Genomic DNA, 72,089 nt, shown 5'->3' with positions numbered 1-72,089 from the left:
GACATGGAGGAGGTTCTCATACAGGTTCTCATACAGCTGATGTTCTCTCAGCAGCAGGCTAATGCAGCCCAGAGGGAGACCAATGCTCTGCTTGGTTGATGTCGCCAAGGCTGTTGAGTGACCGGAAGTCCCTCACAGAAGTGGTCCAGCGGTTGGTGGAGCAGCCTCGAGGGGAGTGCGCTGAGTTCCAGGCCTACACAGGTACAATCCTCGCTAGCCACTACCTCCAAAAGATGACCCCGCATGACGATGTGGAAGCATTCCTACAAACGTTTGAGCGGTCTGCCGAGAGGGAGGCCTGGCCGGTGGCACAATGGGCTGGATTGGTTGCACCTTTCCTGATTGGCGATTCCAAGAAAGCCTATTATGACTTGGCCCCGGAAGATGCTAACAATTATACTAAACTGAAGGAAGAGATACTCTGGCGTTTAGGGGTCACACTGGCAGTGCGAGCCCAGTGGGTGCATAAGTGGACTTACCAACCAGAGAAGTCGCCCAGCTCGCAAATGCACGACTTGATTAATTTGGTGAAGAAATGGTTGCAGCCGGACGTCTTGACCGCCACCCAGATCGCCGAAAGTGTTACTCTGGATCATTTTCTCCATTCGCTACCTTCCAAGCTGCGCAAGTGGGTGAGCCATGCGGATCCAAAATCGGCTGATGAGATGGTTGCACTGATGGAGCGGTTTCTCGCTGCCAAAGATTTCCTCTCCTCCTCTCCAATGAAGGAGGGAACCCGGCAGAGACGTGTTTTCTCCCCTGTGACTGGTAAGAGGGGGTCTTCCTGGGGACCCGGAACTGAGAGGGAGGTTGTACCACGGTCCAAAGAGGACACCAGTATCCACGCTCACCCTATGGTGTGGGGAAGTGGTCCCATCCAGTGCTGGAAGTGCAACTACTGGGGGCATGTTGCTGCTCACTGTCCAGCACCTGAGGATACAATGGAATGTGACTTTGCATGGAGAAGTTCACTTTTTGCCAGACCGGTATGTACTGCAAATCCAGAGCTACATATGGCGATGGTAAAAATTAATGGAAAGTCTGTGCATGCATTGTTAGACTCTGGCAGTTTAGTGACTATGGTGCATGCCAAGTTAGTGTGCCCAGAGCAGGTTGGGGTCCACTGGGCAGGTTGGGGTCCTTCTATACTTTGGGTGTTGGAGGACCCAAGAAACCCCCTGCACCGAAGGCAAAGGTGGAAGGTTCCCTTCGGGGAACACCGGAAGGGTCCTGCTGTATTGTGGCGCCTGTGGCTGCCCATGCACGTTTTGTGGGGTGCGCTTTTTACGTGCATGGGCATAAAGGCCTTGCTTACCCGGGACTCCTGTTGCGTGCAACAGGAGCCAAGAAAGCAAAAAAAAAAAAAACAGGCTGTCACATGTGAGTTTGATATGACTGTGTAAAACTTAAAGCTATAGGCTTGCTTGACTTACCAAGGGTGAAAAGGAATAATTTGCATATTTAGTAGCGGTGCATTGTGGGTAATCACAAATGTTCACTTATAGCTGAATTATTGCAGATTTTCTTCTGTTTTAAGAAGGCAAATTACACCAAGCTTTGATTTTATTAGTAGATGGTCTTTTTTGTCCCTTTTATCCACCTATACATTCCGAGTGGTTTGGGTCACCCTGAGCTGCTTGGATCCTCTGTTGTACTGGTCCAAGCCCTATCTCATACAGCCATATCAATCCTTGCCATATACAGATGAGGACCAGAAGACTGAATCAGACTGTCACATGTGGGTTTGATATGGCTGTGTAAAATTTAAAGCTATAGGCTTGCTATACACCAGTGGTTATGGATGCTTGCTTGGCTTACTAAGGGTGAAAAGAAATTATTTGCATATTTAGTAGCAGTGCATTGTGGGTAACCACAAATGTTCACTTATAGCTGAATTATTGCAGATTTCCTTCTGTTTTAAAAAGGCAAATTACACCAATACAGTGTGCGGCATTGCAGGAAGCGACGACAGTGGAACACACGATGGAACACGGAAAAGGTGAGTCATCCCCGCCCGCTGCCTCTTACTAATAGTGGCAGCTGCTACTGTGCTTAAGCAGGAGGGGGAGCGCACATGGGGGACCCAGGTGAGGGGGGTTCCTGCTTAGCTTAAGCAGGAGGGGGAGCGCACATGGGGGACCCAGGTGAGGAGGAGTGCACATGGGGGACCCAGTTGAGGGGGGTCCAACCCCCCCTCCCCACCGCTGTGCCCAATACCCCCTTCCTGCCCTCTACCCTCTTATGCGGCGTATGCTACGCCGCGGGTCAGCTAGTATGTAATATTCTAGGTTCTTCAAAGTAGACACCTTTTGCTTTGATTTCTGCTTTGCAGTGCACACTCTTGGCATTCTCTTGATGAGCTTCAAGAGGTAGTCACCTGAAATGGTTTTCACTTCACAGGTGTGCCCTTTCAGGTTTAATAAGTGGCATTTCTTGGCTTATAAATGGGGATGGGACCATCAGTTGCGTTGTGGAGAAGTCAGGTGGATACACAACTGATAGTCCTACTGAATAGACTGTTAGAATTTGTATTATGGCAAGAAAAAAGCAGCTAAGTAAAGAAAAACGAGTGGCCATCATTACTTTAAGAAATGAAGGTCAGTCAGTCCGAAAAATTGGGAAAACTTTGAAAGTGTTCAGTCTAAAAACCATCAAACGCTACAAAGAAACTGGCTCACATGCGGAAAGGAAGACCAAGAGCCGCCTCTGCTGTGGAGGATAAGTTCATCCAAGTCACCAGCCTCAGAAATCGCAGGTTAACAGTAGCTCAGATTAGAGACCAGGTCAATGCCACACAGAGTTCTAGCAGCAGACACCTCTCTAGAACAACTGTTAAGAGGAGACTGTGTGAATCAAGCCTTCATGGTAGAATATCTGCTAGGAAACCACTGCTAAGGACAGGCAACAAGCAGAAGAGACTTGTTTGGGCTAAAGAACACAAGGAATGAACATTAGACCAGTGGAAATCTGTGCTTTGGTCTGATGAGTTCAAATTTGAGATTTTTGGTTCCAACCATCATGTCTTTGTGTGAATTAGAAAAGGTGAACGGATGGTCTCTACATGCCTGGTTCCCACCGTGGAGCATGGGGGAGGAGGTGTGATGGTGTGGGGGTGCTTTGCTGGTGACACTGTTGGGGATTTATTCAAACTTGAAGGCATACTGAACCAGCATGACTACCACAGCATCTTGCAGCGGCATGCTATTCCATCCGGTTTGCGTTTAGTTGTACCATCATTATTTTTCAACAGGAGAATGACCCCAAACACACCTCCAGGCTGTGTAAGGGCTATTTGACCAGGGTGCTGCGCCAGATGACCTGGCCTCCACAGTCAACAGACCTGAACCCAATCAAGATGGTTTGGGGTGGGCAGAGTGAAGGCAAAAGGGCCAACAAGTGCTAAGCATCTCTGGGAACTCACTTAAGACTATTGGAAGACCATTTCAGGTGACTACCTCTTGAAGCTCATCAAGAGAATGCCAAGAGTGTGCAAAGCAGTAATCAAAGAAAAAGGTGGCTACTTTGAAGAACCTAGAATATGACATATTTTCAGTTGTTTCACACTTTTTGGTTATGTACTATACTTCCACATGTGCTAATTCATAGTTCGGATGCCTTCAGTGTGAATCTACAATGTTCATAGTCATGAAAATAAAGACAACTCTTTGAATGAGAAGGTGTGTCCAAACTTTTGGTCTGTACTGTATATATATATATATATATATATATATATATATATATATATATATATATATATTATTTTTGTTTTTTACAATATTTATTTCGTGTTTGCTACTCTTTAGTGTTTGTAAAATCTTTCCTTACCCTGATTTGCAGTCTGCAATGTATCACAGGTGGTGACATCTTCAGTCCTGTCAGGTGCAGCTCAGCGGAATGTTTGTTTCTGAGAATTCTAATGCCAGTGAAAGTAATTCCTGTTCTCCGAGAATTCTCTGGGAGGAGAAATCTGCATAGCTAAACAGCCTAGGCCTAGCATCACTGGGAAGGCGGGGCTACATACCAATATTCAGCAATATACAGACACAAGTGGGTATCCTGGAACGTTTACTGCATTCTATGTTAGTGTATCAGATTTATAAAGTATATCAGTGATGACTTACGTGTGTGTAGCGATACAGGCTGAGCAGCTGAGCCAGGCCGTAGTTTGACTGGACATTGCCGTCACCAACAAAACCAATCACTTCCCCACGTTCTCTGCAGGAATAGTTGGGTGCCTTTGTCTTCTCACCAGACAGTATCTGCAGTACATAGCCCAGGGTGTGCCTTGGATTTCCACAAGGGTTAAATATATGATAACCAATAGTAACATTGGGCAGAGAATTAGGGATATCGGTCATTAGATAAATACCATAGATCAATCCTAAGATGCTAACGTATCCCTCAAAGTCAATACTGCAAGACACCAAGACAGACTCACTTCTAAGACTATAGAAAAGTCACAACACTAGCAAGCAAGCATTGTTTTGAGGAGCATCAATGATTTTATATGTTCATCATCATCATCATCATCATCATCATCATCATCATCATCTCTACCCAGGATGGTTACTGGTGGTGACATTGCCAAGGAAGAGAGATGCACCTGATAAAGGGCTCTCTATTTGGCCCTAATGCATCTCCAAAGCCACTTGGGCATAGTGGTCTCCAACTCTGCTACAGACTCCCTTGTAGGCTTATGGTAGAGTGGAATGATAAAATGAGGGGTTATTTTTTCCTTCACTCTACCATCAGCTCCTGTGCAGGTTGGAGTGGTCTTTCATCACCCAGACCACCATGCCTTGTGGAGACTAGAGATGTCGCGAACCTCCGATTTTCGGTTTGCGAACCCCGTTCGTGAACTTTCGCAGAAGGTTCAGTTTGCACAAACTTTTGCGAGCCGCAATAGACTTCAATAGGGAGGCGAACTTAAAAATTTAGATAAATGTCTGCTGGCTAGAAAAATTATAGAAAAGATGTTTCAAAGAGTCTAATACCTGGAGGAAGACATGGTTGAGTAAAATACACATTAAAAGTCCCGGAAAAAATCTGGATTTGACTCAAAGCAGTGTTTTAAGGTCAGAAATCTTATTGAATGTTCAATTACAGGCCTACACTGCTTTATAACGTCAGGAAGTGTATTCCTTCCTCGGAGGGTCTTGCCTTCCAGGGAATTGTAGGATTTCAAAAGCCAGCTTATATACCTTGGCCGGGGATTGAACCCAGGTCTGAGTGCTGGTAGGTAGCTCACTTCACCACTATACCACCACCAACACTACATGCTTAAGCCAGCCTAGCATGTACCATTATGATATATCCAAGAGAAAAATGAGCTTGCTTAAGGATTTGTAGTATGTGAAAAACCAACTCACATTGGCCAGGAATAGAACCCAGGCCTTCTGCTCTGTAGGCTGCTATTCTAACCATTTTACCACCAACACAACAAACTACAATGCTACATGCTGAAGCCAGCCTAGCATGTACCATTATGATATATCCAAAAGAAAAATGAGCTTGCTTAAGGATTTGTAGTATATCAAAAGCCAACTCACATTGGCCAGGAATAGAATCCAGGCCCACTGCTCTGTAGGCTGCTATCCTAACCATTATACCACCAACACAACACACTACAATGCTACATGCTGAAGCCAGCATGTACCAACGTGATATACCCAAGATAAAAATGAGGTCTCTCTCTCTCTCTCTCTCTCTCTCTCTCTCTCTCTCTCTCTCTCTCTCTCTCTCTCTCTCTCTCTCTCTCTCTCTCTCTCTCTCTCTCTCTCTCCCTCTCTCTCTCCCTCTCTCTCTCTCTCTCTCTCTCCATCTCTCTCTCTCTCTCTCTCTCTCTCTCTCTCTCTCTCTCTCTCTCTCTCTCTCTTTCTCTCTCTCTCGGACTTGATGCCATTAAAGTGAATTTTCAGCTTAAAACCATCAACGGATACCGGCAGAATTTCACAGGCAATTTCAGATTAAAAAAGCAATTCTATTCTGACCAAATGGAATGACCAATTTCCGCCCAAAATTGCGGAAAATACAATTCCGCGGAAAGCGTTGACCCATCCGAGAGAGAGAGAGAGAGAGAGAGAGAGAAAGAGAGCAAGCCCATTTTTCTCTTGGATATATCACAATGGTACATGCTAGGCTGGCTTCAGCATGTAGCGTTGTAGTGTGTTGTGTTGGTGGTATAATGGTTAGGATAGCAGCCTACAGAGCGGTAGGCCTGGGTTCTATTCCCGGCCAATGTGAGTTGGATTTTGACATACTACAAAGCTCATTTTTTCTCTTGGATATATCATAATGGTACATGCTAGGCTGGCTTCAGCATGTAGTGTTGGTGGTGGTATAGTGGTGAAGAGAGCTACCTACCACGCACTCAGACCTGGGTTCAATTCCTAGCCAAGGTATGTTAGCTGGCTTTTGAAATCCTACAATTCCCTGGAAGACAAGACCCTCCTCCCTCCAGGAGAAGGGAGTGATATAAGGAATAGCAATCAGCTAGGAATGAGTCTAACTAAGCTCTTCCTAGCAGAGTCTGTCAGCAACTGTCCCTTAACTAATTACTGTAGGCAGACGAGTGAGCAAAACGAGAGGAGAACCTTGCCTTTTATAAGGGGGGTGGGGCTCCAGGAGTGAGCGTAGTCTGACTGGCTACAATGTGCCTGCTGACTGTGATGTAGAGGGTCAAAGTTGTGCTCAATAGAGCATTATGGGGGCGAATTGAACTTCCGCAAAAGTTTGCCTTTGCCGGTGAACGCGAACCACCTAAAGTTCGCCTGGAACCAATCACGGGCGAACCGTTTGGTCCATCTCTAGTGTAGATAGAAAAAAGGGACACTAAGACCAGGGGTCATCCAGATTCCGGATAGCCGGGTAACCCAGATATCCGACCATTTTTCAGCTATCCGACCTCTGATCCGGACTTTGGATACCTGGGCAAATCCGGATAGCTATCTGCGGATAGTTGGCTGGCCTATGCAGATATCCGCGGATACCGCAGATATCCGCGGATATCTGACCATTGAAATACTGTCAGAGATTTAGGATGTCCGGGGAGCCAATCAGAGGGCTCCCAGCAGAAGCCCCAGCAACCAATCACAGAGGGGAAACCTGCCCAGCCCAACCTGACCTCATTGAGCCAATCAGAGGGTTCCCATCCAAAACCCTGGCACCCAATCACAGAAAGGAACACTGGCCAGCCCCCCTGTATAATAAGGAGGGCTGCCATGATGAGACATATTGTTCCATGCTTGTGAATGTTCACTGAGAGACATGTTCCAGTGCTGCTGACCTACAAAGGGTTGTACACAGTGATAAACCTAAGCTGTTCAATGATTAACCCCTTCACTATCACTACACTATTGTTAAATCATAAATTCGCGAACTGAAAATTGGAGGTTTGCGACATCTCTAGTAGTCACTCAGTGTAGTCAGTGACATTGTACTGTGCTAGTGTGCAGTTACTTTACTGTGTATAGTGCAGGCAGGCACGTGGTCACTGATTTTACTGCTCTATTACCGTATTGAGTATTTGCGCCGTCTGCACATTTTTTGTTTTACTTTTCTTTTTTGTCTATTTAAAAAAAAAATTGAAGCTAAACAGCCAGTAATATACTGAGGTTAGTTGTAGTCACTCAGAGTAGTTAGTGACATTGTACTGTGCCAGTGTGCAGTTACTTTACTGTGTGTAGTGCAGGCAGGCACGCATTCACTCATTTTCCTGCTGTACTGTATTGAGTATTTGCGCCGTCTGTGCATTTTTTTTTATTTTTCTTTTCTGTCAGTTTAAAAAAAAAATAATTGAAGCTAACCAGCCAGTGATCTACTGAAGCTATTTGTAGTCACTCAGTGTAGTCAGTGACATTGTACTGTGCCAGTGTGCAGTTACTTGACTGTGCGCAGTGCAGGCAGGCACGTGTTCACCATTTTACTGCTCTATTACTGTATTGAGTAATTGCGCTGTGTGCACATTTTTGTGTTATTTTTCTTTTCTATCTGTTAAAAAAACAAGAAATAAAGCTCCCTGTTGTATTCTGTCTGTACAGACACATTTTATTGACAGTAAAAAGCAGCACACTTTCCACCTTCAAATATTGTGCATAGAGAATGTCTGCCAGGGGCCGTGGCAGGAAAGGGGGTGCCATTGTCATGTCTGGGACTGGCCCAATGCCAGGGAGAGGGCACTCAGCTGTAGGGGATTCAGCAGTGAAGCGTCCATCAGCAGCAGCACCGTTGGCAAACATTTTCAGCAACTTGGGTCGCTGTGTAGCCATTCAGGAGAGTCACTCACATGCATTGATGGAGATGATGACAGAGGAGCAGCCCATTACTTGTTCCACTTCCCAGACCTTTGCTGTGACCAGCACTCCCAGCAGCAGCAGCAGCCAACAACCCCCACTTGCTGTGATATCCACCCCAGCAGCCAGTGGTCAGCCCACCCTGGACGAGAGCATTCTGTCCCTCAGTCTGGCATCTGGGGAAGTCTTGATGGCTGCCGTTGAGGAGATCATTGGGCCTGATGTGGAGGAGGTTGTGCTCGGGCCAGCACAACCAAATTTGAGGGTGAGGAGGGGTCTGTGTCTGGGGATGTTGGGGCGGAAGAGGTATTGGGGAGGTCAGAAGATGATCTGTTTCTTGATGACGAGGATGATTGGCAGGACCATTCTTATGTGCCTGAGGTCTCTGAAGGCAGCTTGGAGGAGGATGAGGCACAGGAGCGTAGGCAATTGCATCACCGCCACATGTCAGGCAGGGGCAGGTCCAGCAGTGGGCATGGGAGGCAGCAGCCACTTGCCGCTGCTTCAGACGGCATCAGCAGCAGCTGCACCAACACGCAATCCCAAACTAGAGGAACAGCCACCACATGCTCTTCGCACTGTAGGGGGCAGTTTACATCCCCAATATGGAACTTTTTCCATGTGTACACCCTGGATGAAAGCTATGCAGGGTGTAACTCCTGCAAAAAAAAACTTAAGCCAAGGGCACAACACGGCCAAGATGGGTACCTCATCCTTCCAGGCCCACCTGAAGAGCTATCACTGTAATGATTTTGCAGAGTTGAAAAGGCTGAAGGACCAGGAAGGGGGTGGTCAGAGCTGGAGACCCACCGTGTGGCATTCAGGAGCAGCATCAGTAGCAGAAGAATCATCCCTCCCTCATGGTTGCCAAGCCACTGTAGCAGCACAAAAACACACTTCTCCCTCCAGTGAGCCCTCGGCAGCTCATGCCACAGACATTGAGACTGATGAGGCCAGCCAGTCCTCATTGGCCTCCTCTGATCCCTCCTCAGCTTCCCCTGCAGGACATAAGCAGACCCTGCTGAGTATCAGCTTTCAAGGTTTGACCAAGCCTCTGCCTCCTGGGCACAGGTGCATCCGGAAGCTGGACGGTTTGCTGGCCCAGGCCATTTGTTCCCAGCTCCTTCCATACTCCCTGGTGCAGAAGGGGAGTGATATGCACGTGCTGCTCCAAATTGGGATCCCAGAGTGGCAAATCCCCAGCTGCCACTACTTTTCAAGGACCGCAATCCCAGCACTGCACGAGTTTGTGTAGGCAAATGTGGTCCGTTCGATTGACATTGATTTTACATTGCAGTAAAAATCCACCAACTTTAGCGGTTAATAGCAAAGCCCCTGTAAGTCCTAGAAACACCAGATTTTCAGAGTTTATTAAACAGAATCTTCTGAACAAGATACAAAAAAAAAAGGTTTTCAAAAAGACCTTACAGTTTTTGAGAAAATCGATGTTAAAGTCGGGCGGAATTTCCACGATTTCCGGCAGAAATTCCACTTTGGAATGCGGAAATTGGTAGCGGAAAGCGTAATCGGTAATTGGCAATGGCGGAATGCGGATTTACAGCGGAATCGGAAATTGGCATTCTGACCATCCCTATTGACCACGCCGTGGTCGAGCGGGTCCATATCACCATGGACTTGTGGAGCAGCCGATTTGGGACAGACCACTCCCTGTCCTTTAGCGCACTGGGTGACAGTGGTGGAAGGGGGTGAGAACACAGCAGCACCAGGCTAGCTGATGGTGCCACCACGTGGTATCAGGGGGGATGCAGCAGGCTCCTCTGATCCCATTCCCTAAACACCCCGCAGCAAGGAAGCCTGCCTAAGCAGCAGCGCAAAGCCTCACCACTGCAAGGCTCTGCTGAAATTGGTCAGCCTGGGGAAGGAGAAACTGATGGCCGCCCACATCGGAGCAGAGGTGGTTGACCCCCAGAGGCCTCAAAGTTGGTTACGTGGCATCCGATAATAGGGCAAACCTGGTGGCAAGCACTGCACCTGGGACACCTCAAGCACATCCCCTGCTTGGCCCACGCCCTGAATTTGGTGGTGCTGCTGGAAGATGCACTAAAGGTGGTGCTGCACCATTTCCATTGCTCTGCCACTGCCTCTGCAACCCTGGCCCTCCTGCAGCGGCGCAAGGGTTTGCCATCACACAGCCTTATCATAGATGTCCCAACTCACTGGAACTCAACCCTGGCAATGTTGGATCAGCTGTGACAGCACAGGAGGGCACTTTGCAGGTACATATGTGAGGCAAACGTCTATGACAGCACCACCAACCTGCAGGTGATCCCACAGCTCCATGTAAACACATGCAGCAAGTGTGCCTGGAACCAAGATGGTGAGCCGAGTTTGGGCATCCTTCTTTAAGTGGGTGCCCCTGGTTTGCATGCAGGTCAGGGTGCTGTGTGATCTTATGGAAGAGGGGAGGCAGCCCTAAGCCAGCTGGATCAGGAGCAGTTGGCAGCACAGTCCCAGTCCAGCTCACAGGAGGAAGAGGAGGACGAAAACTTACAGCTAGCGGAGGAGAAGTTGGAGGTCCCTAAAATGGTTGCTGAGGGGGAGCAGCAGAGTACTGCTGTCGTTGAACGGGGGTGGTGGTTTCCGGAGGACACGGCGCAGGAAGAGGACAGGAATGCCCTCTTGGGGGACGACAATGATGTGGCTGCCAATTCCAGCCTCTTCCCCATGGCTGCGCATGTTGCGCTACCTTCACAGGGACCCCCGGGTGATCCAGATGTGTGAAAGGGAGGACATCTGTATCACCTTGATGTTGGACCCACATGTAAAGAGGAAGCTGGGACAGTTCATGCCGCCATCCAGCACCAAGCACCGCAGGAGGTCCTTGTGCGCAGATTGCAGGAAGCATTCCCCCAGTCTTTTAACCCTACTGTTGCTGTTCTAACAACCCAGTGACAGGTGCCAGTGGCAAGCAGCAGCAGCCAGCAGCCTGGAGACCTGCTGAGCCTAACAAAGAGCCTGTATGCAGTGGAGCTGCCAAGAGCAGAGGTGCCAGCCACTGCATCCTCCTCCAACCAGCAGCAGCAACTGACCAGCATGGTGTCTGACTACATGGGGTCATTCAGCGGGCTTGACCCGACAGCCCCGTGGACCCCATGGAGTACTGGGTCAAGGGACAAGACATCTGGAGGAAGCTTGCCCAGTACACCCTGGAAGTCCTGTACTGCCCCCTTCCAGTGTCCTCTCCGAGAGATGCTTCAGTGTGGCCGGTGGTGTGGTCACCGAGAAGTGCTCTCAACTGTCCCACAACTCTGTGGACAAACTCACCTTCCTGAAAATTAACCAGGCTTGGGTGGAAGATGAGTTCCTGGTTCCTGCTGTTGGTGACAGGAAGACATGAAGTGGCTGCCTGCCTGGGAATTTGAATAATGTCTGCCTTTCCTATGCAAGTTACAACCTAGTACTCCTAATTGGCCTGGTTCATTACATTTTTTGCTGTAGTGACACCTGTCATGTCCCATGCCCTCATATGCTGCTACTGCTGACACACGTTGCTCCTCCTGCTGCGGCATTTTCCCTACTGCAGTCTGTGTACCCACCACCAGGGTCCACGGATGGCGAATGCATATCATTTTTGGGCAGCATTGTCATGCTGTGGTACCACCAGTGAGGTGCCATGCTTTTCTGTGCTGCTGCTGAGTGTCCTTAGTCCTCCTGTTTCTGCCTCTGATGTCGTATTTAACGACGGCAGTCTGCGTTCCCACCAACAGGGTCCACGGACTACTCTGCTGCCATGTCATTTATTGCTATCGTTGCACAAATAAAACCTCTCTGGGTGTTTTTGTGGTGTCGTCCACTCATCCTCCTTTACTGTTACCGCTGCCAGTTGCCATTGGGACTCTTCACCTGTCTGCATAGTTGTAGTTTACCAATATTACCAATTAACAGTAGCATTTAAAGTGTTAATTTACCTTTAAAATCGATTTTGATCACAGATTCAAGTGGTAATCACAGCTAAAATCCGATTCGAATTCGGAACTCCATTTCAAATCCAGGTCACAATCACGGCTTATCCAGATTTTGGGACTGCCATGGCCGGATTTATTCGAATCCGTGATCGGGGGTATCTGAGCAACACTAAGTGGTACAACTAAAGTATCTCCACCCTACCGGTTTCATCATCAACGATAACTCATCAGGGGCTAAAATGCATTTAGACATTGAAGCAACTTGAGAAAGGCTTTCTAGGCTGAAACAGCGAGCTGTCGTTGCTGTCATTTTTTATATGACTTAATAAAAGTATTTGTCACGGTACAATACCCTACTGCTATTAATAAAAGTATTTGAGCTATACTTACTTCATGTGGTGCTGGACCTTTGGGAGTTTGAGCTATAAGTGACCCCTTGGTACAGTGGTGAAGACCTGGGCACACACATTTTTCACTGAGCCTAATGTTTGGGTGCTTCTAAATTTACATTTTTATTGTAAATATTTCTGCGATCTGCAGACCTCTTTTTCCTTCTGTACCTCTGCTGGACTGTGGAATTTCGATGGGCCTTCCGCCACAGGATACGGCTCTGCCGGGACTGAGAGGTATTTCCTTACTACATGCTTAGATGAGGGCCCTCGATCAGCTCTCCATTCGTGATGAGTATGAACTTTGCATAATCATTAATTTACATTGTAATTTACAATTATGATGCAAAATCGTAACACAAAATATTGGGGAAAAAATTGTAATTAATCAGAATCAGAAACCGTAATTTCTCAATTACGTTCAAGGCCCCGTTCACACTTGCGTTTTGGCAAGTAAACGGACCGGATCCTGATCGGATCCTGATCGGATCCTGACCTGATCCTGATCAGAACCGTACGGTTCCGATCCGGATCCGGTCCGTTTGTATCAGGCATGCATCAGGCTGCCATCCGGATCCGTAGGCAAAAAATAGTTAAATATAAATAAAAAAATGTTCGGGTCAGCAAAAGGTGCACCTGGTGCACATGTACAATCAGGTTCCTCCGCTGTAGGCATCACCTCCACCTCCGATATTCTGCCAAACAGCTCCAGCACGTCTGTTACTGCTGCTCCACTCCAGACATGCTTGGCCCATGTGTCCCCATCCGAAATGGCCGCTTGGATACGCATAGGAAGTGGGGTAGAACGTCAGGTGTTTGTAGGCAGTGTGTTCTGTGCCTTCCGTTTCCCATTGGTTTCTGTGTTCCGGATGGTGCTGTCAGGCTCAGGTCAGGCTCCGGTCAGGATGCGTGGGCCGGAGATCCGGACACAAAAAATAGCGCATGTTGGAAAAGAGTACGGAGTCCGGATCCAGTCCAGCTCCGTACTGTACGAGACGTACGTATGTGAACGTCCGCATAGCCTTTGCATTGCTATGCGGAACGTACGTTCCGTTTCTACAGTATGCGGTCCGGATCAGATCCAGAAAATCCGGATAGCGAACGCTAATGTGAACCGGGCCTAACCCTCCTGGCGGTATGAAAAATTCCACCAGGAGGCAGCGCAGCAGTTTTTTTTTTTTTTTTATTATATCATGTAGCGAGCCCAGGGCTTGCTACATGATAGCCGCTGCTCAGCGGCATCCCCCCGCCCTCTTCGATCGCCTTCGGCGATCTCCGATCAGGAAATCCCGTTCAAAGAACGGGATTTCCTGGAGGGCTTCCCCCGTTGCCATGGCGACGGGGCGGGATGATGTCACCGACGTCAGCGATGTCGTGACGTCATTGGGAGTCCCGATCCACCCCTCGGCGCTGCCTGGCTCTGATTGGCCAGGCAACGCACGGGGTCTGGGGGGGGCGGCCCGCGCACCGCAACGTATAGCGGCGATCGGGTGCGGGGCGGCGGCGATCAGTGTGCTGGCGCAGCTAGCAAAGTGCTAGCTGCGTCCAGCAAAAAAAAATTAAGAAAATCGGCCCAGCAGGGCCGGAGAAACCCTTTAGCAGTCAATAGCAAAGCCCCCATACATGCTATTGTTACCAATATTGCTATGTTGGTAAAGGGGAATAGTGGTAACAAGGCAAACAAATTCAAAAAGACCTTGTATTCTTTGAGAAAATGCAAAGGAAAAATGGTTTTTAAACTGTCATTTTTCTGAGTATAAAAACATTTTTTCCTTTGCATTTTTAAAATCGATTTTTTTAAAGAATACAAGGTCTTTTTGAAAAATAATTTTTTGCTTTGTTTCCACCTTTGACTTTAAAATAGCACATAGCAATTGGTGACAATACCATTTATGGGGCTTTGGCACCAAATTATGCAAAAATCATGCAAAGATTATGCAAAATTACAAATGGATTACACAAAATCAGTTAAATATTCAAATCAAAATTACATATGTCCTAATTGCAAAAATGTATGCACAGTCTCACATATTCATAATAAGCTGATTATTACTACATGCTGCTGTTGCGTACGTTAAAAAGGGGCGCTGGGAAAAAAGGGCACAGGGTTTTAAACGATAAGCATGGATAACGTTTAAAAATGTATTGTACTGTATTTCGTTTAAAATTAATGTTTTATAAAGTTATAAATCATTAAATAATGTGCATTAAATCGGCAATTGTAAAAACGTTAATCTTTCGTTTAAATAGTGAAACGTATAATAATGTTTAAAAAAAAATTACTAAGTAACCCTCCCTGTACCTACCCCTAACCCCTAGACCCCCCTGTTGATGCCTAAACCTAAGACCCCCCTGTTGGTGCCTAAGTAACCCTCCCTGTACCTACCCCTAACCCCTAGACCCCCCTGTTAGTGCCTAAACCTAAGACCCCCCTGTTGGTGCCTAAACCTAAGACCCTCCTGTTGGTGGCTAAACCTAAGACCCCCCTGTTGGTGCCTAAACCTAAGACCCCCCTGTTGGTGCTTAAACCTAAGACCCCCTGTTGGTGCCTAAACCTAAGACCCCCCCTGTTGGTGCCTATACCAAAGACCCCCCTGTTGGTGCCTAAACCTAAGACCCCCCTGTTGGTGCCTAAACGTAAGACCCCCCTGTTGGTGCCTAAACCTAAGACCCCCTGTTGGTGCCTAAACCTAAGACACCCCTGTTGGTGCCTAAACCTAAGACCCTCCTTAGTGCTCACTGTATTGTGTGTAGAATTATGTTTTAAAAACAGTAAGGGATAAAATATATTACAATTTACATTACGTACTAATCGCTTTGTTTTGTGAATAATAATGTTTTGCAAACAGTAAGGGATAACATTTAAAATAATGTTTTATTGAAATAAGAAACGTAAATCATCACAAGCAGTTATAAAACATGAAAAATCTTCGGGCGCCGTTGGAAAACTTTATTATTCTCGGGCGCCCTTTTTTCCTGTCCGGCGCCCAGTAAACGATAATTATTATAGGAGTGAATGGCGGCGCCCGATTTGTCCACTAGCCTCCTGCGCCCTTTTTTACTGTTACCACTGCTGTTACCTACATTGCAAAATATGTTAAAGGACAACCGAAGTGAAAGAAATATGAAGGCAGCCATATTTATTTACTGTTAAGCACACTAGTTCCCTGGCAGCCCTGCTGGTCTGTTTGGCTGCAGTAGTGTCTGAGTAACACCAGAAACAGGCATGCAGCTAATCTTGTGTAACCAGAATGAAACAGGACTGAAAGGAGGAAATCAATCAGACACCGACACAGTCATTTAGAAAAAAGAAAATTTGTTTTATTAACCTCCCTGGCGGTGCGCCCGAACTGAGTCCGGGCTAAGCCGCAGCGGAGGATTTCTCAGGCCCTGGTGGTCCGATTTGCATACATTTTTTTTTGGTACACGCAGCTAGCACTTTGCTAGCTGCATGTACAAACCGATCTCCGCCGCTCTGCGCCAATTGCCCGCTACCCGCCATGCCGCTCCCCCGACCCCTTGCGCAACCTGGCCTATAAGTGGCAGGCAGCGCTAAGGGGTGGATCGGGACTCCTCCGTGTGTCATGACATAGATGATGTTGATTATGTCATCCTGACGTCATCGACGTCGCCAAACGGGAGCCAAACAGGAAATCCCGTTCTGTATGGGATTTCCTGTTTGTTCTGATCGCCGGAGGCAATCGGAAGGGGAGGGGGGATGCTGCTGCACAGCGGCTATCATGTAGCTAGCGCTAGGCTAGCTACAGTACATGATTAAAACAAAATAAAAAATGTAATGTGCTGCGCTGCCCCCTGGCGGTTATAATAGATCGCCAGGGAGGTTAATACAAAAAAAAAAAATGAAGTTGACTATATTACACTCTAAACTAGTGTTGATCGAACAGTGTTCGCAACTGTTCGGGATTCTGCAAATTTTGTGGTGTTCGAGTTCGCGGCGAACACCATCCGAACACCTCAGTGTCTGTGATGGATGCTCGGCCACGTGGCTCGAACTTGTCCTTGGCCGAACGTTCGGCCTAACGAGGCTGTACGTTCGGTCGAACGCGCATCTCGCGCTGTGATTGGCCGAGCGGGTCATGTGTTCGGGTGCATAAATACCCGAACGCGCGTGATCGGCGCCATTTGCTTTGGGGTTTAGCTTTGGGTAGGTAGGGAGTTTAGCGTAGCGTACTGTCTGCCAGTGCCAGCCACAGGGCCCCAGCCTCCAGTCTCACAGCTGACAGCAGCACCCACAGAGCCTCACTGCTAGCCAGGCCAGCCACAGGGCCCCAGCCTCATGCTGACAGCAGCACCCACAGGGCCCCACTGCCAGCCAGGCCAGCCACAGGGCCCCAGCCTAACCGCTGACAGCAGCACCCACAGAGCCTCACTGCTAGCCGGGCCAGCCACAGGGCCCCAGCCTCACACTGACAGCAGCACCCACAGAGCCTCACTGCCAGCCAGGCCAGCCACAGGGCCCCAGCCTCACCGCTGACAGCAGCACCCACAGGGCCTCACTGCCAGCCAGGCCAGCCACAGGGCCCCAGCCTCACCGCTGACAGCAGCACCCACAGAGCCTCACTGCTAGCCAGGCCAGCCACATGGCCCCAGCCTCATGCTGACAGCAGCACCCACAGAGCCTCACTGCCAGCCAGGCCAGCCACAGGGCCCCAGCCTCACCGCTGACAGCAGCACCCACAGGGCCTCACTGCCAGCCAGGCCAGCCACAGGGCCCCAGCCTCACCGCTGACAGCAGCACCCACAGAGCCTCACTGCTAGCCAGGCCAGCCACAGGGCCCCAGCCTCATGCTGACAGCAGCACCCACAGAGCCTCACTGCCAGCCAGGCCAGCCACAGGGCCCCAGCCTCACCGCTGACAGCAGCACCCACAGGGCCTCACTGCCAGCAAGGCCAGCCACAGGGCCCCAGCCTCACCACTGACAGCAGCTGCAGCACCCACAGGGCTGTTAAAAATCCACAAATATTTTCAGTGACTTTTGTAGCCTATTGTTTATTAAAAAAAACACCTTCAGTGCTGCCAAGTGGGATCGCTTGCGTACCACCAATCCACAAATATATTCTGTGACTTTTGCTGAGTATTGCTCATTAAAGGGGGGCATGGCCGGTTATGCTGGAGTGAAGACGTGATCTCCCATGGCTCCTCCACCTCACCTCTAATCCTGCGGCATCCTGACCTTCCCATCAGCCCATCCATCATGCAACATTCCTCCAGTGACGGCGGACCTCCGCAGCTCTCGTTTGAGACCCGACATGCAGAAATCCGCGCAGGTCAGAGCCGAGGAGGCGGCCGAGAAGCTGGTCAAATATGCTCATGGAGCCAGCCAAGATGGCGCTGCTCCGCCCCTGGCTACACTGCCTGCAGCCACACTAGCAGACAGCTCCTCCAGCAATGAGACAGACATGGAGCAGGAGGGGGTGACGGAACACACTGACACCCAAACTGTGAGTAGCTGCCCCAGCCCCAGGACACACAAAGGGGAAGCCAGCAGGAAAAGAAAACGAGCACAGGCATCCAGTGATGGGGACTCAGACAAGGGGGAGAGGGAACCGACAAGGGCTGAACTTTTGGAAGCAATAAAAGCACTACAGGTCAATGTGACAGCCAAACTTGACACAGTACAATCTGATTTATCCCTGGTTAAGGATGATTTGAGGAGATTAAGGGAAAGAGCTGCAGAATCGGACAGAAGAATAAGTGATATAGAAGATGCTATAAAACCTATGCAGACAGCACAAACCACTATGACTAAAACTACAGCTTCACACGGTCTGAAGTTAGATGACCTACAGAATAGGTTACGAAGATCTAATTTGCAGTTTGTGGGTTTCCCTGAAAAGTCAGAGGGAACCGCCCCAGAGAACTTTCTAGAAGACTGGCTGAAATCAGCCATCCCAAACCTAGAACTCACGCACTCCTTTTCTATAGAAAGGGCTCATAGAATCCCAGGTGGAAACCCAACGCCAGGCAAACCCTCTAGACCTATGATTGCGAAGTTCTTAAATTACAGAGACAGAACCGAGATCCTGCGAAAAGCCAGGGAGATCCCACAAATGGAGTATATTGGTGCAAAAATTTCCATATATCAAGATTTTTCTGCAGAAATACAAAAACTCAGAGCCACATTCCAAGCGGTTAAAGCGGGCCTAAGAGATAAACAGATTAATTACAGCATGCTGTTCCCAGCCAAACTGAAGATCCTGTTTAAAGGCAAAGCACTTTTCTTTACAACCTCGGCTGAAGCAGCAGCCTGGATGGAGGGACAAGGCATTCCAATACCAACCTTTCCCAACAAACCCAAACGCTGAACAGTTACATAGTTACATAGTTACATAGTTATTTTGGTTGAAAAAAGACATACGTCCATCGAGTTCAACCAGTACAAAGTACAACTCCAGCCCGTCCCCCACATAGCCCTGTTAATCCAGAGGAAGGCGAAAAAACCCTTACAAGGCATGGTCCAATTAGCCCCAAAAGGGAAAAATTCCTTCCTGACTCCAGATGGCAATCAGATAAAATCCCTGGATCAACATCATTAGGCATAACCTAGTAATTGTAGCCATGGATGTCTTTCAACGCAAGGAAAGCATCTAAGCCCCCTTTAAATGCAGGTATAGAGTTTGCCATAACGACTTCCTGTGGCAATGCATTCCACATCTTAATCACTCTTACTGTAAAGAACCCTTTCCTAAATAAATGGCTAAAACGTTTTTCCTCCATGCGCAGATCATGTCCTCTAGTCCTTTGAGAAGGCCTAGGGACAAAAAGCTCATCCGCCAAGCTATTATATTGCCCTCTGATGTATTTATACATGTTAATTAGATCTCCTCTAAGGCGTCTTTTCTCTAGACTAAATAAACCCAGTTTATCTAACCTTTCTTGATAAGCGAGACCTTCCATCCCACGTATCAATTTTGTAGCTCGTCTCTGCACCTGCTCTGCACCAGTGACGCAGTAACTTTTAAGCTTTCAAGTGCTTGGTACCTATACATTTATGGTCTTTGAGTTATATAACTATGACCTGGGTTTTTAAGATCCATCAGAGACAGTAGACATTATGCCTTTGGAACTTTCCTCAAGCTCTCATCGTTCATAACATAACTATACCTCGTTTTTTCAGTTATAAACTAACTGCTCGACACTTCAAATAAGTTTCCCCTTTTTTTTCTTGGTCAACAACAGCATACCAGATTTTCCTCATAACCTTTTTTTCCTCCCTCCCCAAGTGTTTTTTTCAAGCTCAATCCTACTAATATAATAAACTAGCCGACCCGCGGCGTAGCATACGCCGCATAAGGGGGTGGAGGGCAGGAAGGGGGTATTGGGCACAGCGGCGGGAAGGGGGGTCGGACCCCCCTCAACTGGGTCCCTCATGTGTGCTCCCCCTCCAGCTTAAGCTCAGCAGGAAACCCCCTCACCTGGGTCCCCCATGTGTGCTCCCCCTACTGCTTAAAGGGACACTTAAGTCAAAAAAAAAAGAGTTTTACTCACCTGGGTCTTCCAATAGACCCCTGCAGCTGTCCGGTGCCCTCGCCGTCTCTCTCCGATCCTCCTGGCCCCGCCGGCAGCCACTTCCTGTTTCGGTGACAGGAGCTGACAGGCTGGGGACGCAAGTGATTCTTCGCGTTCCTGGCCACAATAGCGCCATCTATGCTGCTATAGCATATATCATATACCATATAGCAGCATAGAGGGTGCTAATGTGTCTGGGAACGGGAAGAATCACTCGCGTCCCCAGCCTGTCAGCTCCTGTCACCGAAACAGGAAGTGGATGCCGGCGGGGCCAGGAGGATCAGAGGGAGACGGCGAGGGCAGCGGAGAGCTTCAGGGGGCTATTGGAAGTTCTAGGTGAGTAAAACTCATTTTTTTTGTTTGACTTAAGTGTCCCTTTAAGCACAGTAGCAGCCGCCACTATTAGTAAGAGGCAGCGGGCGGGGATGCCTCACCTCTTCCGTGTTCCAGTGTGCGTTCCACTGTCGTCACTTCCTGCAATGCCGCACACTGTATTGGTGTAATTTGCCTTTTTAAAAAAGAAGAAAATCTGCAATAATTCAGCTATAAGTGAACATTAGTGGTTACTCACAATACACTACTACTAAACATGCCAATTATTCCTTTTCATCCTTAGTAACCCAAGCAAGCATCCAGATCCACTGGTATATAGCAAGCCTACAGCTTTAAATTTTACACAGCCATATCAAACACACATGTGACAGCCTGTTTCAGACTTTTGGTCCTCATCTGTACATGGTAAGGATTGATATGGCTGTGTGAGGTAGGGCTTGGACCAGTACAACAGAGTAACCAAGCAGCTCAGGGCGACCCAAACCACTCGGAATGTATAGGGGGATAAAAGGGACCAAAAAGACCTTCTACTAAAAAAAATCAAAGCTTGGTGTAATTTGGCTTTTTAAAACAGAAGCAAATCTGCAATAATTCAGCTATAAGTGAACATTTGTGGTTACCCACAATGCACCGCTACTAAATATGCAAATTATTCCTTTTCACCCTTGGTAAGTCAAGCAAGCCTATGGGCCTGATTCACAAAGCGGTGCAAACTGTTAAAGGACTTACGAGGTGACATGTGACATGATGAGATAGACATGTGTATGTATAGTGCCAAGCACACAAATAACTATGCAGTGTTCCTTTTTTTCTTTCTCTGCCTGAAAAAGTTAAACATCAAGTATGCAAGTGACAATTTCTGTCTGGGTCGGGACCGGGTCGGACTGGGTCAGACTATAGCATAACCCTCACTTATAAGTAATTACAGCCATAAAACATTTTTCTGTCAGTAAATGGCTTTTAAGAGCAGAAAATAGATAAAAGGGGTCAATAATTCATAGATCTGAGCTCTGGCATACTTCAATGAAGGTGTCATTGAGCAGAGACAATGAAACAGTAAAAACTTAAAAACTATATTTAAATATAAAATAAAACTGTGGGATATTTAAAAAAAGTCATTTTTATGCGAAGTAGGATAGATATAATTGTTTTTCTCAGAAGTTAATTTTCACCTCGTAAGTCCTTTAAGCACGGGTGTACTAAACAGTTAACACGTGAAGTGCCATTCGCAGACTTTTGCGCGCGCAAAGTGCTACGATTTGCGCAAAAGTCCGCAATCGCACAAATCGCAGCAAATTGTGCACGCAAAAGACCGCAATAGCGCGAATCACGGCACTTTGCGCGCTCAAAAAGCCACGAACGGCACTTTACGTGCTAACTGTTTAGCACACTTGCGCTAAACAGTTCGCACCGCTTTGTGAATCAAGCCCTATAGCTTTAAATTTTACATAGTCATATCAAACCCACATGTGGCAATCTATTTCAGACTTTTAGTCCTCATCAGTACATAACAGGAATTGATAAGGCTGTATGAGATAGGGCTTGGACCAGTACAACAGAGTAACCAAGCAGCTCAGGGTGACCGAAACCACTCGGAATGTATAGGGGGATAAAAGAGACCAAAAAGCCCTCCTACTAAAAAAAGCAAAGCTTGGTGTAATTTTCCTTTTTAAAACAGAAGCAAATCTGCAATAATTTAGCTATAAGTGAACATTTGTGGTTACCCACTGCTACTGAATATGCAATTTATCCCTCTTTGGCCTCGATTCATAAAAGTGCCTGCGAGCGGGGAAAGTCGAGCGGGGAAACACCGCTGTCGGTATTTCCGCCTTCAGGGTGGTAATTCATAAAAAATTAGCTAGTTGTGACAGGCGTGCGGAGATACTCCGCTGTAGGCAGGCGTTAGGCTGTTGGGAGACATGCGGAAACAGGAGAAGCAGGCGGAATCCCTCCGTGCGGTGTTCTCTCTGCAGCTGCTTGGGAGGTCTGTCCCATTCACTGCAACGGATTCCGCACACTTCTCGCCACATCAGAGGTAGCGGTAATACCCGTCCGCATACCGCTACCTCTAATCTTTATGAATTGACATTTGTTACTTTTGCTGTGATAATCACCGCGCAAGGCGGTGATTTATCACTCTGCTCGTGGATGTCGGCTTTTCATGCGGAAAAAGCCTTTATCAATACAGATTTGGCTGTGTGGTCGGTAAAGTGAGCCGTTTTCAGCATTTCCTCATGCGGAAATGCTTTATGAATCGAGGCCTTTGCCCTTGGTTTGATATGACACTACTTCTTCTTCTTGCTTGGACCAGCCCCTTCTTCTTGCCTGGACCGGCCCTGGGGGCAGGTCGCTACTTCTTCTTCTTGCTTGAAGGTTGAGGCACTTACTCTATTATGGGTATCATTCATAAACAGGCTGTCGGTAGTGCGGGAAAACACCGTTCTTCTCCGCAACCGGTAATTAAGACTTCTGGGTGGCCATTCATAAAGAAGTCTGCCTGTTGCGGAAGAAGTGCGGAGGTTTTCTGGAGGAAGCTGGCGGCAGCGTGGCGGAAGACATGCGGAAACTTAAAAGCTGCCCGATTCCCTCCCTGCGCTGCTCTGTCTGATGCTGCTTGGGAGGTCCCTCCCATTCATTTATATGTATTCCGCCCGCCTATCGCTACTGTCGAGCAAGCGGTATTTTCCTTCCGGATACCGCTTGCTCTAATCTTTATGAATGGATGTGTTTGTTACTTTTTCTAGATTAATCTAGAAAAACTCCGCACAAGGCGGAAATGTATCGCTCTGTCACATTTTCATGCGGAAAGAGCCTTTATGAATGGGGCTTATGCTGAGTGGTCGGGAAAGTCACCGGTGTTAAGCATTTCCGCATGCGGAAATGCTTTATGAATGATACCTAAAATATATAGAAGAAGATGGGAAAGTTCAGATGTTTGGATGTTTGGATGTTTGTTACTCGATCACGCAAAAACGGCTGAACGGATTTAAATGAAATTTGGCACACACATAGGGCTCTATTCATAAAACCTTCCCGCAAGTTTTCCGCTCAAAACAGCGGATTTTCCCGTCCATTTAGCAAAGTGGGCATTCAAAAAAGCTGTTCCCGCATGAAAATCTACAATCCCCCAGCAGAGCGAGAAATTTCCGCCTTCTCCAGTGTTTTTCTAGATTTATCTAGAAAAAAGTAACAAAATGGCCATTCATAAAGATTAGAGGAAGCGGTATGTGGACGGGAAATACCGCTTCCTCTGATTTTGCGGATTACATACAAGTGAATGGGACAGACCTCCCAGAGAGAGCAGTGCACGGAGGGACTCTGCTGGCTGAAGTGTTTCCGCATGCCTTCCGACAGCTTACCGCCAGCTTTCAGCGGGAGATCTCCGCTCTTGCATCGCAGCTTTCAAGATTTCTTTGAATGACCACCCAGAAGTGTAAAATACCGCTGCGGTATTTTCCCTCCAGGAGTTTTCTCGCAACAACTTTTTTATGAATAGAGCCCATAGTACATTACCTGGAATAAAGTATAGGATACTTTTTATTCCCATAACCAAAAAGAGACAAATACAAATTTCACTGGAAAATGTAAATTGCAGCCATACACTGTTACACTGGAGGTGTGTTTAGCTGCTAAGGGTAGTATGGTTAATTTGCATATATTCAGCAGTGATGCTCTGGGAGACATCTCAAGCTCACTCCAACCTGAATTATCGCAAATTCTTTCTGTTTTAAGAAAGCAAACGTTTGTTTTTCTTAACATCTTAGTAAGGGGGCTTTTAGGACCATTGTAGTCCCTTACACACTCCAATGAGTTCTGGGTCACCATGAGCTGGCTGGGTAGCATGTCCCTCTCGGTGTTACAAGCCCTACTGCATTGAGCCAAATAAATCTATGCCATGCACTGATAAGGATCAAACAATCCAAAACAGTCTGTATGTGTGTTGGATTATTTTGGCTCTGTACAATTTAACAAGCTGACACATCATTGCATTCCAGCGGTTCTGGAGGTGTGTTAATCTTCTAAGGGTAACAATGGTTAATTAGCATATTTTCAGCAGTGGTGCACTGGAAGCCATCTCAAGCTCACTACAGCCTAAATTATTGCAAATTCTTTCTGTTTAAAGAAAGCAAACTTTTGTTTTTCTTACACTGTTAATGGTAGGGTTCTCAAACTTTGCACAGTTGGTTACTGGGTGACTGGGGTTAATATTCAGAAAAGTGGGTGGAGCCTACCAAAACCAATCAAAAATTACCTATTGATTTTTCAGGAGAATATTTCATTGCTGCCATTCTTGCACTGTTAATGGCACAAGCCTCAAACCTGGTACAGTTGATCATTGCGTGACTGGGGTTTAAATTTATATAAGGGGGTGGAGCCCCAAACAGCCAATCTGATTTGTTTCATTTTAATGCAGGTTATTGATGCCAAAGACCGCAAAGCTCACAAACTTGGTCATTGAGTAATTGAGTAATTGTGTGTTAGGGTTAGGAAAAGTGGGCGCAGCCAACACTAGCCAAATACATAATCGGGCAATGCTGGGTCATCAGTAGGCGGAGACAAATACAAATTTCACTGAGAAAATGTAAACTGCAGCAATTCTTACACTATTAAGGTAGGGTTCTCAAACTTTGCACAGTTGGTCACTGGGTGACTGAGATTAATATTCAGACAAGTGGGTTGAGCCTACAAAAGCCAATCAAAATCCACCTATTAATCTTTAAGGGGAATATTTAATTGATGCCATTCTTGCACTGTTAATGGCACAAGCCTCTTGCACTGTTTATCACCTGTACCTGGTACAGTTGGCCATTGGGTGATTGGGGTTCAAATTCAGAAAAGGGGTGGGGCCACAGCCAATCAGATTTATTTTATTTCAATGCAAATTATTGATGCCAAAGACCTCAAAGTTCACAAACTTGGTCATTAAGTAATTTTGTGTTTGGGTTAGAAAAAGTGGGCGGAGCTAGCACCAGCCAAATACATACCTGGGCAATGCCGAGTCTTCAGTGGGCGGAGACAAACACACATTTCACTGGGAAAATGTAAACTGCAGCCATTCTTACACTATTAATTGTGGGGTTCTAAAACTTTGCACAGTTGGTCACTGGGTGACTGGGATTAATATTCAGAAAAGTGGGTGGAGCCTACAAAAACCAATCACAATTTACCTATTGATTTTCAAGGCAAATATTTAATTGCTGCCATTTTTGCACTGTTAATGGCACAAGCCTTAAACCTGGTACAGTTGATCATTGGGTGACTGGGGTAAATATTTAGAGAAGGGGTGGGGCTACAAACAGCGAATCAGATGTGTTTCATTTCAATGAAAATTATTCATGCCAAAGACCACAAATCTCACAAACTTGGTCATTGACTATTGACAATTGTGTGTTAGGGTTAGAAAAAGTGGCCACAGCCAACAGCAACCAAATACATACCTGGGAAACATCAGGACATCAGTGGGTGGAGAAAAATAAAAAATTAACTGCCAGAATGTAAACTGCAGCCATTCTTACACTGTCTGTCAATGGCAGGGTTCTTAAACTTTGCACAGTGGGTGACTGGGATTAATATTCAGAAAAGTAGGTGGAGCCTACAAAAGCTAATCAAAATTCACCTATTGATTTTCAAAGTAGTGGAGCCACAGCCAATTACTGATGCCAAAGACCGCAAAGCTCACAAACTAGGTAATTGTGTGTTAGGATTAGAAAAAGTGGACAGAGCTAACACTAGCCAATTACATACCCGGGCGACCAGCTAGTAGTATATAACTCTATCTGCCTCATATAATTATTCTTTGTGCAACAATGACACCTACTGGCATGTTTTGGGAACAAATGTTAATCTATATATATAATAGAGTAAGTGCCTCAACCTTCAAGCAAGAAGAAGAAGTAGCTCCCTGCCCCCAGGGCCGGTCCAAGCAAGGAGAAGGGGCTGGTCCAAGCAAGAAGAAGAAGTAGTGTCATATCAAACCAAGGGCAAAGAGGGATAATTTGCATATTCAGTACCAGTGCATTGTGGGTAACCACAAATGTTCACTTATAGCTGAATTATTGCAGATTTGCTTCTGTTTTAAGAAGGAAAATTACACCAAGCTTTGCTTTTTTTTAGTAGGAGGGCTTTTTGATCTCTTTTATCCTCCTACACATTCTTAGTAGTTTGGGTCACCCTGAGCTGCTTGGTTACTCTGTTGTACTGGTCCAAGCCCTATCTCATACAGTTGTATCAATCCCAGCTATGTACTGATGAGGTTCAAACGTCTGAAAACTGGTTGAGGCTGAAGGGCTAAGGAGGGCTTTGTTTAGGCAGACTGCCCCTGGAAGAAGCGCTCCAGGTGTACCTGAAAAAACCTGTGATGTAGCAGATTTCAGGTGGAAGTAGGGTGCTTTGGTCTGTGCTGCCCATTTGCATTGCTGACTAATGCAGCTCCCTGGCCTTTTGGCTAGGGATAGTACAGAATTTTTATAACTCCAGCCACAAGGCCGGGGCCAGCTTGCTAGCACCGGGGACTTTGGTTCCCGCCCCGGCTCCCTCTTGGGAGAGCCACTCGGATCATGTGGACTCGGTTGCCACATGGCCAGGCTCTTTGGGTAACCACTGGGCAGGTTGGGGTCCTTCTATACTTCGGGTGTTGGAGGACCCAAGAAACCCCCTGCACCGAAGGCAAAGGCGGAAGGTTCCCTTCGGGGAACACCGGAAGGGTCCTGCTGTATTGTGGCGCCTGTGGCTGCCCATGCACGTTTTGTGGGGTGCGCTTTTTATGTGCATGGGCATAAAGGCCTTGCTTACCCGGGACTCCTGTTGCGTGCAACAGGAGCCAAAAAAGCAAAAGAAAAAAAAACAGGCTGTCACATGTGGGTTTGATATGACTGTGTAAAACTTAAAGCTATAGGCTTGCTTGACTTACCAAGGGTGAAAAGGAATAATTTGCATATTTAGTAGCGGTGCATTGTGGGTAATCACAAATGTTCACTTATAGCTGAATTATTGCAGATTTTCTTCTGTGTTAAGAAGGCAAATTACACCAAGCTTTGATGTTATTAGTAGAAGGTCTTTTTGGTCCCTTTTATCCACCTATACATTCCGAGTGGTTTGGGTCACCCTGAGCTGCTTGGTTACTCTGTTGTACTGGTCCAAGCCCTATCTCATACAGCCATATCAATCCCTGCCATGTACAGATGAGGACCATAAGCGGGTTTGATATGGTTGTGTAAAATTTAAATCTATAGGCTTGCTATGCACCAGTGGTTCTGGATGCTTGCATGGCTTACTAAGGGTGAAAAGGAATTATTTGCATATTTAGTAGCAGTGTATTGTGGGTAACCACAAATGTTTATTTATAGCTGAATTATTGCAGATTTCCTTTTGTTTTAAAAAAGGCAAATTACACCAATACAGTGTGTGGCATTGCAGGAAGTGACGACAGTGGAACACACGATGGAACACGGAAGAGGTGAGTCATCCCCGCCCGCTGCCTCTTACTAATAGTGGCAGCTGCTACTGTGCTTAAGCAGGAGGGGGAGTGCACATGGGGGACCCAGTTGAGGGGGGGTCCAACCCCCCCTCCCCACCGCTGTGCCCAATACCCCCTTCCTGCCCTCTACCCTCTTATGCGGCGTATGCTACGCCGCGGGTCAGCTAGTATACTCTATTCTGTTATGTTTTCCTACTCCTGTAATGGTTACCAGATTTCAACTCTTTAGCTGTATAGAATCTCTTATTGTGGTAATCAGTTAGCAAAATCCCTAACTATATATACAAAATAATTCTTTGTTCTGTTTGACATAGTGCCAGACTGTGGCTTACTATATTATTACATATGCGATATTATGACTATACCTGATAATATATTAGCAGTAGATTGTCTTCTGCTGTGCAACAATTTTTCTCCTCCCCCCCATCCTATCCTACCTTCTTCCGTACCCCCCCTCTCCACCCAATATCTCCTCCCCCCCCCCGCCCAATACTGTAAAGTCATAAATGTAACTGAGTTCTGCTAGATATAAAGTTGATTGTATGTTTCAAATAATTGGAACAATTTTTTTCCCTCTAGAGGTGAGTTGGACATAGTCGACCCTTTGTTGCTTACCAACTCTTAGTTAGTTTAGGGTACAAGACTCTCTGTAGTTAGAAACAGGGAGTAGGGTTTCTGAGCTCTTCAGGAAGGTGATCTTGTAAATGGCGAGACGCCTTCTTAGGTTTTATTGGTTGTTTTCTTTTTACTTCCTTTTTTCTTTTTATTGTTTCTACTCCTCTCCAGCAAAGTATGTTAGACAACTTTTATCTCATATCGTCATACCAGAAGGATTATTATCAATAATGAGTAACTCATTCTTACATATATTTAGAACTCCATACCTAAGGCTTTGATCCCAATACTATCATGGAACGTTAAGGGAATGAACAACCCTATTAAACGTAAATTGATATTCAACCATATCCGCAAGCTAGCCCCACAAATAATATGTTTGCAAGAAACCCATCTTATAGGTGCTAGAGCTCTTCTCTTCAAGAAGCCCTGGATAGACAAATACGATCTGGCACAATATTCCTCTTTCTCGAGGGGCACAGCCATTCTAGTCACTAAAACATTTCCGGGTAGTGTCTCGGAGTTCAGGGTGGATCCTAAGGGAAATTTTGTTCTGATCAAATGTTTACTGGAGGGACGCCCACTGATATTTGCATCTATTTATATACCTCCACCTTTCAATATATCTGTATTATCAGAGCTGATGTCCAAAGTACATCCTCTATTAGACGGCCCTCTGATCATAATCGGTGATTTTAATGCAGTATTAGACCCGAACATAGACAGACTGAAAGCAGGGGGAAGATTCTTTCCAGTATTGCTGAGCTGGCTGGACACATATAACCTACAAGATATATGGAGATGGAAATTTCCTGACTCTAAAGCATTCTCCTGCTTCTCAGACTCATATAAAACTATGTCTAGAATTGATAAGTGTCTAGGCTCCCCAGATACCCTGACATTAATAGACTCTATTAACTATTTACCACATGGTATATCAGATCACTCCCCTCTGATTTGCAAATTACGTCTCCCTTTTCTGACTTCCCAGACACTATGGCGAATGAACCCATGCTGGCTGGAGGATTAAATGGTCCTTCAGGAATGTAAAATGGGCATGGATGAGTTTTGGCATATTAATAGAGGGACAGTCAGGGAACATGTATGCTGGGATGCAAGTAAGGCAGTACTCAGGGGCCACTTTCGGGCATCTCTCTCGCGAATTAGGCAAAATGAAACTGCATCGCAGGTGTACCATGAGAAAGCCTCCAGTGATGCCCAAACCGATCTAATTAATAATCCGTTGGACGCTAATTATACCAACTGGCAAATATCCCGCAGAAAACTTGAACTAATCACTTTACAAAGAACCAAACGCAGGGACATTATACAGTCTCAGCGATACTTTGAATATGGGAACAAATGCAGCAAATTGCTAACATACCTTTTAAAATCCACTTCCGAATCTATGACAATTCCCAATGTCAGGAGTCCCGCTGGTACTGTATATAACACATCCATTGATATTGCTAACGCCTTCACTGACTTTTATGCAGACCTATATTCTACCAAAGTTGGTAACATAGATACAGAAATTGAGGAATTCTTGCGAGACCTGGATCTGCCAACTCTATCAGAAGAGGTGATTAAGACCCTAGATGCCCCAATTACAGCCCAGGAATTAGGCTTAATTATATCCTCATTCCAACACAATAAAGCCCCTGGCCCAGATGGCCTACCCATTGAATGGTACGCAAAAAACAAATCTTCCATAGTCCCCCACCTACTATCCCTGTTCCAACATATATATGACACTGGCTCTCTCCCAAATACTATGTACGAAGCCTTAATCACTTTAATTTTAAAACCTAATAAGGACCCTGCCTCGGGTGATTCATACCGCCCAATATCACTTATCAACACTGACATAAAAATTCTAACTAAAATTCTGGCCTCTAGACTCAATAACTGTATGACCTCTATCACTCACCCAGATCAAACTGGCTTTATTCCCGGCCGCTCCACCAGGCTGAATATTAGGCGACTATTTTCTAACCTACAGTTTCCACACAAAAACTCTGGTTCAAGAGTGATCTTATCCCTGGATGCCAATAAGGCTTTCGACTCCATTGAATGGGTATATGTTAGAGCAGTCCTAAAGGCCTTTGGCTTTGGGCCTGTTTTTCAAAAATGGTTCCAGATTCTATACAACAAACCAAAAGCCAAAATTAGAATCAACTCGCTGATCTCCCCCCTCTTTTCTATCGCCAGAGGTATAAGACAGGGCTGTCCGCTTTCACCTCTCCTCTTCGCCATTGCCATAGAACCTCTTGCCCAAGCTATTCGCAACAGCCCCTTAATCCAAGGTCTCAAAATACACAAAGTTGAAGAACGTATCTCCCTATACGCTGATGATATGCTGGTATATTTGGCAGATCCAGGTCCCTCTCTAGGAGCTACTTTAAATATATATAATGTCTTTCACCAGATCTCAGGATTGTCCATTAATTGGTCCAAATCGGTCTTATTCCCTCTGGACACCTTTGACCCTCAAATAATATCCAAGCTCTCCCAACTACAGATAGTGGAAGAGTTTAAATATTTGGGGATATGGATAAGGCGTCATTTAGCATCATTCCTGTAGATAAACCTCGCTCCAACTATGTCGCAGGTTGAATCAAAATTACGAAAATGGACCTCTCTGCCTTTTAATCTAGCCGGCAGAATATATATTATTAAAATGGTAATAGCTCCAAAAATACTATACATTATGCAGATGTCCCCAGTTTGGATCCAACAATCCCTATTCAAACGTATTAACTCCATGATACTTTCCTTTATCTGGTCTGGGTCCTCACCGCGTATATCACTAGCTACACTTCAACTTCCTCCCACTTTAGGAGGTCTGGCCCTGCCTAATTTTTTGATATATCACATGGCGGCACAACTAACCCCCATTCAAAGCTGGCTTAGCGATGATAGGACAAACTCTAGTCTAGCGATGGAAGCGGACATTGCGGGTTCCTATGAGTCACTCTGCGGTGCGGTTTATAGATATAAAGTCTCTGGAGGTCTACAGGGTACTGCTCTTATTCATAATACTATCCGAATGTACAAAAAAGCTCAGAAACTACTAGATGAACCCCTAAACTACATGTCCCTTAGCTCTCCCTTATGGGGTAACCCCAACCTTTCTGAACTACAGACACTGCCCGACATCACTTTCTGGCATACACATAATGTTAAATATATAGCTCAACTGTATGATAATGGGGCCTTTAAAGATTTCAATTCCCCTTCGTTCAGAATTCGGCCTACCTAAACATTCCCTCTTCCGATATTTCCAATTACGACATGCTCTAAAGGCACAGATTGGACTAAAAGGGGTATGCATTGAACCCTCGGAACTTGAAAAAGTCCTCCTAAAAAAACACCACACAAAACAAATATCCACTTTATATAACTTTCTAACTAGCCATGGAAATGCCAGGAGGGTTTCAGCCTCCAGAAATCGATGGTCAGTCCTTGACCCCAATGTATCCCAAGAGCAATGGTTGGAACATGCCGAAAGCTTCAATAAGGATATCATTGCCTCGTATGACAAAATTATAAATATTAAATGGTTCCACCAAGTATACTACACACCATTAAGGGCTGGTTCAGACGGACGCTTGCAGAGCATTTACTGCCAGCGTTCGGGGCTTGGCGTTAAACGCTCCCATTCAAGTGAATGGGAGCGTTTGTACCAAGCTTTTACACGCATTTGCACGAACGCGGCGTTTGGGTCCCGATTTTCACTGGCGTTCAAGGAGCCCCTGGAAGCTACATGGTGCTTCCAGGGGCGGTTAACCGCGATGGGTAATGTCCCCCCAGGGGAAGAAAAAACGCGACCGCATCCGAACGCAATGCGAACGCTGCTGAAAGCCCGAACGCATTGCCGCCACGACGCCAACGAACGCGACGCCTCCAAACGTCCGTCTGAACCAGCCCATGAACTAGCTAAAATGAGCTCCTCGTATGACGATAGCTGTTTTAAGTGCAAGGCCCCCCATGCTGATTTTCTCCACTGCATATGGAGTTGCCCTTTAGTTAATAAGTACTGGAAATCTGTTACACACTTTTTGCGTGATACTATACAACTACCAGTGATCCTAGATGTACAGCTATGCTTGTTGGGAATTTTGGGTGATCTGCCCTGCAGCAAAAATCAATCAATCCTAATCAAAATTCTTCTATTTTATGCCAGAAATGCCATAACCTTGAAATGGAAACTACCATCAGTTCCCACTAGACGAGATTGGGAAAAAACTAGTAAACTCTGGGCTTCCACTATACAAGCTCACCTACCAATCACGAAATCAATTCAAAAAATTTGACTATTTGAAGTCTGGTATAGATGGGTAAATGCTGCGGAAACCACGATCCCTAACCTTGACATAAACATAGCTGTTCAGGATCTTCAATGGGTTTAATGACGATTATAGGTATACTAGCCGTCCCGCGGCGTAGCATACGCCGCATAAGGGGGTAGAGGGCAGGAAGGGGGTATTGGGCACAGCGATGGGAAGGGGGGTCAGACCTCCCCTCAACTGGGTCCCTCATGTGTGCTCCCCCTCCAGCTTAAGCTCAGCAGGAACCCCCCCTCGGACCCCATGTGCGCTCCCCCTCCTGCTTAAGCTCAGCAGGAACCCCCCTCACCTGGGTCCCCCATGTGTGCTCCCCCTCCTGCTTAAGCACAGTAGCAGCCGCCACTATTAGTAAGAGGCAGCGGGCGGGGATGCCTCACCTCTTCCGTGTTCCAGCGTGCGTTCCACTGTCGTCACTTCCTGCAATGCCGCACACTGTATTGGTGTAATTTGCCTTTTTAAAAAAGAAGGAAATCTGCAATAATTCAGCTATAAGTGAACATTAGTGGTTACCCACAATACACTACTACTAAACATGCCAATTATTCTTTTTCATCCTTAGTAACCCAAGCAAGCATCCAGATCCACTGGCGTATAGCAAGCCTATAGCTCTAAATTTAACACAGCCTGTTTCAGACTTTTGGTCCTCATCTGCACATGGTAAGGATTGATAAGGCTGTGTGAGGTAGGGCTTGGACCAGTACAACAGAGTAACCAAGCAGCTCGGCGACTCAAACCACTCGGAATGTATAGGGGGATAAAAGGGACCAAAAAGACCTTCTACTAAAAAAAATCAAAGCTTGGTGTAATTTGGCTTCTTAAAACAGAAGCAAATCTGCAATAATTCAGCTATAAGTGAACATTTGTGGTTACCTACAATGCACCGCTACTAAATATGCAAATTATTCCTTTTCACCCTTGGTAAGTCAAGCAAGCCTATGGGCCTGATTCACAAAGCGGTGCAAACTGTTTAGCACGGGTGTGCTAAACAGTTAGCACGTGAAGTGCCGTTCATGGACTTTTGCACGTGCAAAGTACCGCGATTTACGCGTTAGCGGTCTTTTGCGCGAGCAATATGCGATTCGCAGCAGTTTGCACGCGCAAAACTCAGCAATCGTGCGACTCGCGGCAAATTGCACACACAAAAGACCGCAATCACACAAATCGCGGTACTTCACATGCTAACTGTTTAGCACTCCCACACTAAACAGTTTGCACTGCTTTGTGAATCAGGCCCTATAGCTTTATATTTCACACAGTCATATCAAACCCACATGTAACAGCCTATTTCAGACTTTCAGTCCTCATCAGTACTTGGCAGGGATTGATATAGGTGTATGTGATAGGGCTTGGACCAGTACAACAGAGTAACCAAGCAGCTCAGGGTGACCCAAACTACTAAGAATGTATAGGAGGAAAAAAGAGAACAAAACGCCCTCCTACTAAAAAAATCAAAGCTTGGTGTAATTTTCCTTCTTAAAACAGAAGCAAATCTGCAATAATTCAGCTATAAGTGAACATTTGTGGTTACCCACAATGCACCGCTACTAAATATGCAAATTATTCCTTTTCACCCTTGGTAAGTCAAGCAAGCCTATGGGCCTGATTCACAAAGCGGTGCAAACTGTTAAGCACGGGTGTGCTAAACAGTTAACACGTAAAGTGCCATCCGCAGACTTTTGCGCGCACAAAGGGTATCATTCATAAAGCATTTCCGCATGCGGAAATGCTTAACACCGGTGACTTTCCCGACCACTCAGCATAAGCCCCATTCATAAAGGCTCTTTCCGCATGAAAAGGTGACAGAGCGATACATTTCCGCCTTGTGCGGAGTTTTTCTAGATTAATCTAGAAAAAGTAACAAACACATCCATTCATAAAGATTAGAGCAAGCGGTATCCGGAAGGAAAATACCGCTTGCTCGACAGTAGCGATAGGCGGGCGGCATACATATAAATGAATGGGAGGGACCTCCCAAGCAGCATCAGACAGAGCAGCGCAGGGAGGGAATCGGGCAGCTTTTAAGTTTCCGCATGCCTACCGCCACGCTACCGCCAGCTTCCTCCAGAAAACCTCCGCACTTCTTCCGCAACAGGCAGACTTCTTTATGACTGGCCACCCAGAAGTCTTAATTACCGGTTGCGGAGAAGAACGGTGTTTTCCCGCACTACCGACAGCCTGTTTATGAATGATACCCAAAGTGCCACGATTTGCGCGATCGCGGTCTTTTGCGCGCGGGCAAAAGTCCGTGATCGCAGAAATCGCAGCAAATTGTGCACGCAAAAGACCGCAATAGCACGAATCATGGCACTTTGCGCGCTCAAAAGTCCACAAACGGCACTTTACGTGCTAACTGTTTAGCACACTTGTGCTAAATAGTTTGCACCGCTTTGTGAATCAAGCCCTATAGCTTTAAATTTTACATCATCATATCAAACCCACATGTGGCAGTTTATTTCAGACTTTTGGTCCTCATCAGTACATAACAGGAATTGATAAGGCTGTATGAGATAGGGCTTGGACCAGTACAACAGAGTAACCAAGCAGCTCAGGGTGACCCAAACCACTCGGAATGTATAGGAGGATAAAAGAGACCAAAAAGCCCTCTTACTAAAAAAAGCAAAGCTTGGTGTAATTTTTCCTTCTTAAAACAGAAGCAAATCTGCAATAATTCAGCTATAAGTGAACATTTGTGGTTACCCACTGCTACTGAATATGCAAATTATCCCTCTTTGCCCTTGGTTTGATATGACATTACTTCTTCTTCTTGCTTGGACCAGCCCCTTCTTCTTGCTTGGACCGGCCCTGGGGGCAGGGCGCTACTTCTTCTTGCTTGAAGGTTGAGGCACTTACTCTATTATATATATAGATTTCTATGTACTATTACCTTTTCATTGTACTGATTATCAGCAATCTATGCAAGTGGTGAGAAACTGTAATCTTGATCTGAAACATATTTGGGACATGTTGTACTGTCGAATTTAACCGTATCTATATATATAATAGAGTAAGTGCCTCAACCTTCGAACAAGAAGAAGAAGTAGCGCCCTGCCCCCAGGGCCGGTCCAAGCAAGAAGAAGGGGCTGGTCCAAGCAAGAAGAAGAAGTAGTGTCATATCAAACCAAGGGCAAAGAGGGATAATTTGCATATTCAGTACCAGTGCATTGTGGGTAACCACAAATGTTCACTTATAGCTGAATTATTGCAGATTTCCTTCTGTTTTAAGAAGGAAAATTACACCAAGCTTTGCTTTTTTTAGTAGGAGGGCTTTTTGGTCTCTTTTATCCCCCTATACATTCCGAGTAGTTTGGGTCACCCTGAGCTGCTTGGTTACTCTGTTGTACTGGTCCAAGCCCTATCTCATACAGCCATATCAATCCCTGCTATGTACTGATGAGGACCAAAAGTCTGAACTAGGCTGTCACATGTGGGTTTGATATGACTATATAAAATGTACTGCTATAGGGCTTGAATCACAAAGCGGTGCAAACTGTTTAGCACGTGGAGTGCAGTTTGTGGACTTTTGTGCATGCAAAGTGCTGTGATTTGCTCTATTGCGGTCTTTTGCGTGTGCGATTTGTGCAATCACAGACTTTTGCGGGCAAAAGTCTGCGAACGGCACTTCACATGCTAACTGTTTAGCTTAACAGTTTGCACCACTTTGTGAATCAGGCCCATAGGCTTGCTTGACTTACCATGGGTGAAAAGGAATAATTTGCATATTTAGTAGCAGTGCATTCTGGGTAACCACAAATGTTCACTTATAGCTGAATTATTGCAGATGTGCTTCTGTTTTAAGAAGGCAAATTACACCAAGCTTTGCTTTTTTTAGTAGGAGGGCTTTTTGGTCTCTTTTATCCTCCTATACATTCCGAGTGGTTTGGGTCACTCTGAGCTGCTTGGTTACTCTGTTGTACTGGTCCAAGCCCTATATCATACAGCCATATCAATCCCTGCTATGTACTGATGAGGACTAAAAGTCTGAAATAGACTGTCACATGTGTGTTTTTTTCTGATGGTGTAAAATTTAAAACTATAGGGCCTGATTCACAAAGCAATGCAAACTGTTTAGCATGGGTGTGCTAAACAGTTAGCACGTGAAGTGCCGCGATTTGCTTGATCACGGTCTTTTGCGGGCGCAATTTGCCGCGAGTCGCACGATTGCGGAGTTTTACGCACGTGTAAAAGTCCGCGAACCGCACTTCACGTGCTAACTGTTTAGTACACCCGTGCTAAACAGTTTGCACCGCTTTGTGAAACAGGACCATAGGCTTGCTTGACTTACCAAGGGAGAAAAGGAATAATTTGCATATTTAGTAGCGGTGCATTGTGGGTAACCACAAATGTTCACTTATAGCTGAATTATTGCAGATTTGCTTCTGTTTTAAGAAGCCAAATTACACCAAGCTTTGATTTTTTGAGTAGAAGGTCTTTTTAGTCTCTTTTATCCCCCTATACATTCCGAGTGGTTTGGGTCGCCCTGAGCTGCTTGGATACTCTGTTGTACTGGTCCAAGCCCTATCTCATACAGCCTTATCAATCCTTGCCATGTACAGATGAGGACCAAAAGTCTGAAACAGGCTGTCTACATGTGGGTGTGATATGGCTGTGTAAAACTTAAAGCTGCAGGATTGATATACAACAGTGGTTCTGGATGCTTGCTTGGGTTACTAAGGGTGAAAAAGAATAATTGGCATATTTAGTAACAGTGCATTGTGGGGAACCACAAATGTTCACTTATAGCTGAATTATTGCTGATTTCCTTCTGTTTTAAAAAAAGCAAATTACATCAATATAGTGGGTGGCATCGCAGGAAGTGACAACAGTGGAACGCACGATGGAACACGGAAGAGGTGAGTCATCCCCACCCGCTGCCTCTTACTAATAGTGGTGGCTGCTACTGTGCTTAAGCAGGAGGGGGAGTGCACATGGAGGACCCAGGTGAGGGGGGGGTTCCTGCTGAGCTTAAGCTGGAGGGGGAACACACATGGGGGTCCCAAGTGAGGGGGGGTTCCTGCTGAGCTTAAGCAGGAGGGGGAGCGCACATGGGGGACCCAGGTGAGGGGGGGAGGTCCTGCTGAGCTTAAGCTGGAGGGGGAGCACACATGAGGGACCCAGTTGAGGGGGGGGGGTCCGACCCCCCTCCCCGCCGCTGTGCCCAATACCCCCTTCCTGCCCTCTACCCTCTTATACGGCGTATGCTACGCCGCGGGTCGGCTAGTATTGATTATTGTAACTATCTACATGTACGCTGGATTGGCCTTTCTCTTTCTCTTCTATGTTTTTCTTTTTCTCTTTCTTTTTCCTTTGATGTGTTTTTTGTTCTCTGTATTTTAAACAATAAAAATTCTCTAAAAAAAAAAAAAGAGTATTGTTTATTAAAAAAACACTTCAGTGCCGCCAAGTGGGATCACTTGCGTAGTTGCGTACAACCAATCCACACGTATTTTCAGTGACTTGCTGCATATTGTGTATTAAAAAAACACCTTCAGTGCCGCCAAGTGGGATCACTTGCGTACCACCAATCCACAATTATATTCTGTGAATTTTGCTGAGTATTGTTTATTAAAAAAAACACTTTCAGTGCCGCCAAGTGGGATCACTTGCGTACCACCAGGTGCGCAGAGGTTGTTCTGATGAGCTCTACTCCACCGCACACATATGAGCCCACCATGAGTTCCCCAGAGACCTCCGCTGTGAGCAGCACTACCAACAACAGCAACAGCCAACGCCCCACGCAAGTTGTAACATCCACTCCAGCAGCCAGTGATCAGCAGCAGCCCTCCCCGGACAAGAGCGTTGTGTCCCTCGGTCCGGTGCCAGGGTGATTATTCAGGGCTGCCATTGAGGAGATGATGGGGCCTGATGTGGAGGAGGAGGTTGGGCTCAGGCCAGCATCCCAAGTTAATGTTGAGGACGATGAGGGGTCTGTGTCTGGGGATGTTGGGGTGGCAGAGGTGGTGGTGGGGGGGGGGGGGTCAGGAGAAGAGTTCTATGATGATGATGATGATGATGATGATCGGGACAATCTGTATGTGCCTCAGACCCCGGAAAACATGTTGTATCGTGTGTTTAGGTACTAAAATCTGCATTCCCACAGTCCGGGTCCACGGATGCATATAATTTTTGGGCAGCACTATCAAACTGTGGTACTATCAGTGAGTTGCCATGGTCCTTCTGTGCTGCCGCACTGACCGTCCACTTTGTCCAGTGCCAGCATTACATGATCACGTGGTCGGCAAAATCACCCGAAGCCGGAAAAATGTCGTTGCCTGCAAGGTTCACTTCACCACTGACACCTGCACGAGTGCGTTTGGGTCAGTACATCTCCCTTACGGCGCACTGGGAGAACCTTGTGGAGCCTGGCAGCGACTCCTCACCCACTACGGCACAGGTGTTGCCAACGCCGCAAATTGCCGGACCTGCTTCCCTGCGAGTCAATGACAACAGCGACCTCTCTGGCTCCTTCTACTCCACCGCCTCTCCAAGCTCTACCTCATGCGGCATCACTAACCCAGCAACAGGAGCGTGGAAGCGGTGCAGCACAGCTGTTGCCATGCGTCAGCAAGCCTCAAGCCTTACTGAAGCTGTTCTGCATTGGAGATAAGCAGCACACAGGTGCAGAAATTTGGAAGGCAATCAAGGAACAGACCCAGTTGTGGCTGGCACCGCTGCACCTGGAACCAGGCATGGTTGTGTGTGATAATAGGAGCAATCTCATTCACGCCTTACAGTTGGCAAAGCTGAGATACATCTCTTGCCTGACCCACGTTCTGAACCTAGTTGTTCAACGGTTCCTGAGGACATACCCAAACGTGGCGGATCTTCTGCTGAAGGTGCGGCGAGTGGCCAAACATTTCCGAAAGTCCAGTGCCGCTTCTGCCGCACTCACCAAGTTGCAGCAGCACTTCAGTTATGCCTGCAGTTTGTTGCCATGCCAGGCCTGGGTTGTGTCACAAAGCGTGGCCTTGCTCTCCTGTACTATCTTCTCTTCCATCCTGTGTGCTGGGTTAGCGCTGCCGCTCTCTTTTTAAGTAATATTTCATTCTATTATATTTATCACTGCATGGCGACAAAATGCTTTGATGTATGCCTGCATTTTGTCGCCATGCCAGGCCTGGGTTGTGTCACAAAGCGTGGCCTTGCTTTCCTGTAGTACCTCCTCTTCAATCCTGTGTGCTGCGGGGTTACCGTTGTCGGTCCCATTGGTAGTACTACGACAGCTTTCCAGGATCTCATTTGCCCCCCCCCCCCCCACTATTCAGAAGCCATTTTGCAGAAGTTTCCCTCATTTTTTAAGGTTTTTCTGGCCTGCAAAGCAGAAATATTCGGGTCCCAATTAACTTGCATTGGGTTCGGAATTCAGCCCGAACATGTCGAATATCGGGCGACGTTCGGCTGAACCGAACCCGAACATTTTGGTGTTTGATCAACACTACTCTAAACCAATATTACTACTTGCTGTGACTCCATCTGTTAAGTCTCACTATCAACAGTCAATTTCTTAGACAACATGCATTGAGACTTCTAACCATTTATTTCTGGAACCTTAATATTTTCTTTGCTGATCAGCAAAACTCCATATATGGTACACTACCCTAGTGACTAAAGGATATTTCCATATTAACCTGGTGGGGCGTTTTCCCCTTTTTCATACCTAGCCACTGACCAGGCCCAAACGTGGCGTAGATAGATTCTTCCAACAAATAACTGTCACAGTTGTGTTACAGATTAGCAAATTAATATATTAATGAATGAATATATTAGTAAATAAAAAAAAAATTCTTAATAAATATCCACACTAAAATTAATACATTAGGCAATTGATAAATTAAATAGATTAATAAATAAATAAATAGTGTAGTTAATAAATTAAGAAGTTACTGAAGTAGGAAATAGAAGGAATTATGGTTATAAATAGATAAATTAGTTAATAGATAGAATAGGAAAAGGTTAATTAAACAAACAAAAATATATTCTCTGTCTTCCTTTAAAATAATTAACTGTTATGTTTCCATTCTTCTTTAGGTAAATTTTCCCTAACCAAAATCTTTATGGAGATGGAAGAATGAAAAAAAAGTATGTCAGGTGAGTTTTTCCTTTCTATTCCTTGGTTCACTCATGCAACTTCCTTTTTCCACAGGATGATCCAGTTACCAACCGACACAGTCTTTCCAAAGGTAATTAACCAATAACTTTCATTTAAACTGGTAACTTCTTTGTATTAATCTTCTCCCTTCCTTTCTGGCTCCTGGAACGTCAGACTCTAGGTAAGTATCTCTTTCTCTAAAACAACTGTTGACCTTTTTTTTTCTTTTTAAAGTAAGCAGTTCATGTATTTATTATACCTTAGTCGCTATATAAAGCAGTCGGCGGAGGCCTTTTCAGTCTATAGGAATATTGAGGCACAGTATTAAGGGTATTATCTCTCAGATGAACATAAAAAAAAAAACTGGCTTTAGCAGGCAGTAATCTCAGTCCATATGCTTGAGCACAGTAACCATATGGAAAATACAGGTTGCTATGGGTTACACAAAACACTTAAACCAATGTTGGGCATTGGGAATCAATAAGGGGGTAGGCCTCACTTAATTTAGGCATCTGATTTACATCTTCTCACTTCCCAACTGATGATGGATTGTGGCCAGAGAGCAATAAAAAAATACAGTTCTCAAATGGTAAATGAGCAAGAGAAAAACAAAAAAAAAACAAAAACAAACAACAATCATTTGACAGACAGGCAGTAATAAAACTCAGGCTCAGCTCTTTCCTGCACCTTTCTCCACTGTCAGCTTCATTTTGCTATAAAGTACACTCCACTGATTCTGTTATACTGTTTTCTTCCCTATAGATTAGCTTGGTACAAATAGGGATTATACTCATCACTGCAGAGGCCGCAATGTGGACTCTCCATCTGCTGCCCTTCTTATCAGCCTTACTGTAATTTTCTATCTCTCTCTAGGCTGCACAGATCCCCCTTGGATAGTATGTGGGGGCTGTAGGAAGAGTCCTTTTGATGCCCGCTGGCTCCCCCGCTCCTTCCTGCTGCTGTCTCTGCCGGACAGTCTCAGCAGCCTCAGCCGTGTCCTCCCTCCTGTCTCTGTGCCGCCTAACTGCATCACCACACACAGGGAACTGGCCAAATCCAGTTCCCTCAATGGCTTCCCCGTGCGCCTCTCAATCCCCTCTCCTCGCGCTCTCAGCGAGAGCGCCCCCTTGTCCCTCTGGCTTCGCCGCGCTTGCTCCCCGCCGCACGTTCCCCGTTGCCCGGCAACCTGGAGGAGTGCATGAGATGATACTGTTGCGTGCACTCCCCTGCTCCTGCAGCCCAGCATCTGACCGCCAGTCAGCAGCCAAAGAGTCAGCAGCCAAATAGCTGCTGCTCAGGCTACACTTGTCAGATCTGACAATAATGTCAGAAACACCTGATCTGCTACATGCTAGTTCAGGGGCTATGGCTAAATGTATTAGAGGCAGAAGATCAGCAGGACAGCCAGGTAACTGGTATTGCTTAAAAGTAAACAAATAGGACAGCCTCCATAGCACTCTTGTTTCAGTTGCCCTTTAAAGGGGAACTGAAGAGAGAGGTATATGGAGGCTGCCATGTTTATTTCCTTTTAAGCAATATCAGTTTCCTGGCAGCCCTGCTGATCCTCTGCCTCTAATACTATTAGCCATAGCCCCTGAACAAGCATGCAGCAGATCAGGTGTTTCAGACTTATAGCTGCATGCTTGTTTCTGGTGTTATTCAGATACTACTGCAGAGAAATAGACCAGCAGGGCTGCCAGGCAACTGGTATTGATTAAATGAAATAAATATAGCAGCCTCCGTATACCTCTTACTTCAGTTCCCCTTTAAGGGCAATAGTTGGAATAAGTGGGAAAAATATATATTTTTACCTTGTAGTTCCTTTTGTAGAAAATCAATTGTAAACATTTTTGAACAGAAAAGTATAATTTTTTAAAATGAATCAATATTTTTACTGTGAAGAATCGTGAAAAGCGTGACATTGCAGAACAATTATATATATTTTTTTGTAACACTTATTTTTTTATTAAAAGAGAATAAGGAAAACATCACAATTAAGCATGTCAATCAGAAAGATACGGTACACTGGTTTTAAGTTGGTGGAACAATCATAACAAGGATGTGGGAATAATAGAGAGTGCAGTATCTTCAATCCACATCGATAGTCTCTAGCGGCAAGACTTATATGGAGTACCGCAGGCAGGAGAAAAAAGCTTAAGTCCCATGGATTGTAGAGAGTGGGTAAAATCAGTGGCGAGAAAATCCATGTCTCTGTAGAAATGATCAGAGGAGGGTGGCCAATTCGGAACCGCTTAATGTGACATCCGCAGAGCAGTATGATAGGGTGACACATTTGAGAAGAGCATAAGTAAAATACCAATAAATGGCAAACTATCAATTACCTAGAGGCAATACTAGTCAGTATAGTGAGAGGGAGCAAGGAAGGGTTGGGTGCAGCGCTCAGTAATCAGGGTATTTATCTTATAGGTAGTTGTGAGGGGGCCTAAATCAGACAATTGTGGTTTCGTAAGGCCTGGAGGGTCTAAGGGAGGTGTACATTGAGGTAAGAGCAAGGACCTTCATGGAAGCATGAGGTCTGGGTTAGAAAGAGTCCATGGGTCCCAGATGTTTCGAAACTTGGGTTCTGTGTCTCTTAAGGAGGCTGTCATCCGTTCCATGCTCTTAGTCCAATTTATCTTAGCTTTGATGTCAGTTATGGTAGGGGGGGCATAGTTTTCCAAGCCGAGGCGATAGAGAGTCTACAGGCCGTTAAGATGTGAGTAATTAATCGTGAAGTGTATTTACCCACCTTAGGGGGTGGTTTGCCTAATAACATAATTACTGGGTCGAGTGGGACCTCGATTCCTGTTATGGTCCGAATAAGATGTTGGAGTTCCTTCCATAGGGGAGTTATATGCGGACAGAGCCAAAAAATATGTTCTAGTGAGCCTTTGAAAGAACAGCCTCTCCAACAGAGGTCAGAGGAGTTGGGATAGATTTTGGACAAAGGTTCTGGGGTTAGGTACCCTCTGAATAAGATCTTATAGATGTTCTCTTTAACCTGTGTGCACATAGAGGTATGTTTAGCATTCTCCCAGATATCTGCCCAATCTTCTGTACTTATGGGGACATTAAGAGCATCTTCCCATTTCTTCATATAGGAGTGAGAAGGTGATAGAGATCCCGAGTTAGTCTGGAGAAGGGAGTATATCTGGGAGATGAGTCCCTTTTGATGGCCTCCGTGGGAACATAGTCTCTCAAAAGGGGAGCAGGAGGGTAAAGAGGAGGTTTTGTGGGTGTAGGAATTCAAGAAGTGGGTAATTTGGTTGAATTCCATTAAGGTTTGGGGTGTTAGTGTTATTTTTTCTTCCAGCTTAGGTCTGGTTAACAGCTTGCCTGTGGCAAAGTCGGTCCAATCTTTCAGATTGGAGTAGCCCATGTAATACCATCTAGCCATGAAAGTAGGTGAGGTTCCAGGCAAAAAAACAGGATTCCCTAGTACGGGAAGTAAGGGGGAGGGATATGATTTGAGGTTTTTTTGTAGGTTTTATAGATCTCCATAGACGTATGGTAAAGGTGATGGTGGGGAGAAGGGTCGGATGAGAAATTCTTGGAGGGGGGTCCATCCAGATCAGTGAGGCTAGTGAAAGGGGTTGTAGATCTGTTGCTTCAATCAGGGCCCATTTAGTGAAAACTTTAAGACTTGACCATTCGGTCAGTTGTCAAAGGTGGGTTGCTTGGTAGTAGTGTTTAAGAGAGGGTAAGCTTAAACCTCCTTGTTCCCTCAGGGTCAGGAGAACCGACCTGGCTACTCTAGGACGCTTGTGGTTCCAGACAAAGTCTGAGAAGGCTGATTGTAACTTGGATAATTGAGTTGAAGGGACATGAACTGGGAGGGTCTCGAAGAGATATAAAATCCATGGGAGGATGTTCATCTTAAGTGTGTATATCCTGCCTATCCAGGAAATCTTGTAGGATGTCCATTTGTGTAGATCCTGCAAGATTTTCTGGATGAGTGATGGGAAGTTATTCTTATAGATGTCAGCATAGGTAGTTGCAAGGTGGATCCCTAGATATTTCAGAGTTCGAGTTTTCCAGTTATATGAGTAGTGTGATTTAAGAGAGAGTAACATATCTGGGGGGATTTTAATTGGGAGAGCTTCCGTCTTGTCTTTATTTATTTTAAAACCAGAGATTGATTCGTATGATGAGATAGTGGCATGTAGGGCAGGTAGGGTTGTTAAAGGGGAGGAGAGAGTAAGCAATACATCATCTGCAAAGAGGGATATCTTATGTTCAGTCCCCTTCTGCTTTATGCCTTGTATATCTTGATTGATTCGGATTGCGCAGGCTAAGGGTTCTATACTTATTGCAAAGAGAAGGGGAGAGAGGGGGCAGCCCTGCCTAGTGCCATTTTTATTGTGGAAAGGAGTAGGAGAGGAGAACAGGAGTTTTAAAGTAGAAGTGGGGCTAGAGTAAAGAAATTTTAAGAGTGTTATAAATGGACCGTCAAAGCCCTGATGTTTCAGGACCTGGAATAAGTAGGGCCAGGATAGGCGGTCGAAGGCCTTCTCTGCGTCCAGGCTCAGAAGCAGAGAAGGCCTTCCCCCCCCTGTTCATGAGAGAGATTAAGTTTATAGCCTTTCTAGTATTGTCTCCCGCCTGTCTGCCCAGAAAGAAGCCCACTTGATCGTTGTTGATTAAAGAGGTGAGTATGGGATTCAAGCGAGAGGCAAGGACTTTGGTAATAATTTTGAGATCGGAATTTAGCAGTGAGATTGGCCTATAACTCTGTGGTAACTGGGGGTCTTTCCCTTCTTTGGGGATTACTGTCAAAAGGGAGGCTAGCATCGAAGAGGGCGGGTTATCACCTTGCATTATTTTAGTAGCTAGAGCGGATAGTTGGGGTAGTAGAATGTTTTGGAATTTTTTATAGTATGAGTAAGGGAGTCCGTCAGGACCGGGTGATTTGGAGGATGGGAAGGACTTTAAGACTTCAGCTAATTCCAGGTTAGTAATGGGGGAATTAAGTTGAGTGCGCTGTGGGTCAGTGAGTTTGGTAAGGCCAAGTGGGGCTAGAAAGGTGTCGATTCTGGAAAGAAAGGAGGTATCCTCACCATGATCTGGTAGGTTGTATAGTTGTTCGTAGTATTTCGTAAAGATTTGAGCTATTTTGTTTAGGTCATAGTGAGTGGTACCTTCTGAGTCTTTCATAGAATATATCGAGTGTTGTGATAATTTAGGGTTGAGTTTACGCGCTAAGATGGTGTGAGGTTTATTACCCCTTTCGAAGAAAAGTTGTTTGGTCCATCTAAGACTTTTCTCGAATTGGTCAGATTGGTGGGATCGGATATGTAGTTTAAGTTGCTGTACGTGGGAATAGTTATCTTGTGTTGGATTGGCTTTATAGGTAGATTGGGCTTTAGATAGGGTAGATTAAAGGGATAGCAGTTTTTGGGAGGAGGATTTCTTACGTCTAGAACTCTCGGCTATAAAACGGCCTCTAATAAAGGCCTTATGAGATTCCCAGAGAATACCTTGAGATGAGACCGTATTAGTGTTTATTTGGAAGAATGCTTGTAATTCCTCTGAGAGTTTAGAAATAAGGGCCTTGTCTTGTAACAGTGTCTCGTTAAGTCTCCAGTGGAGAGGTTTGTGATAATTATGGAGCCAGTCTAGATTGATAGTAACGCTGTGGTGGTCAGACCAAGCAGCTGGATTAATATCTGATTCCAAGATGAGGGTTGCGTTAGAGAAAAAATAGTCCAGGCGGGAATGAGACGCATGGGGAGGAGAGTAGTAGGTGTATTCTATGGAGGTGGGATTGGCTACCCTCCAGAGATCAATTAGGTTGTATTTCCTCATTAAGATTCTGAATTTACGGGAGTTACGGTCATGACTCATGAGTAGCTTTCGATAAAGGGGCGTTGGGGGAGCTTCTATCCATACAAGATGAAAATGCCAAATTAAAATCCCCTCCAAGAATTAAAGTGCCAGATCGAACTTTATGCAGTTTGAGGAGAAACGAGGAGAGAAAGGAAGTCTGTTGGGTGTTAGGGACATATATATTTGCTAGTGTGACAGGTTTTTCCGCTAAATTGCCCAGAAGGATCAGGTAGTGTCCCTTAGGATCCTGTATGGATTTAGTGATTTGTAGAGGAAGAGATGCTTTACATATGATGGCTACTCCTGCTCGTTTAACCAGACCTGAAGCTGTATAGACCGTTGGATAGTGTTTGTTTGTGAGTCGGGTCAAGTCTAGCGATCTAAGGTGTGTATTCTTGGAGCATCGCTATGTGTATCTCCATTCTTTTGAGGTCCCTTAAAAGGGACATTCTTTTTTGAGGGTTGTTTAGGCCCTTCACATTCAGTGTGAGAAGTTTAACCATGATCTAAGTAAAGGGAGTGAGCATTGAAGTGGGTAGAAATTGAGCGCTGCGCCCACGGGGGAAGGAATAGGGAGGAAAGCAATTGTGTGCCTCGCATCATACAGTTTAAAATCAAAACAGGTAAGAAAAATAATAAAAACATACAGTAACAAAAATTGCCTCTGCAAATAAGGAGGCTGCATGCAATAGCATCCTTCTTAGGATGCTCAAAGTAGGTCATTCTGAGAGTGTCTGGGCCGAAACATGGCCAGGGAGACGCAAGGATGAACCTCTGGAGGCACATGCTGGAGCACCAAAATGGTAAGGCAGGAGCCCAGAGCCTCACTTTAAAGAGGGCGAAAAACCGGGAGGGGTGTAATAGGTGTTCATCCGGGTTCATAAAACAAGGTTAGGTGAGCAGAGCATATACTACAGATAATAACTAAATTAAACAAATTCAAGGAGCGTACTTATAGCCTGTATACTCAACCTATATATGTAAGCATGGTAAGAGGACTAAGTGTTCGTTTCAAGTAGGGAGAGCTTCCATGTTTTCAGATTCTGATTGGTAGGTAAGGCTTCGGATCGGAGCTTTTGTCCAGTCCGAAATGTGACGGACTTTCCGGGGGGGCGATCTGATATTCGGAGATCTAGGTTGTTGGAAGGTGTTGAGAGGTGGTGGCTTTAAGCCCATTTGCTTAAGAAGCATGGGAGCATTGTCAATGTCAGATACTGAGAAGGTCATGCCGTTTCTGATAACCATGAGACGGAAAGGGAAGCCCCATTTATATGAGATTTGTGCATCTCTGAGAAGTTGAGTTATTGGTTTAAATGCCCTTCGTTTGGCCAGGGTTATTAAAGATAAATCGTTATAGATGTGTAGTTCCTCTCCTTTGAAAGTAATCGGGGACGATTTCCTGAGGGCTTGCAAAACAGCTTCCTTGGCTTCATAGTAGTGAAGTCTTGTGATGATGTCTTTGGGCCTTTGAGGGGACGGCTGTCGCTCACCTAGAGATCTATGTGCTCTGTCCAATCGCCACATTTCGTCTGGTAGGTCAGGAACAATGGATTTGAACAGTTCTGTAAGATATGGAACTATTTGGTCTGGTTTTACAGACATCGATACCCCTTTGATCCTCAAATTTTGCCTCCTCTCTCTATTCTCAGTGTCCTCTTGAGCTGAGCGAAGAAATTTAATGTCTGATAGAACAAGCTGGTGATCCTCTTCAAGATCTGCTTGTTTTTGAGCAAGTGAATCTACTTTGTCTTCTAATGCACTTGTGCGACTCCCCAACCCTGTAATGTCAGCTTTGAGGTCTTGTACAGCTGAGAGCAGTAGCTGCTGGAGGGAATCGTGCATAGCACGATAGTGTTTTTCAAGAGTAGCTTCTAGGGTGGAGGCCGTGATGGGGGCAGAGTCATTGTTTATACTGGCCTGTGATGCGGAGGAATGATCTGCGTGTAGCAGAAGGTCGGTGCCATCTTGGGATCCCACAGCGCGGACATACCGATCCATGGTGCCGCTTGCTGCTGCTGGTTTGGATGTCGCTCTGGAGGACATCTGGATCGGAGGATGCCTGGGAAATGTTCCCGGTGAGAGCCGCGCGGCAGGGTGGGTATAGGAGCGGATAGCGGCTGCGGAAAGCGGAGGGTGTGTCGGAGCTCCTGTCTCAAGTGGCCATCTTGAACGCGCCGCGCATGCGCCTCCAGAACAATTATATTTTTAATGGCAATCGTTTTTACAGCAAAAATGCAAAAAATATATATTTATACTATGAAAATGTGAAAAAAAAGTGAAAAAAATTGAAACCTAACAAAATTAATTTTCGACTGAATTTTTGCTAGAAAATGAATTTAACATTTTTTGCAAAAATGAATGTGAAAAGAATATTGGCATTTTCAATCATCTTTGCTTGCATGCTCTGTGTGTTTTCTTTGTCAAGAAACTATGACCTGGCCCCTGAGAAAACAAAACAAAAAACAAAAACAATAGTATTTTATGGGATCTATGGACAGAACACACATAGGTAGAATAAGCGGTATTTGTGCAGTGTCAGCTGACATGTCCATGTTTATATAGCAGCATTTACAAGGTGGCTTCCTGGAATTGTGCAAAAAGTCTTTCCTTCACCAGCTCCTCCCTGTTTCTGTATTGTGGTCTATCACTGAATGAATTCTTATAAAAAATGCACACAATACAATGATTCGTTAGAGGTAGTAGTTGTGAATGTCTGAGTCATGTCATGACAAACATTGAAGCTGCCACCGATGAGAAGGTGGTCTAAAATTAGCTTTGCCCTCATGATGAACTCTGTTAAACATAATATTGTTCCTTAAAACTCTATGGACTTGATTCACAAAAGGGTGCTAACTTAGTTAGCATGCCTAAAAGCCCCTTAGCACGCCTAAAGCCCTTTAAGACTCGCAAAGTTTTGCCTAAAACAACGCACCAGGAGCGCCCGAAACGTCACACGGTGCAACGTTTTAGCCGCACCCGGTGTGACATTTTAGGCGCACCTGGTGTGCCGTTTTGATCATACCCGGTGCGACATTTTGTGCGCACCGCTAAACTTTCCGTGCGACCAATAAATGCTTTGGGCGTGCAAACTGCTTAGCACCGTAGTTAGCACGCCCAAAGCTTTTAGGTGTGCTAACTGAGTTAGCACCCTTTTGTGAATCGAGCCCTATGGGTCTCTCCCATTCTCCACGCCCTTTCCTTTCCATCCTCCTGGAAGTTTCTCCTAGCATCTCCAAATGATTCTGAACAGATTGACATGATTCTGAAATGATTGACATGTGACAATTGCACAGCACCACCTGGGGGAACTTTCAGTGATGTATTAGATGGAAAGATCCACTCATATGCTTAGAGAACAAGGGACGGGAAATGGGAGGAACCCCATGAACAATGAGCAACATCTGGAGACTCAGAAGGAGGTACATTTATTTCTCCCAGTACAGTGGAGGTTGTACCCAAAATTATTGTTGGCACATACAGGGTCGGTGATGGTACGGTACACTCAGATGAAATGCAAAAACAAACAAAAAACAGTGGTAGTCGGAATGATGCAATACGAGGTCACAGAGAACATAGGGGCAAGTAGCCAAGTGAAAGAAGCTTGAGATTTATGGTTTTACAAGAAGTCCAGCAGATTTCAGCTGGTGCAGACCACAGACATCTTGACAGATTTCAAACACTTGTGTTTTCACATAGGTAACATTGCATAGAGAAGATACAAAGACATACTTACCTAAGGCACAGGTAAACCGATTTAAACCATATTCTGCCAAAGTCAAACTTACTGGTGCCAGAGTGAGCAGAGATCAACCCTGCTATTATGAAGTCTCCATCTTGATGATATTCATATTCAAATGCAGGTTTTATGGCTTCAATCCTACAAGAAGAGGATAAAGTCTGGCTTCTCACTGCTTCATTGTATGTGACAGGGAAAGAAAGTGTCAGCAGGAAAGAGGCAGAGTGTAGAGGAGTCCAGCTCATGTCACCGGCAGATGTTGTCACACAGTCTTGTCACCAGCAGATGTTGTCACACAGTCTTGTCACCAGCAGATGTTGTCACACAGTCTTGTCACTGTCAGCTCTGCACATCCTCAGCACAGGATGGAGACATACAGTCACCAGCACCTTATATACATTATCTGTCACTGATTTACATCTACAGGTTCAGCTGCAGAACAAAGCATTGGCTTAATAATATCAGATATGAAAAATAAAGTCTACATGGACTGCAACTAATTTAACAACAGTTATCTTAGTTTCAGATGCTGCTTCTACCACAATCCAGACTTAACTGATAGAGATTTTAGCTTAATATGGCTCACCTCATAAAAATGTGTACTTGCTGAGATATCATATTGGCACGTATTGTTAAACTGAGGTGGACCTAGAGGCATAGCTATAGGGGGACAAGAGGGAACATATGTCCCCAGGTGCAGCACTGTAAGGGCACCCCGATGTGCAGGACAGGGGCACCACCAGCATACAAGTGAGGCACACCCCTGCTTTGGGCCTGACTTTAGAGAGGGGGCCTTGCTTTGTTGCTGGAGGCCACCTTTCTGCCTCCCAGTAACTTACATAACCCAATTCTAGTGCAGACTCCAGCCGCCACTCTCTCCTCCTGTCTCCGCTCTCTTCTCCTGTCGCTGCCTCACTTGGTTTACGTCCTGTCTCCCTGGTTACCACAGCAGCACCTCTCATGATGTCAGAAGTCCTGCTGCAAGTAGCAATGGTGGTAGGACATGGCTAGGTGGTGAGAGGAGGGAAGCGCAGTGAGAAGAGTTGGCGCTGGAAGAGGGTTGTGTAAGTCTCCATTGGCAGTCGCTGGCCGATGCCTGGCTAACCTATATTGGGGCACCACCTTTACCTGGCTACCTATACTGTGGCACCTATAGCTCACTACCTATACTGGGGGCACCTGTACCTGGCTAGCTATACTGGGGCACCTATAGCTCACTACCAATATTGTGGCAACTGTACCTGGCTTACCTATACTGGGGCACCACCTGTACCTGGCTACCTATACTGGAGCACCTATAGCTCACTACCTATACTGGGGGCACCTGTACCTGGCTAGCTATACTGGGGCACCTATAGCTCGCTACCAATATTGTGGCAACTGTACCTGGCTTACCTATACTGGGGCACCACCTGTACCTGGCTACCTATACTGGGGCACCACCTGTATTTGGCTACCTATACTGGAGCACCTATAGCTCACTACCTATACTGAGGTTATCTGTACCTGGTTAACCTATACTGGGGGCACCTTTACCTGGATACTTATACTGGGGTAACCTATGCCTGGTTACCTATACTGGGGGCACCTATGACTGGATACCTATACTGGGGGCACCTATGCCTGGCAATCTATACTTGGGAGATTTATACCTGGATACCTATATGGGAGGCACCTATACCTGGCTTAGACAGGACAGGGGGACAAGAACTGACACAGAGGGGGAGAAGAGGACACAGAGGAGGACCAAAGAAGGGCAGGGGGAACAGAAAGGGGAACAGAGGAACAGGGGGAACATAGGTGACACAGAGGTGGACAAAAGAGGCAAAGGAATAACAGAGGGGCATAAAAAAGGATGAATTCAGGTTAAAAACAGACCTACAGTCCCTATCTCATTTGTTACCTGGGAACTACCTTTATTTCGTGAGTATTTGGCTCCACCCACATCTTGACATGGCCACGCCCACTTTTCCACTTTCTATGGTGGCAGGCCACATCCATTTTTCATTGTGGCATGCTTCCCATGCCACACTCTTTGGGGGTGGGGAGGGGCTCATGTTATGGACTGCTTGGGGACCACAAAATCTTAGCTGCACACCTGTTGCACGAGAGGCGGATCACTCGCTGCCTGAAGTGCTCCATCACACAAAAACGGCTGAACGGATTTGAATGAAATTTGGCACACACATACTACTCTACCTGGAATAAAGTATAGGATACTTTTTATTCCTATAACCAAAAATGGGTGGAGAAAAATGCAAATTTCACTGGGAAATGTAAACAGCAGCCATTCTTACACTGTTAATGGTAGGGTTCTCAAACTTTGCATAGTTTGTCACTGGGTGACTGGGATTAATATTCCGAAAGTGGGAGGAGCCTACAAATGACAATCAAAATTCACCTATTGCTTTTCAAAGTGAAGGGTACAAGCCTTGAACCTAGTACAGTTGGTCATTGGGTGACTGGGGTTCATATTCAGAAAAGGGGGTGGAGCCACAAACGTCCAATTAGATTTGTTTCATTTCAATGCAAATGATTGATGCCAAAGACCGCAAAGCTCACAAACTTGGTCATTGAGCAATATACACATTAATGGAGCAATATTTTTTCTACAGGTGCTCACCGTTATGCATAGATAAATTTGGCCAACATCAATGAGTATGAAAACAGTATACATTTATTGAAAAGCTACTGTAACACTACATAAGAATCTAAAAACAACATGAGATGGCCATCCCCTCATGCTGGCACACACCACGCATACCCCCAGACATACCACTGGCCAGTATGATGGAAAAAACAAGGTGATGAGCTCACAAAAGGATGTATGTGGTAGTACCGGGCAGTCCACACTGAGACCAGCTACAAAGACATGTGTCATTGGCAACAGCAAGAAAGTCCAGCAGCAGTAATATAGACAAAGCAGAGTGCAAAGCAGCACATGCAGACATGCGGAATTCAAATGCTGAAAAACCGGCTATGCTGACAGGGTCTCACATAAGACAATAGAGTTGCATAAGCAGCAGTATCTCACCACTCCACCGACATCAGGATGGGAGCTTGAGTAGTCCACTGGTAATGGTTCAGGCCAGTAAGCCAGCTAAGGATGCAATCTGAGTTGTGTAAGCACCAGTCAGAGCGGGTAGGCAATGTCCAAGTGATCTGTTTCCATCTACTATGCAAAGGGTCGCAGGCTGCGGAGAATGGTGGCTAAGCCGCTGGATATGGAGCCAGTCACTGCGTGGGTTAACTGCGCAGAAGGGCAGCGGGTGGGTGCTGCGGGATGGGACGGCGTCTCATGCAGGCACATCCTTTACATGTTCCGCCGTTCTCACGGTGACATCAGAAGGCGTGCCTTGCAATACTGTGCGCCCATTCAAATAAGCAATTGCGGCCAACTGCAGCACAGCGGAAGTGCGCGTCATGGGCGGAAGTGATGCGTGCGGTCCAAAGGAGTGGAAGAGTGGTGTCATCTCTCACCGTCGCGTCCCAGCAGCCACATGGTGTATCACCGCAGCGCTACGGCGGCCCAGTGTTTCAATCACACAGATCACAATCACAACACACCGGTCACCCACAGCAATTGATAAATAGTAAGTGACTCAATCTGAAAAAAGAGAAAAGCATAAGTTAAAGTATGAGGTTTAAATGGGTACGCTGTATAAGACTCATAGTGTCCCATCAGAATGGTGAGACTGTCATGAGATACACATGTCCAGAGCTTATCGCATCAAGGGCATGCATGTAGGATACCAGAAAAAAAAACATCATATGTTAACCAGCAGGAGGCACCATGGCTAATCCAGACAGCAAAAGTTGCCCACGGGGGACAGGGCGCAGGCCCCAGGGGGCGGGATGGAATTGCCCAGCAGGACAGCAGAGCAGACCAGATTAATGGGGCAAACAATGGGCAAAACTGAATGTCTCATTCAGACCTGGAGGCTGGCATGCCTTTAAGTTATAAATCCATTTAGTTTCTCTTTGAAGGAGCAAACGGTCAAAGTCCCCCCCCCCCACGTATGGTTCCACGAATTCCATCAAGTCCCACAAACCGTAAACCATTGATCGTTCATACTTGACACTGTCTTACCTGTCGGGCGATGGGAGTGAGGGATTCCTTATTACCCACATTCTGTATATGTTCTGATATCCACCTCCATAGAGGTATTTTAGTTTTGCCTATATAAAAGGACCCACAGGGGCACAATAGTAAACAGACCACGAGCTCGGTTTGGCAATTTACATAATGTTTTAGATGGAAGGTGCTACCATTGGGCAAGGGAGCAGCTCTACCTACTCATATGTACCTGCAATAGGGGCAACCCCCACATGTGTAGGTTCCCAACACTATGCAGTGACACCTTGGGTTGACTCCAACAAAATGACTTTGCACCAGGTTATCGCACAGTGATTTCGCTCTTTTGAACGTAACGCGTGGTCGTTCTGGGACTACATGTCCAATAGCTGGGTCATTTTGAAGTAGATATCAATGCTTTTGTAGAATATGTCTAAGACTAGAGTGTTTGGCACAGTATCTTGTCACAAAATGCAGCTCAGAATTGCGTTGGGTGGTCTGACTATGATGACGCTGTCTTAGAAGACTAGATCAATCCCTCTTTCTGACTTTGTTAAACGCACGTCGAAGTACAGCATCAGAATAGCCCCTGTTACGGAAACGTGTATGCAAGATATCAGCTTGCATGCAGTCTTGGAGGAACAATTCCTCCTAACCCTCATGTATTGCCCAGTGGGGATACCCCTGCTGGTGTGAATGGGGTGGAAGCTTGTCACGTGTAGCAGGGCATTCGTTGCTGTGTCTTTTCTATATAAATCCGTGGCAATCTGGACACTCGTATCAATTGAGATTTTTATGTCTAGGAAAGGGATTGATCTGGAGTTACAAGACATTGTGAATGGTAAATTACGAGTGTTTTCACTGAGTTTGACAACAAATTCCAGCAATTCATCATGCGTGCCTGTCCACTGTACGGGGATGTCATCGATGTACCTGTGCCACGACAATATGTGGCACAGGTACATCGCAAGCCCCTTGTCTGCGAAGATGGAGTGCTCCCACTCCCCCAGGTACAGGTTGGCATACGATGGAACACAGGTTGTGCCCATTGCCGCCCCCTGCACCTGGAGGTAGTGGGCACCATCAAATACAAAGATATTGTTGGTGAGTAGCAGTCTCAAAAGGCCCAGAAGGAAAGTGTTATGTGATGTCTCCATGCAAGCGCGTTCCTTCAAGAAAGTGGCTACTGCCTTAATCCCTCTGTCATGCGGTATGCTAGAGTAGAGAGCCCTCACATCCAGGGACACAAGGAGAATGCTGGGGGGTACACATAACCCATCCAGGACTCACAATAATTGAGTGGTGCCCTTAATGTATGACAGGAGGCTCTGTACATGAGATTGAAGGTCCCTGTCAATGTATATGCTTACTTTCTCTGTGAAAGCACCCTTACTGGACACGATCGGCCTACCAGGTGGATCAGTCATCTGCTTATGTACTTTGGGTAATGCGTAGAAGGTAGGGACAATAGGGTCCGTTACCTTCAAAAAACGACCTTACTTGTTCATCAATAATGCCATCTTTCAGGGCTCCATCGACAAGCACCTCAAGCTCAGCTATAGCACATGTAAGCCTGGATGGGGAGACTCTCAAGTAGCATCCCGGGCGACTGAGGAGAACAAGGCACATTTTACGACAATTAAATGTGTTCATCAAGACCACATTCCCACCCTTTTTGGATTGTTTAATGGCTTGCATGCAGTCTTGGAGGAACAATTCCTCCTAACCCTCATGTATTGCCCAGTGGGGATACCCCTGCTGGTGTGAAAGGGGTGGAAGCTTGTCACGTGTAGCAGGGCATTCGTTGCTGTGTCTTTTCTATATAAATCCGTGGCCATCTGGACACTCGTATCAATTGAGATTTTTATGTCTAGGAAAGGGATTGATCTGGAGTTACAAGACATTGTGAATGGTAAATTACGAGTGTTTTCACTGAGTTTGACAACAAATTACAGCAATTCATCATGCGTGCCTGTCCACTGTACGGGGATGTCATCGATGTACCTGTGCCACGACAATATGTGGCACAGGTACATCGCAAGCCCCTTGTCTGCGAAGATGGAGTGCTCCCACTCCCCCAGGTACAGGTTGGCATACGATGGAACACAGGTTGTGCCCATTGCCGCCCCCTGCACCTGGAGGTAGTGGGCACCATCAAATACAAAGATATTGTTGGTGAGTAGCAGTCTCAAAAGGCCCAGAAGGAAAGTGTTGTGTGATGTCTCCATGCAAGCGCGTTCCTTCAAGAAAGTGGCTACTGCCTTAATCCCTCTGTCGTGCGGTATGCTAGAGTAGAGAGCCCTCACATCCAGGGACACAAGGAGAATGCTGGGGGGTACACATAACCCATCCAGGACTCACAATAATTGAGTGGTGCCCTTAATGTATGACAGGAGGCTCTGTACATGAGATTGAAGGTCCCTGTCAATGTATATGCTTACTTTCTCTGTGAAAGCACCCTTACTGGACACGATCGGCCTACCAGGTGGATCAGTCATCTGCTTATGTACTTTGGGTAATGCGTAGAAGGTAGGGACAATAGGGTCCGTTACCTTCAAAAAACGACCTTACTTGTTCATCAATAATGCCATCTTTCAGGGCTCCATCGACAAGCACCTCAAGCTCAGCTATAGCACATGTAAGCCTGGATGGGGAGACTCTCAAGTAGCATCCCGGGCTACTGAGGAGAACAAGGCACATTTTACGACAGTTAAATGTGTTCATCAAGACCACATTCCCACCCTTATTGGATGGTTTAATGGTCCATTCAGTGCAGTCCTGTAACCAGGTAAGGGCCTCCCTTTCTTCACTAGTCAGATTGGAATCTGTCACCCCAGAGACGTCCAGCTGCATAATGTCGCGTTCCACTGCTCTAATGAATGTTTTTTGACCAACATTCGTGGTCAGTTGTGGAAATTTCTGAGACTTACTGCGAAACTGTGAATTAAGATAAGTATAAGGGGCGAACTACAGGTCCATGATGTTGTATTGTATTCATAGAGGGGTGATGAGCTCACAAAAGGATGTATGTGGTAGTACCGGGCAGTCCACACTGAGACCAGCTACAATGACATGCGTCGTTGGCAACAGCATGAAAGTCCAGCAGCAGTAATATAGACAAAGCAGAGTGCAAAGCAGCACATGCAGACATGCGGAATTCAAATGTTGGTAAACCGGCTATGCTGACAGGGTCCCACATAAGACAATAGAGTTGCATAAGCAGTAGTATCTCACCACTCCACCGACATCAGGATGGGAGCTTGAGTAGTCCACTGGTAATGGTTCAGGCCGGTAAGCCAGCTAAGGATGCAATCTGAGTTGTGTAAGCGCCAGTCAGAGCTGGTAGGCAATGTCCAAGTGATCTGTTTCCATCTACTAATCAGAAGGTCGCAGGCTGCGGAGGATGGTGGCTAAGCCACTGGATATGGAGCCAGTCACTGCGTGGGTTAACTGCGCGGAAGGGCAGCCGGTGGGTGCTGCGGGATGGGACGGCGTCTCATGCAGGCACGTCCTTTACATGTTTCGCCATGCTCGCGGCGTCATCAGAAGGCATGCCTTGCAATACAGTGCGCCCATTCAAATAAGCAATTGCGGCCAACCTGAGCACGGCGGAAGTGCACCTCATGGGCGGAAGTGACATGTGGGGTCCAAAGGAGAGGAAGAGTGGTGTCATCTCTCACCGTCGCGTCCCAGCAGCCACATGACATATCACCGCAGTGCTATGGTGGCCCAGTGTTTCAATCACACAGATCACAATCACAACACACCGGTCACCCACAGCAATTGATAAATAGTAAGTGACTCAATCTGAAAAAAGAGAAAAGCATAAATTAAAGTATGAGGTTTAAATGGGTACGCTGTATAAGACTCACAGTGTCCCATCAGAAAACAGAAAAAAAAACATCATATGTTAACCAGCAGGAGGCACCATGGCTAAGCTAGACAGCAAAAGTTGCCCAGGGCCCAGGGGGTGGGATGGAATTGCCCAGCAGGACAGCAGACTAAATTAAAGGGGCAAAAAATGGGCAAAACTGTCTCATTCAGATCTGGAGGCTGGCATGCCTTTAAATTATAAATCCATCTAGTTTCTCTTTGGAGGTGCAAATGGTCAAAGATCCCCCCCCCCCCCACCCCCCGGATGGTTCCATAAATTCTATCAAGTCCCACAAACTGTAAACCATTGATCATGCATACTTGACACTGTCTTACATGTCGAACGATGGGAGTGAGGGATTCCTTATTACCCACATTCTGTATATGTTGGTCATTGAGCAATTGTGTGTTGGGGTTAGGAAAAATTGGGCGCAGCCAACACCAGCCAAATACATACCTGGGCAATGCCGTGTCATCAGAGGGCAGAGATAAATACAAATTTCACTGGGAAAACGTAAACTGCAGCCAGTGTTACACTGTTAATGGTAGAAATGGCTCGAACCTCTGATTTTAGGTTCGTTAACCTCAAACGTAAACTTCCCAAAAAATTTGCATTTGCGCAAACCATGCGAACTGCAATAGACTTCAATGGGCAGACGAACTTTTAAAACTACAAACACTAATTCTGGCCACAAAAGTGATGGAAAAGATGTTTCAAGGGGACTAACACCTTGAGGGGGGCATGGTTGAGTAAGATACACGCTAAAAGTCCTGGGAAAATTACGGATTTCATGCACGGCAGGGGTTTAAAGGCAGAAATCACATTGCATGCTAAATTGGAGGCATAAAGTGCTTTAAAACATCTTGCATGTGTACACATCAATCAGGTAGAGTAATTAATGTACTGCTTCACACTGACAGACCAAACTCACTGTGTAACACACCGCAAACAGCTGTTTGTGTAGTGATGGCCGTGCTGGACTGGTGTGCACCATGGCGAGAGTGCAGGCGATGGCGGTTTTTTAAGCCCATATGGTCATCGGGCTGAGGTAGTTCAATGACAGAACAACAGTGACTGTCCAGCTGATCGAATTTGGTCTGTCTACAATTAAGCAACAACCTTATTATCGTGGGTGTGCCCAGGGCCGGAGCTACCATAGGAAAAAATAGGCAATTGCCCCAGGGCCCCAGAGCCTGTAGGGGCCCCCAAGGTGTCCCTCCCCCATCTTAACTGTTGCTCCCCAGGGACTCTGCATAGTCTGTTAAATTGGGAGTTAATTGAGGGAGGGTCAGTAGCTAGCTCAGTGGCCCAGGAGGGGCTGCAACAAAGGGCCTCTAATGACGCTTTTTGGTCGGGGGGTGTCTGTTGGGGGGCCCCCAGGCTAATTTTGCCCTAGGGCCCAATTGTTACTTGAACCGGCCCTGGGTGTGTCCCCCAACACACTCATATAGCTGGCGGTCATTGCTTCATTGTGATACGCAAGCCCCTTCACCGCAGCAAGGTCACGATCATGAAGGGGAATTGACACATGCACATGCCTTTTGTTTTAATGTTGCAGCAGCAGTGCAGCCAGAAAAATTAGACAAAAAATATTCTTCTTCTTGTTAGCGGCCGCTGCCAGCAGTGACCTTAAAAATCCAGGAATCCACCTGGAATCCTGGACCCTGTTGGTGGTGGTGGAGAAGGAAGTCAAGCGTCCTGCAGGCAGAGATGCCGCGTGGGGACCAAATTCGTTTTGGGGCAGGCAGTCACACGGTGTGCAGGCAAAGATGCTGTATGTGGGGACTGACTTAGTCTTCGGGCAGGCAGTAGCCCTCCGGGATCCATGCCTCATTCATTTTGCTGGTATAACAATGTGCAGTCACACAGGTGAAGGGAAAGGTATGCAGTGACTGCTGGTATAACAATGTGCAGTCACACAGGTGCAGTGAAAATAAATTCACTGATTGCTGGTATATAAAACAGTGTGCTGTCACACAGGTGCAGTGAAAGGTATGCAGTGACTGCTGGTATAACAATGTGCAGTCACACAGGTGCAGTGAAAGGTATGCAGTGACTGCTGGTATAACAATGTGCAGTCACACTGGTGCAGTGAAAAGGTATGCAGTGACTGCTGGTATAACAATGTGCAGTCACACAGGTGCAGTGAAAATGTATGCAGTGACTGCTGGTATAACAATGTGCAGTCACACTGGTGCAGTGAAAAAGTATGCACACTGACTGGTATATAAAACAGCATGCGGTCACACAGATGCAGTGAAAGGTATGTAGTGACTGCTGGCATAACAATGTGCAGTCACACAGATGCAGTGAAAGGTATGTAGTGACTGGTATCATGATACACTAGCTATACAAAGAGAGGGAGAACCGAGAGCCCAATATGGTGTAGTAAGTTTAGGCAATTGGTATAATGAAAAGGAGTAAAATTATACTCACAAACCAGGGTTACCCCCAGGCAACCACTGTATAGGCAGGTGAGGAGTTTGACCTGTCCCCACTCAGGATTAAGAAGTCGCTCTCTGTAGACGAGGAAAAAGGGGTATCCCCCTCCACCAAGGGTGGATATATGGTACAGTATAAGTTGAACAGAGGCACCAAAAGGATAAAAGCAGTATTTAAAATGTTTAAAAATAGCTGAGGAGGCAGTGGTGGATCCGCCCCCTTCAAGCAGACACAGAAAACTGTGCAATATAACAAGAATAAATTTATTGGTACACTCCAGGGTATAATTATACAACGCGTTTCGCGGGTATGAGCCCGCTTCTTCAGGCAGTAGAAGTAGGAGTACACTATTGGGGGGAAAAAAGGCACGTATTGGTATGTGGTCAGACAGACATGCTCAAATAATAGTTAGTTTATTTATTCTGAGGTGTGCGTTTTGAGCTGGGATGGGGTGTGGGGGAGTTGGATATAGTTTATATTGGAGGGAAGTGGGGATTAAGAGTGCGTTTTTACTGAAAAGGGATGTGGAGAAGAAGTGGGGGTTATTTAAACTGGAAGTGGGGGTTATTTACACTGGAAGAAGGGGAAGGAGCAGCAAGGATGGTATGGGTTTGAGTGGCCAGGAGAGGGTGAATAAGGAGAGGGTTTATGAATGTAATTGAGAGAAAGCGGGAGGAGCTAGACTGGTAGGTATAGATGGTCATTGGAAAAAACGCTCTGCGTCTATATACTTAAAATTATCTGCAAGCAACGAAGGAGTGCGTTTTATATTAAAAGTGAATTGGTCACATATGAAAAACAAATATAAAGGTAAATTAGAAGAAGAAATTGAAGGGAAGCTTACCAGCAATCTGTCAGCAACACACCTGGCGCCTTAGTGCCTAGGTGTTGTTTTTTGGTCGCTTAAATAGTGACTGCACCGCTCCTGATTGGTTCTGTGCTGGGCGGGCAGTCGTGATTACTCGTCACATGCATGTGGCCATTAGTGCGTGTCATCAATGGGCGCCGGAGTGTTGCCCTGACAACGCATAAGGGGAAAAGTGTGGCGTCTAGCTACGTGTAGTTGCGTGGTAACTTCCGCATTGGGCGGAGCTACGCAACGCATCACCACCGCCCAGCCGAGGTTATGTCGTAGGCTGGGAGTGGGCGCTTGGTGTGCGCATGTGTGAGATTTTTTATGCGCCATGTTGGAAGTGGGAAGATTGCCAGGAGGGATGTTTTTGGTGTGGGGACGGGGGTACGAGCAACTTATACTATAAATAATTGATGCCATAAGTAGGGGCCTTTGATTCAATTGTATCACGCAACTTTTTTCAGCTGTTTATATAAAGTTGTAACCATTGATCGTATATAGTGACGTTGATTACTAGTGCACTAGTGGCCCCAAGTGGACAAAATTGGTAGTATTAGTGGGAAAGAAATGCTTCTACTTCTTTCTATGGACAAGACGTTTGTAAACATAACAGTACAATAGACAGTACACATGAATAAAATACGGATATAAAAAATGCATTCTATAAGGAAGGAATATATGAGTTAGTGATAAGGTTGATATACAAAGTAAAATTACAATAAGAACAGCACCATTTAAAATTGAAAATAAAAGACAAAAATGTTACAATAGTGCAATAGACAATGGGGTGGAGCCGTTGACTCCAAAGATCTCGTATATGGTAAATCACGGGGATTCGTGGTATGAGAAAAACATAATAGGTGTCAGACGAATCAAGGTACATAGTGGAAGTATACATACGAGAAAGAATGATTGAAATCCTATTAGGAAGTATAAAAACAGTATATTGATGGACCACACAGTTAAGAACAAAAGAAAATAAAAAACCAATAAAATGTACAAATGACAATAAGACAAAAGATGATAAAAGAGGCGACCGATAGAGATAGTATGTTAATAGTAGAGATAGTATGGTTAATAGCCCCTTCTCGTACTCCCATACGAGAAGGGGCTATTAACCATACTACCCCCCTAACTGACAGCACCAACACTACCAACAAACCACCCACCATCACCACACAAACATCGATTGAAACCTTTTTTCAACAAAATAAAAATTATCCTTTAATGCCCAAAATCATCCTCAATTCCAACAGTGCTGACACCACACTCACCTCTTCTTTTTTAGATCTTCCTGCAACCCTGTCCCAAAACATACTCACGACTCAATTACCCAGCCCAAAAGCGTCACGCATCATACTACAACCAAAGAAAAAAAGACCCCTCCCAGAATCCGAAAAAGAGGAAAGCGTGGGAAAAGGAAAACGCAACAAACAGCAATAAAAACAGATCCTAATCCCCAACCTAAACAAACCAAATGCGTATTTAACCTATCCGATCACCAACTATCCCATAATGAAACAACCCTCCTCGAGAAAGGATTATCATTCTGTCCTACCAACCAATCCAATATGTTTCAAATTTTCGCAGATCTGAATGCCTATATACGCAAATTAACTCTGAAACGACATTTCGCCATGAAAAAATTGAACCCACCAATCCCTCAGGAACCCATAGCCTTAATTACAACCAATAATGATTCCATACCAACTTGTACCATATCCACCTCCGAGATCAATACCGAACGGTTCATTACTACCAAGCTTAAGGGAAGATCTCGTTTTTATCCCACAGCATCGAAGGAAACTTTATTGATACCTTTTACGCACTAGTACTACAGGACATACAAAACATCCACACAGACAAACCCAACTCCTCATCCAATCTCACTCGCCAACAAAAGACAGCCATCAAAACATTACAGAACAACCATAACCTCACCATCAAAGCAGCAGATAAGGGGGGAGGGATTGTCATTCTCAACACCAGAGACTATCTGGAGGAAGCAGAATGCCTACTCGGCGATACCAATTACTACGAAATCCTTGATACAGACCCAACCCCTGAACTAAACAAAAATCTCAAATCGTTCATCAATAACGCTTTTTACAGCAACATCATTTCCAAAAACGAGAGAAACTATGTCATTAACCAACATCCCAAAACTCCATTTTTCTACTACCTGCCAAAAATCCATAAATCCCTTACTAATCCTCCAGGACGCCCCATCATATCCGGCATAGATTCACTCACCAGCAACCTCTCACGTTTTGTTGATCAACACCTTCAACCATTTGTGCAATCACTCAGTTCCTATCTGAAAGACTCCACACATCTTATCGAACTCCTCAGCTCCATTCCCTGGCGGGATGACTACTCATGGCTCACATGTGATGTTACCTCCCTATACACAAATATACCCCACCCTTACGGCATCTCGGCTATCACATATTTTCTGTCCACAAATCCTCTAATGCCCCCCAGCCAACAGACCTTCTTAGTCAATTGCACGGAATTCATCTTACATAACAATATTTTCACATTCAGGGATAAGGTGTACCATCAAACCAATGGTACAGCGATGGGTTCGTTCTTCGCCCCTTCCTACGCTAATCTCTCCATGGGCCTCCTTGAAATCCAAAAAATGCTATCCAATAACCCCTTCTCCAATAACATCATATTCTATAAATGGTACATCGACGATCTCATCTTCATCTGGCAAGGTAACACTGCTCTCATTCCCCTCTTCCTCAAACATTTGAATCATAATCAGGCCGGACTACAGTTCACATCCAAGTATGACCCAACTAGCATCGAATTTTTAGATCTAACACTCTTCGTCGAATCCAACCTCATTAAAACAAAAACATACTTTAAACCGGTAGACGCCAATAATTACATACACTTTGACAGTTTCCATTACCGCCCCTGGACCATCAACACACCCCACAGTCAATTTAGAAGAATACACAAGAATTGCACAGATATCACCGACTACAACTCACAATCAAAAATACTTGCAGATAAATTCCAAACCCGCAAATATCCAAGAAAATTGATTAAGGACGCTATATTCAAAGCTAAAAAACCTAAAAATACCAACCCCTCACCCGACCAGACACAAATACCCACTTCCGATTGCCCCCGTTTCATCACACAATTCAATGCCCAACATCCTCAAAATCGATCTATCCTGAAAAAAAGATGGGAAATCCTGCTGCAGGACCCATACCTCCGCCCAATCATTTCACCCAATCCTGCAATTACATTTAGAAGAGCTCCCAATTTAAAAAGCCTTCTAGCACCCAGCCGGCTAAGAACACCCACAACGGACAGCGACACTAACCACCAACCCATACCCGGATGCTCGCCTTGCAATAACACCAGATGCACGGCCTGCCCGTTTATACAAACCACTACCGTTTTCCAATCTTTTAACACCAAATTACAATATTCAATCAAAAATAACTTAACCTGCACCTCCAGATATGTTATCTACATTATCACTTGTCCATGTCACCTCCAGTACGTGGGTCGTACCACTCAACCAGCACGTAGCAGAATTGGACAACACAAAAGAAATATACTCAAAAACTTCCCACTTCACAGCGTATCAAAACACTTCAGCACCCACCACAACAGTGACCCCTCCATGTTCCGCATCACCCTCATCGAATCAATTTCACAACAACAGCACAACACTTTTGAAAAATTGAGGGCAAGAGAGATGTTTTGGATACAAATATTAAAAACCCTCACGCCTGAGGGCCTCAATGAACAGCTAGAAAAGATTCACTGAACATACTATAAGTACTTTTATCTCTATCGGTCGCCTCTTTTATCATCTTTTGTCTTATTGTCATTTGTACATTTTATTGGTTTTTTTATTTTCTTTTGTTCTTAACTGTGTGGTCCATCAATATACTGTTTTTATACTTCCTAATAGGATTTCAATCATTCTTTCTCGTATGTATACTTCCACTATATACCTTGATTCGTCTGACACCTATTATGTTTTTCTCATGCCACGAATCCCCGTGATTTACCATATACGAGATCTTTGGAGTCAACGGCTCCACCCCATTGTCTATTGCACTATTGTAACATTTTTGTCTTTTATTTTCAATTTTAAATGGTGCTGTTCTTATTGTAATTTTACTTTGTATATCAACCTTATCACTAACTCATATATTCCTTCCTTATAGAATGCATTTTTTATATCCGTATTTTATTCATGTGTACTGTCTATTGTACTGTTATGTTTACAAACGTCTTGTCCATAGAAAGAAGTAGAAGCATTTCTTTCCCACTAATACTACCAATTTTGTCCACTTGGGGCCACTAGTGCACTAGTAATCAACGTCACTATATAGGATCAATGGTTACAACTTTATATAAACAGCTGAAAAAAGTTGCGTTATACAATTGAATCAAAGGCCCCTACTTATGGCATCAATTATTTATAGTATAAGTTGCTCGTACCCCCATCCCCACACCAAAAACATCCCTCCTGGCAATCTTCCCACTTCCAACATGGCGCATAAAAAATCTCACACATGCGCACACCAAGCGCCCACTCCCAGCCTATGACATAACCTCGGCTGGGTGGTGGTGATGCGTTGCGTAGCTCCGCCCAATGCGGAAGTTACCACGCAACTACACGTAGCTAGACGCCACACTTTTCCCCTTATGCGTTGTCAGGGCAACACTCCGGCACCCATTGATGACACGCACTAATGGCCACATGCATGTGACGAGTAATCACGACTGCCCGCCCAGCACAGAACCAATCAGGAGCGGTGCAGTCACTATTTAAGCGACCAAAAAACAACACCTAGGCACTAAGGCGCCAGGTTTGTTGCTGACAGATTGCTGGTAAGCTTCCCTTCAATTTCTTCTTCTAATTTACCTTTATATTTGTTTTTCATATGTGATCAATTCACTTTTAATATAAAACGCACTCCTTCGTTGCTTGCAGATAATTTTAAGTATATAGACGCAGAGCGTTTTTTCCAATGACCATCTATACCTACCAGTCTAGCTCCTCCCCCTTTCTCTCAATTACATTCATAAACCCTCTCCTTATTCACCCTCTCCTGGCCACTCAAACCCATACCATCCTTGCTGCTCCTTCCCCTTCTTCCAGTGTAAATAACCCCCACTTCCAGTTTAAATAACCCCCACTTCTTCTCCACATCCCTTTTCAGTAAAAACGCACACTTAATCCCCACTTCCCTCCAATATAAACTATATCCAACTCCCCCACACCCCATCCCAGCTCAAAACGCACACCTCAGAATAAATAAACTAACTATTATTTGAGCATGTCTGTCTGACCACATACCAATACGTGCCTTTTTTTCCCCCAATAGTGTACTCCTACTTCTACTGCCTGAAGAAGCGGGCTCATACCCGCGAAACGCGTTGTATAATTATACCCTGGAGTGTACCAATAAATTTATTCTTGTTATATTGCACAGTTTTCTGTGTCTGCTTGAAGGGGGCGGATCCACCACTGCCTCCTCAGCTATTTTTAAACATTTTAAATACTGCTTTTATCCTTTTGGCGCCTCTGTTCAACTTATACTATATGATACACTAGCTGATTGCCCGGCATTGCCTGGGTATGTCTTTGACTTGGTGTTGGCTCTGCCCACTTTTCCACTTTTTTTAACCCTAAGGGCCTGTACTCACTGCTGCGCTTTTAAAATCGCATGCAATTTGTAAATCGCAAGCCTTCATGAGAATAGGAAAAGTGCATCGCAGCAGTGTGTACAGGTCTTCAAAATGTTCATTATATTTCAAAAGACCTTGCGATTAAAAAGCGCATGCGATCAGGGATGAGCAGAAACTACGCCAGTGTGAATTTACGCATCGTAGTTCGCATCTATGCATCGTAGTTCGTAGGTGAAGTTTCAAAACTACGCTTACAAATTTACGCGTAGCGAAGTACCGCTACGCATAGCTTATGTCCACTATTCCTAGTTAGCATGTGTATTACGTAGTGAGCTATGAATGCGTTACTCGCGTCTAATTTTCCGCGTGTGATTGTATGCTTACAAATTTACACATTGGAAAGGGGAATGTGCGCATAGAAGAGTTCCTGGTATAAGAATTAAAAAGAGTAATTGATGCGTAAAATGTTCTGCATATGGGCATAAGCATCCGCATACACTACGCTTCGCACCACACGTAATTGCGTATTTTAACGCATAGTCTATGAAATGCGTACGAAGCGAATATTTGATTTTGAAGCCGTAATTTGGCGAAGTGTAATTGCATAAAACTACGCGTAGTTCCAGCGCAGCAAAGTTGGCTGACTACGACCATCCCTGCATGTGATTTGAAAAGCGCAGCAGTGTGTACAGGCCCTTACACACAATTACTCAATGACCTAGTTTGTGAGCTTTGCGGTCTTTAGCATCAATAATTTGCATTGAAATTAAACAAATTTGATGGGCTGTTTGTGGCTCCACCCCTTTTTAAAATTTGAACACCAGTCACCCAATGACCAACTGTACCAGGTTTGAGGCTTGTGCCATTAACAGTACAAGAACCGCAGGAACTAAATATTCCCCTTGAAAATCAATATGTGAATTTTGATTTGCTTTTGTAGGCTCCACTTACTTTTCTGAATGTTAATTCCAGTCACCCAGTGAACAACTGTGCAAAGTTTGAGAACACTGCCATTAACAGTGTAAGAATGGCTGCAGTTTACATTTTCCCAGTAAAATTTGTATTTGTCTCCACCCACTGATGTCCCGGCGTTGCCCGGGTATGTATTTGGCTAGTGTTGGCTGTGGCCGCTTTTTCTAACCCTAACACACAATTACTCAGTGACCAAGCTGTGAGCTTTGCGGTCTTTGGCATCAATAATTTGCATTGAAATGAAACAAATCTGATTGGCTCTGTGTGGCTCCACCCCTTTTTCTGAATTTGAACCCCAGTCACCCAATGACCAACTGTACCAGGTTTAAGGCTTGTGCCATTAACAGTGCAAGAATGGCAGCAATTACATATTCCCCTTGAAAATCAATATGTGAATTTTGACTGGCTTTTGTAGGCTCCACCCGCTTTTCTGAATATTAATCCCAGTCACCCAGTGACCAATTATGCAAAGTTTAAGAACCCTGCCATTTACAGTGTAAGAATGGCTGCAGTTTACATTTTCTCAGTGAAATTTGTATTTGTCTCCTCCTACTGGTGACCCGCCATTGCCTGATTATGTATTTGGCTGGTGTTGGCTGCACCCACTTTTCTAACCCTAACACACAATTAATCAATTACTCAATGACCAAGTTTTTGAGCTTTGCGGTCTTTGGCATCAATAACATGCATTAAAATGAAAAAAATCTGATTGTCTGTTTGTGGTTTTACCCCCTTTTATCAATTTACCGTATTTTTTGGACTATAAGACGCTCCTGACTGTAAGACGCACCTAGGTATAGAGGACAAAAACCAGGGAAAAAATATATACTAAACCTAGTGCATCCATAGTGAAGGGGCATTGTGTGGATTATGCCCCCTGTGTACCTCATACCCCCTTGTCTCCCTGCGTCCTCCTGTGCCCCCATGTGTCCACCTCTGTCTTCCTTGTGTCCTCCTCTATGCCCCTTTGTGTCCCCCTTGTGTCCTACTTTATGCCCCTTTGTGTCCCCGCATCCTCCTCTGCACAGGAACAGTACAGGGATTCCTCGACATTGCGGAGGGTTGAAGGTTCGTATTGGCAGGCGTTCACAAGTCAGTAACTCCCTGCATTTGGACTATAAGATGAATTTCCTTTTGCCCCCCAGTTTTGGGGGTAGCAAAATTGAGTCGTATAGTCCAAAAAATACAGTAAATCTCAGTGACCCAATGACCAACTGTACCAGGTTTGAGGTTCAATCCATTAAAAGTGCAAGAATGGCACCAATGAAATATTCCCCTTTAAAATCAATAGGTAATTTTTGATTGGCTTTTGTAGGCTCCACCCACTTTTCTGAATATTAATCCCAGTCACCCAGTAACCAACTGTGCAACGTTTGAGAACCCTACCATTAACAGTGTAAGAATGGATGCTGTTTACATTTTCCTAGTAAAATTTGTATTTGTCTCTGCACACTCATGACCCCGCGTTGCCCGTTTATGTACATGGCTGGTGTTGGCTAGGGATGGCCCGAGCGGTTCACCGGCGAATGTTTCCAGGCGAAATTTGGGTGGTTCGCTTTCGGCGAAGGTGAACTTTTGCGGAAGTTCAATTTGCCCCATGATGCTCCATTGAGCACAACTTTGAACATCTACATTACAGTCAGCAGGCAAATTGTTGCCAATCAGACTACACTCACTGCTGGAGCCCCACCCCCCTTTATAAAAGGCAAGGTTATCCTGCCGTTTTACTCACTCGTCTGCCTACAGTAATTAATTAAGGGACAGCTACTGACAGACTCAGCTAGGGAGAACTTAGTTAGGCTCTTCTAGGCATGTTCCTAGCTGATTGTTATTCATTATATTCCTCCCTTACCCTAGAGGGATTAGGGTCTTGTCTTCCAGGGAATTGTAGCATTTCAAAAGCCAGCTTACATACCTTGGAGAATTGAACCCAGGTCTGAGTGCTTGGTAGGTAGCTTTCTTCACCATTATACCACATGGTGAAGCCAGCCTAGCATGTACCATTATGATATATCCAAGAGAAAAATGAGCTTGCTTAGTGAAATGTAGGATTTCAAAAGCCAGCTTACATACATTGGCTGGGAATCAAACCCAGGTCTAGTGCTCGGTAGGCTGCTATCCTAACCATTATACCACCAACACAACACTCTACAATGCTACATGATTCTCGCTGCGGCCAGAAGATACATTAACGTTACAGGAATTATTCCATTTCTCACATTGGCCGCAGCGCAGCGGCCAGTTCGCACATTGGCCGGCCAGAACCCGAAGTGGTCGGCCAGAACTAGAAGTGGCCAAACTTCGGGTTCTGGCCGTAACATATCCACGAGAAAAATTAGCTTGCTTAAGGATTTGCAGTATGTCAAAAGCCAACTAACATAGGCCAGGAATCGAACCCAGGGCTACCGTTCTGTAAGCTGCTATCCTAACCATTATACCACCAACACAACACACTACAATGCTACATGCTGAAGCCAGCCTAGCATGTACCATTATGATATATCCAAGAGAAAAATGAGCTTGCTTAAGGATTTGTAGTTTGTCAAAAGCCAACTCACATTGGCCAGGAATAGAACACAGGCCTACTGCTCTGTAGGCTGCTATCCTAACCATTATACCACCAACACAACACACTACAATGCTACATGCTGAAGCCAGCCTAGCATGTACCATTGTGATATATCCAAGAGAAAAATGAGCTCTCTCTCTCACTCTCTAGGACTTGATGCCATTAAAGTGAATTTTTAGCTTAAAACCATCAATGGATACTGGCAGAATTTCACAGGCAATTGGATTGAAAAAGCAATTCCGTTCTGACCAAACGGAATGGAATGACCAATTTCAACCCAAAATTGCGGAAAATACAATTCCGCGGAAAACAGTGACCATCCCTACGAGAGAGAGAGAAAGAGAGAGAGAGAGAGAGATGAATCTACATGGCTATCTGGGGTTCTCTTCGGACAACTGTTGAACACAAAAGGCAAGGCCATGCCTGGGCTTGAACCACCAACCTTTCAGTTAACACCCAAACACGCTAACCAATTGTGCCACAAAGACTGTGTACTGCAAAGACTGTGCACGCAATTGCTGTTGAATGATTTTATGGGGATGTTTGTGTGTCTTTTGGAGGTAGGAAGTAAGTCTGCTCCAAGAAGTTTCAGCATTTAGTGTTGGTGGTATAATGGTTAGGATAGCAGCCTACAGAGTGATAGGCCTGAGTTCTATTCCTGGCCAATGTGAGTTAGCTTTTGACATACTACAAATCCTTAAGCAATTTTCTCTTGGATATATCATAATGGTACATGCTAGGCTGGCTTCAGCATGTAGCATTGTAGTATGTTGTGTTGGTGGTATAATGGTTAGGATAGCAGCCTACAGAGCGGAAGGCCTGGGTTCGATTCCCGGCCAATGTGATTTAGCTTTTGACATACTACAACTCCTTAAAGAGTAACTGTCAGGCTGCAAAAGCTAATTTAAACCTCTATTCTCCTGTGTTAAACAGTTTAGAAGGAAGCCAAAAAGGCAACACTGAAGATGAAAATCTCTCTTTCATTTGATGTGTGCTTATCAGCAAAGCTGTTAGACCCGAGCTCTTAAGAAGCCGAAAGCCGCATACCATACTGCAAAGCATTCTGGGG

Source organism: Hyperolius riggenbachi, chromosome 1 (genome assembly GCF_040937935.1).
Source record: "Hyperolius riggenbachi isolate aHypRig1 chromosome 1, aHypRig1.pri, whole genome shotgun sequence".
Taxonomy (NCBI): Eukaryota; Metazoa; Chordata; class Amphibia; order Anura; family Hyperoliidae; genus Hyperolius; species Hyperolius riggenbachi.
This window is presented reverse-complemented; position numbering follows the sequence as displayed.